The 60948-nt window shown below is 38.7% G+C and overlaps 2 protein-coding genes across 2 annotated transcripts; one reads left to right on the forward strand and one right to left on the reverse strand.

Moving 5' to 3' along the window:
- Positions 1-24258: 24258 nt before the first annotated feature.
- Positions 24259-60092, reverse strand: C2H17orf67 (chromosome 2 C17orf67 homolog). Its single transcript, XM_072646771.1, has 4 exons — positions 59966-60092; positions 59033-59133; positions 32076-32210; positions 24259-24758 (listed from the first exon to the last, which is right to left on the reverse strand). Exons 1-3 carry the CDS (start codon positions 60018-60020, stop codon positions 32094-32096), a joined length of 273 nt encoding a protein of 90 aa, XP_072502872.1. The 5' UTR covers positions 60021-60092; the 3' UTR covers positions 24259-24758; positions 32076-32093.
- LOC140528702 (isopentenyl-diphosphate Delta-isomerase 1-like) lies at positions 38200-40124 on the forward strand. Its single transcript, XM_072646772.1, has one exon. The coding sequence runs from the start codon at positions 38303-38305 to the stop codon at positions 38891-38893; it is 591 nt and encodes a 196-aa protein (XP_072502873.1). The 5' UTR covers positions 38200-38302; the 3' UTR covers positions 38894-40124.
- Positions 60093-60948: the final 856 nt, after the last annotated feature.

Below are 60948 nucleotides of genomic sequence, written 5' to 3' on the forward strand. Positions count from 1 at the left end.
GAGACTAACATCAAAACAGTATCTGTGTTTAGGAAGTAGACCAACTCCAAAAATAAGAAAAAAAAACAAAAGCCAAACATATGACACACTTTTAAGTTTGATCTGCATTACTAACATTTTTCTCCATCATTTTCTTAAGTCCAGACAATCAACAAAACACTAAACCCATCCCTGGTTGGGACAGTCTGCTGATTTCTGAGGTATAAATGCTCACACTGAAAACTTAACAATCATCTCTTGACCAGCACCACTTTGTGTGTAGCCTACATGAATTGGGTAGTCACCCTATGGCCTATTATTTGACTTTTTATTATATTCATTTTCATTATCCTGATTTATAATGTAATTTATGGAGAGGTGGTCTATCAGACACCTCTGGCTACTTTTTACCTGCAATATTCCAAATTCATTAAATTTAATTATTTATCTATTTTTATGTCTGTCATATAAATATTTGAATATTTCTTTATCAATTACCAAAACTACAACCTTTTTGTCAGCATGTTAGGGGAAAGACAACGAGTATTTGTATAGTGCTACTATGTGCCAGGTTGTGTGCTTTACAAATATTATGTCATTTGATCCTCACAACAACCCTGTGCAGTAGGCGCTATTATTATCTCCATTTTATAGTTGAGGAAACTGAAGCAAGCAGAGGACTTTATCCGCTTCATCACTTAGCTGCTTCAATCATTAATTAGCCAGTTAGCTCTGAATCCCACTCATTTTATTAAACAAATAATACTCAGTAAACTGAAAAAACTTATTTTGTCATAAGCAGTTGCTTCATATGAATATTTATATATAAATAAATCTACATATGCATATATACATATATGCTATATCCCTCCCTACTTAAATAAATATCAAAGTTATTGGTTATATATTTTATTAACAAGATAATAAATAATAGCAAAAAAACACAAATAATTATTTACAATAGTTTAGCTATGACCAAAGTCCCCATTAGTGTCCTCTAATTTTAGCTTCTCCTAGACCTCTCCTCACATGTGAAACGCACAGTTCCATCATTCAGCTTCTCCAGATAAGTCAAAGTCTCTCAAGAGTCCTCTTTTTTGTTTATTCACAATATAAGGGTTAACTTCAGTCTTCTTAAGAATCATTTCTTTCTCTTTTTCCTCTCACAGTCTCCCTATAGCCCTGACATGTAACTGTCCAGAATGATAGTTAAAACTTTCCAGGATTCTCACTTCTGTCTTCTCAGGAATTCCTCTTTATAATATTTCTTTGTAGGATATGAGTTGACACAGTTTTATCAGAAAAGAAGTTCCCTTCATCCTCTTTTTCTCATTTAATCTTTCTTCAGTCATTAATAAATTGTAATCATTCAATATTCTAAAGCCTTTTAAAGAGACAGTTACATTTCTTTCAATCTCTGTGGGACAGTATATCAAAACTATGCTATAATAGTATTAAGTAAAATGAATCACAGGAAACAAAGTGTTGACATAATAGGATCAGTACAAAAGAAATAAGCAGAGGAAAATAAATGTGACAATTATAAACTTAAATGTGAATGGATTAAACAAGTCACTAAAGTAAATGAGAATAGCAAAATGAATGAGAAAACAAAACTCAGCAATTTGCTGCATACAAAAAATAGATTAGAAACTTCAGAATGTTTCTCAAAGCTTTATGTTATAATAATGTGTACATTATAACATATGAAATTAATGCAGATTTGATATATCCCCAAATGACTTTTAGGGACTGAAAACTTTTTGACTAGAGAAGAAATGTAATACTAGTTTTGGTAGCCACAGACAGTATAGATAATGTTATTGTATCTTTAAGAGACAACAAATTGAAGGATTGCCAATTTAGTTGTCATTTGTGACAGAGTTATCATGGTTGGAGAGAGACTGAATAAAGTACAAAGAAAAAGAGGATGAAGATAAATTTCTTTCCTGAGATAATTGTTTTAACTCTTAAAAATAAATATTTTCAAAAATCATTAAATATTTGACTTTATCTCAAGAAAACTGAATGGTAGGATTGTATTACAAGAATTGATGAGGAGTGAGCAGTTGTTATATTTTTGGCTATAATCATCTTAATACATTAATACATCGTACATAATTTTTGTTTCATTTTTTCAGTTAATACATTTTAAAGGGAAATATCAGACAATTGCATTTGTAGAATGCTTTAAGGTTTGCAAAGTACTTTACGTATATTTTTGCTATGATCTTTGCAACAATCCTGTGAAATAGTTGCTCTTGTTATCTCCATTTTGTATGAGGAAAAATGAGGCTCAGAAAAGATGAAGGGCTTGCCTAGCATCACATAGATATTAAGTGTCGGAGACAGGATTTGAATTCAGGTCATCTGAACAAACTGCTGGAAAAGTTATATCTTTGGATGGCAATATTGAAGAATAAACATGCCTCTCAGCACCACAAGGTACCTTAACAAATAAATATCATAATCATAGAGAATATACATATGCATAGAGAAATTAAAAATTAATATGAAAAGACAGGAATAATAAAACATTATTTTTATAGACAAAAAAAATTCAGAAAACAAAAACAAAGGTTACATATGCAAATGGATTTAATAATGACAACCCAAAGAATAAGTGGGACAAAAAATGGATTGTTGAAATAATCAACAACCAAAAAAGAGAAGGATAATGATAACACAACATAACTTGAGGGAAGCAATGGAAGTAATCCTCAGGAGAAAAATTATGTCTCTGAATAGATACGTTGGTAAGCACGTATAATAACTAAAAGTTGGTTCTTTGAAAAGACTAACAAAATCAATAAATCTTTAGCTCTCAAATATTCAAATGAATTTGTGATTTCATCCATTTGGGAGTTCCTTTTTTCAATGAAGATCACATCCTACCCATCTCTTCCCTTTCTATGTGTCTCTTGTCCATGTCCTAGAGGCTTTCTTTGTTTCCTGATCCCACAATTTATAGTCTTAGAATGTTCCTTGGGCCATTGAGATATTAATCAAGATGCCCAGGGTTATACAGTCAGTATTCATCAAAATTTGTTCTTGAACCCAGGTATTTCTGAAAGGAGACTGACTCTCTTAGCCATTACTCCAGGCTGCCTCTTAATATGAAAGCATTGAAGAACCTGTTGGTTTAATTTGAAGGGTCTAGTTGAGTCCCTTGTAGAATTTCTCTCCTTGTCCTTACTATTCAATAGAGGTTGAGTCATAGGCTACAATTATTTTCATGCCAAATTTTTGTAAATACTTGTCAATGTGAAGTCAATGTCAAATTCCTATGAAATGATGCCTTTAGGTTCATAATAAAATCATCTCCATCAATTTCTTTCTTTGCCTCTCAAAGAAGAATCTATGGACTATCCTATATGCAAATACTCAAATAGATTTATGATGTCATCTATTTGAACATTTCCTTCAATAATGAAAATCACAGCCCATCCACATCTGCCTATCTAGTGTGGCTTTATCCATGTCTTTCCATAAGCTGACCACAGGGCATCTACCCAACATATTCGTTGCTTTTTCCAGACACTACAAATGTATCAGTGGGGTATTCTGGCTGTTCACCAATCATTCCTTGCCCTTGTAATGTACCTAGCCCAACTTTTCTTCCAATGAAACATTTCCTTAATGACCTCTTTTATTCCTATTCTTCTTTGAAGTTCCACATTATTTGTATGTTGAAGTCTGCTCATTTTCACCATTCAGCTCTCTATGTCCCTCTATAATATTCATTTTTAATTATTCAGACCACTGTATTATTCCATACCTCACTGCCATACTGCTACACCATTAGAATGTTAAAATTTTTAAAATAGCCTTTGTTTTCATGAGAGTTATTAGTAATTTCACTATTGTTTGAAGGTAATATAGCCTTCTCTCTTCCTCTTTTTAACACCTGGCCCAACTCATGGTCAACTTGTTCTATTTGTTCCAAATACGTATAGCAATGAATAAGTTCAATAGGTTATCTATTCAAATACTTTGTCATAATAGAGGAAATAACCTTTCTTCATTTGGTGTTTCCTTGGTGGATGGTCAGATCAAAACTCTTTTGAGTGATTATAGAACTTTTCTACTAAGTTCTGCAATGTTTCAGTGTTCAATGCAACCAGCATAATGTCATCCGTAAACTAGATCAATCTGGAGGACTTCACCATCTTCAGAAAATATCTCTTCAATTTGGACTCTGTACTAGGTCTCCTTAATCACAATAATGAATACCTTCAGCAAGCATTCAGACAGTTAATGAACTGAGTTATATCTGTTATGTCATTCAAAAAGTCTTAAATGATTTTGACACATTGGATTAAGAGACACCTTTCTGGGAAAGAGCTTTTAAAGAGGTATTTTGCTCTACCAAATAAAATGACAGCAAACATAAGCACTGTGATATCTTATTCTCATTGTATCTTTAAGTCAAATGTGAAATAATAGATATGTTCCATTGTTGAATCTTGCTTGCAAAAGTCATTTGTCCCCTTTAATACCTTCATCAAGCATACCCCCAATTAGTATATAATCACTCACATTTAAAAAAAAATTGTAAAGGTGGGAAGGTAAGGCAATAGTTGCTGATGTTGTCTAAGTCTCTTTTTTTTTAAAGCAGTAATTAGATCCAGTTTTTTTTTTAATATTTTCCCCTCCTTCAAATAATTTGCATTTTATCCATCAGGATGCTTATAATTAATTGTATCTTCTCCCACTTGGATTTTTTTCTGTATATACTTGGTGTAATCCAAGTGTTTTTCCCATATTTGTATTATTCAGTGGAATTTCTACCTTCCCTATAAATACATCAGACACTGTGATGTTGGGGTCCAAGTATGGTGGCTTCACTGTCCTTGATATTTAAAACAATTTGTCCTAGTAACCTTTAGAGATCTTTCAATTTTTTTCTTCTATTTGTTATCCTTTCATTTTCAACCTTCGGTGCCTTTACGATGACTTTGCTAAGTCTGATCTCTTGCCAAACCTATTTAAACTGTTTTGCCCTCCACCGCCACTTCCCTTTGTTTTATGAGACAAAACTGCTCATAACTATCCATTTTATTTCTGCATGAATGTAGTCTATGGCTCAAAACCCATTTGCATAAGATCCTCCTCATTGTGGAGATCCATTACTTAGTGCTTAGCACCTGCCTGAATGACAGAGGTGGCAAAAGCTTGAAAGAAGAGAGATCTTATCTTCTATCTTCCAGCTTTGAGGGGGAAAAAAGACATGTAGTTCCAGATTCTTTTCCAGGGAGAAGTCCCAGGAGGCAGAGAAGACTCTGAGAAGAAGGTGACATGTAAAGGATTTGGCACTTTGATCTTATCACTATGCCCGTTTTAATACACTAGAAACTCCCCTTCATATGAGATCCAGGACTCTCTCCTGTAGCTGAGATGAGATATCATGCTCCCAGTGGGAGAGTTCACTCCTGTGTGTATTCACTCACTGTATGTATTAACTAGTATATTCTCATATGTATACCTTCTCTGATTTCTGTTTGCTATTGGCTTGGATAAATGGGCTTATTTGCTATTTGCTGCATGTGGTCTTTGTGAAACTGGTATTTGGTGGGAAGGGAGCAAAACCTTGGATATATAGCTTGGGGCACTCCTTCCCTGTTAAGAGATAGTAATCAGGAACACAGTTTACAACTAAAAATTATTTCCCCTAGACGTATAATATTTAGGGGGTGGATAAATACAATTCTAGCCCAGTAATGCTTCTCTCTGAGGAGAGCAGAGTAGCTAGCCTCTGGCACAAATCTCCTGCCTCTCCCTCTGGCAGGAATCAAAGTCTCCCTTAGAGAGGAGTGGAGGAGACTCAAGAGATATCTATTCATGCTTCCCTGTAAGCATAAGACATATCTACACAGACCCATGTGGACACATATAACCTACATGGTCAACAAAACACACATACCACACACCTCCTACATAAGTCTTTATAAATGAGTTTATATTCTAAATCAGTGTTGTCTTTGGCCACCATCTCTCTCCACCTAGCAAGTAAGTCAAATATTTGCTGACTAAGGCTCATTTTTGGACTCTTTTAGTCTTCTTATAGATTTACAGCAGTTAAACGTCTGTGTAAAATTATTATAACCAATAACAATGTCATTTATTCTATCTGATTCCAATTTCTCACTGTTGAATACTTTCCAAAATAGTCCAAATTTGAATTATTTCCATTTTGTTATTTTTCTCATTATTCTTTTTTATTTATACTGATTTTGAGACAAGTTGGGGATCTGACTGTATACAGAAATCTGATTCAGGGATAACTACTACAATTGTGGGTCTTTTCCTGTCTGTAAGAATATAATCTATTTTTTTTTTATATTATTAAATTTATTTATTTAACTTTTAACATTCATTTTCACAAAATTTTGGGTTACAAATTTTCTCCCCTTTTCTCCCCTCCCCCCCCAAACACCAAGCATTCTAATTGCCCCTATGACCAATTTGCTCTCTCTTCTATCATCCCTCACTGCCCTTGTCTCCATCTTCTCTTTTGTCCTGTAGGGGCAGATAGCTTTCTATACCCCTTTACCTGTTTTTCTTATTTCCTAGTGGCAAGAACATTACTCGACAGTTGATCCTAACACTTTGAGTTCCAACTTCTCTTCCTCCCTCCCTCCCCACCCCTCCCCTTTGGAAGGCAAGCAATTCAATATAGGCCATCTCTGTGTAGTTTTGCAAATGACTTCCATAATAGTTGTGTTGTATAGGACTAACTATATTTCCCTCCATCCTATCCTGTCCCCCATTACTTCTATTCTCTTTTGATCCTATCCCTCCCCATGAGTGTCGACCTCGAATTGCACTCTCCTCCTCATGCCCTCCCTTCTATCATCCCCCCCACCCTGCTTGTCCCCTTATCCCCCACTTTCCTGTATTGTGAGATAGGTTTTCCTACCAAAATGAGTGTGCACTTTATTCTTTTCTTTAGTGGAATGTGATGAGAGTAGACTTCATGTTTTTCTCTCACCTCCCCTCTTTATCCCTCCACTAATAAGTCTTTTGCTTGCCTCTTTTATGAGAGATAACCTGCCCCATTCAATTTCTCCCTTTCTCCTCCCAATATATTTCTCTCTCACTGCTTGATTTCATTTTGTTTTAAAGATATGATCCCATCCTATTCAATTCACTCTGTGCACTCTGTCTCTATGTATGTGAGCGTGTGTGCGCATGTGTAATCCCACCCAGTACCCAGATACTGAAATGTTTCAAGAGTTACAAATATTGTCTTTCCATGTAGGAATGTAAACAGTTCAGCTTTAGTAAGTCCCTTATGACTTCACTTTGCTGTTCACCTTTTCATGGTTCTCTTCATTCTTGTGTTTGAAAGTCAAATTTTCTTTTCAGCTCTGGTCTTTTCATCAAGAATACTTGAAAATCCTCTATTTCATTGAAAGACCATTTTTTCCCCTGAAGTATTATACTCAGTTTTGCTGGGTAGGTGATTCTTGGTTTTAGTCCTAGTTCCTTTGACTTCTGGAATATACTGTTCCATGCCCTTCGATCCCTTAATGTAGAGGCTGCTAGATCTTGTGTTATCCTGATTGTATTTCCACAATACTTGAATTGTTTCTTTCTAGCTGCCTGCAGTATTTTCTCCTTGACCTGGGAACTCTGGAATTTGGCCACAATGTTCCCAGGAGTTTCTCTTTTTGGATCTCTTTCAGGCGGTGTTCTGTGGATTCCTTGAATATTTATTTTGCCCTCTGGTTCTAGAATCTCAGGGCAGTTTTCCTTGATAATTTCATGAAAGATGATGTCTAGGCTCTTCTTTTGATCATGGCTTTCAGGTAGTCCCATAATTTTTAAATTGTCTCTCCTGGATCTATTTTCCAGGTCTGTTGTTTTTCCAATGAGATATTTCACATTATCTTCCATTTTTCCATTCTTCTCTCTTTGTTCTGTGATTTCTTGGTTTTGCATAAAGTCATTAGCCTCCATCTGTGCCATTCTAATTTTGAAAGAACTATTTTCTTCAGTGAGCTTTTGAATCTCCTTTTCCATTTGGCTAATTCTGCTTTTGAAAGCATTCTTCTCCTCATTGGCTTTTTGAACCTCTTTTGCCAATTGAGTTAGGCTAGTTTTCAAGGTGTTAATTTCTTCAACATTTTTTTGGGTCTCCCTTAGCAGGGAGCTGATCTGCTGTTCATGCTTTGACTTCATGTCTCTCATTTCTCTTCCCAGCTTTTCCTCCACCTCTCTAACTTGATTTTCAAAATTCTTTTTGAGCTCTTCCATGGCCTGAGCCCATTGGGTGGGCTGGGACACAGAAGCCTTGATTTCTGTGTCTTTGCCTGATGGTAAGCATTGTTCTTCCTCATCAGAAAGGAAGGGAGGAAATGCCTGTTCGCCAAGAAAGTAACCTTCTATAGTCTTATTTCTTTTCCCTTTTCTGGGCATTTTCCCAGCCAGTGACTTGACCTCTGAATATTTTCCTCACACCCACCTCACCTCCTGATCCTCCCAGCCCGTGTTTGTGGTCTGAGATTCAAATGCTGCTTCCAGCCTCAGGGCTTTTGGCGGGGGCAGGGCTGCTATTCAGTATGAGATTATGATCTGGTGCTGAGATCGGGGCAGGGCCACCTCTCAGGCTCAGTTCCCTCAGGGGGTTTATGCACAGACCTTCCGCAATGGATTCAGGCTCCCGCCCGCTTGGGGAGCCCCTGTCTGCAGCCGCCTCTCAGCTTCTACCTCCCGGGGGGGGGGGGGGCTGTATTATGGGGGCACCCCACTCCCCTCTCGACCCGCCAAAGAGACTCTCTCACCCACCCCTGTCACCTGTGGGTGGAGGGACTTGTGCGGCCGCTGGAGATCCCGTCCCTGAAGCCTGCTCGGATCTGTTTCTCTCGGTGCCGCAGCCGTGGCCGCAGCAGGTCTGGGCTGGGCTTTGTGTCTGCAGCGCGACGGACCTTTTGGGAGAGGTTTGCAGATCCCTCTGTGGGTGGAGGGACCCGCGTGGCCGCTGGAGATCCTGTCTGTGAAGCCTGCTCGGATCTTTTCCTCTCGGTGCCGCGGCCGCGGCAGGGCTGCACTCAGCTCCCAGTCCCGGCGCCCAGTCCGCAGCGCGAAGGACCCCCCGCGAGAGGTTTGCAGGTCTCTCTGGAACAGAAATCTCCCTCGCTCCAGTGTTCCGTGGCCTCTGGGTGCGGAATTCGCCGTGAGTTACTTCCCTGTAGCCATTCTATGGGTTGTGGGTTCAGAGCTATGTGTATGTGCGTCTTTCTACTCCGCCATCTTAGCTCCGCCCCCCTATAATCTATTTTTAATGATGTCATTGGGTAACCTCCTCCTCCAATGCCTATTAAAATTTTCCCCATTCTGACAAAAGAGAGATAGAGACAAAGAGAAGAAGAACAAGAAAAAGAACAAGAGGAAATTAAATCAGTGCAATGAAAATGATGAACAAGGTAAGATTCAATCAATGAGCATTTATGAAATACTACTCTGTGCTCAACATTATTCTAGGTGCTACAGATATGAATACAAAAGTGAAACAACAGCTGTCCACGAGGAGCTTACATTGTAAAAGAGGAGAAATAAAAAGAATTATCGCAATATGTTAGCAAATTAAGAATTTGAGGGAAATGGATGATTGCTTACAAAAATATAAAATCTGTGAATTAAAATGAACGAAACTGTGATCTCAAATGATCCGATTTCAGAAAATGAAATTAAGCAAGCCATAATGAAATTTCTGAAGGGAATAAACCCTGCTCCAGATAAATTTACCAGTGAATTCTATTAAACACTTAAATGGCAATTAACATATATACTTCACAAATTATTCTCCAAAAAAGCAAAAGACCACAGAATATATAAAAAATAATAATTTACTATGACTATTTTGAATTTCTACCAGATATGTAAGGTTGGTTCAACATTAAAAAAGCAACTAATATAATGATACTAAAAATAGAGATAATCTATGCCACATGAATACAGCAATAGACATAAAAAAAATTTGAAAATATACAGACCAATATGCTAAAATTCCTAACTAGCATAGGCACAGAAGGCTACTTCCAATATGATGAAAAATGTTTATATTTAAAACCAAATGTATATCCCCAATTGATAAATGGTCAAAGGATATGAACAGGCAGTTTTCAGAGGAAGAAATTAAAGGTATCTATAATCATATGAAAAAATACTCTAAATCACTTTTGATTAGACAGATGCAAATTAAAACCACTCTGAGGTACCACATCACACCTATCAGACTGGCAAACATGACAGAACAGGAAAATGATAAATGTTGGAGACAATGTGGGACACTAATTCATTGTTGGTGGAACTGTGAGCTCATCCATCCATTCAGGAGAGCGATTTGGAACTATGCTCAAAGGGCTACAAAAATGTGCATACCCTTTGACCCAGCAATATCCCTTCTAGGACTGTATCCCCAAGAGATCATAAAAATGGGAAAGGGTCCCACATGTACAAAAATATTTATAGCAGCACTCTTTGTAGTGGCCAAGAACTGAAAATCAAAGGGATACCCATCAATTGGGGAATGGCTGCATAAATTATGTTATATGAATGTAATGGAATAGTATTGCACCATAAGAAATGATGAACAAGAAGACTTCAGAGAGGCCTGGAAAGACTTATATGAACTGATGCTGAGTGAAAGGAGCAGAACCAGGAGAACTTTGTGCACAGCAACAACCACAGTGTGTGAGAGTTTTTTCTGGTAGACTTGAATCTTCATAGCAATGCAAGGAAATAAAAAAAAAAAATTCCCAATGGTCTTCTAAGGCAAAATGCCTTCCACATCCAGAGAAAGAACTATGGAATTCAATTGCAGAATGTAGCAGATCATTTGTGTGTGCGTGTGTGTGTGTGTGTGTGTGTATTATGTTTTGGTTTGTTATATGATTTCTCCCATTTATTTTAGTTCTTCTACTCAGCATAACTATAGCAAAAATGTATTCAGTAGGAAGGTATGTGTAGATCCTAAATAGAACTGTATGCCATCTCAGGGAGGGATGGGTGTGGTGGTGGGTAGTTAGGGGGAAAAAAATCTAAGTTTTATAGTAGTGATTGTAGAACACTAAAAACAAATAAAATTAATATAAAAACCACAAATGTATATATCTAGAAACATTAGAGAAACACTAGAAGCCCTCCCAATAAATACAGAGGTAAAACAAGGACATTCCCTGTCCTCCCTATTGATTGGCACAGTGTTAGAAATGTTAACAATAGTAATAAGAAAAGAGAAGAGAATGAAAGGAACACATATTTGGAAGGGAATTAAAGGCATACATATTTGGACATGATGTTACAAAACCCCAGAGAATCAGCTAAAATATTTACATAATTCATACCTTAGTAAAGTAGCAGGATACAAAACAAACCCCTCAAACTTGTCAGCATTTTATATAACAATAACAAAAACTAAGAGGAAATTACAAAAAGAGATTAATTTAAAATAACTGCAAAATGCAAGAAATATCTGGAATTTATTCTATCAAAACTATTCAACACAATTATAAATCATTCTTTACAGAAATAAAAATATAGTGAATAGAGTGCTGAGCCTGTAGTCAGGAAGTTCAAATCTAACCTCAGACACCTTTTCTCTGTATGACCCTGGGCAAATCACTTAACTCTGTCTCCATTTTCTCAACTGTAAAATGAGTTGTAGAAGGAAATAGCAGACCACTCCAGTATTTTGCCAAGAAAACCCCAAAAGGGGTTACAAAGAGTCAGATACAACTGAAAAACAATTCAACAACAACATTCACTTAAACCATATCAGTATAATATAAAAATTATAATTTTACCTATTTTACAGATTTAGTATTATACCAATCAAGTTCTCAAAGGATTAATTTATAGAACTAAACCCAAAATAAATTCATTTGGAGAAAGAACATGTCAAGAATACCCAGGATAAAATGGAAAAAGAGGAGAGGAAAGGGACATCCAGACTTTAAGCTATATTTAAAAAGAGTAGTATCCAGAACTTTTTTTACTGGTTAAAAAAATAGAAAAGTAAATCAGTGTAACCATCTACTGAAGCAAGAATCAGAATTACTCAAACTCAATAACCCAATATTCCATAAACCCAAGAACATAAACTAATTAGGAAAGAATTCCCTATTTAACAAGATCTACTGAGAAAACTGGAAAATAGATTGATCCCCAAAAAACCATATGTTGATCAGCATCTTGCATTATATACCACAGTAAGTTCCAAATGGATGCTTTAATTAAAAGCAACTATCATTTTTAAATTGAAAGAAAATGGACGGTGATATCTTTCAAATCTATAGCTAGAGGGATAATTAACCAAGCAAGGGATTCTGGAGATAATAAAAACTAAAACAGACAATTATGATTACCTGAAACTAAAAAACTTTTGCATGAATAAAATCATTGCAACTATTATAGAAAAGAAACCATCAACCTGGGAAACTGGAAATTGGGGACAAGGGGGAATCTCCACATCAAATATCTATGATTACTGTATAACATCCAAGACAAATGAAAAATTAACACAATATATTAAATCAATAATCATTTCCTAATAGATAAATAGTGAAAGGTTTTGAACAGTTTTTTAAAGGAATTAGAAACTACTAACAACAACCTGAAAGAGTATTCCACATGAATAATAATCAGAAAAATTCAAATTAAAGCTACTCTGAGGTTTTATTCATACACAGTAAATTGACAAAAATTACAAAAGATGGAGTCTATTTTGGAAGAGTTTAGAAAGATAGGCATAGTAATGTTGGTGGAACTGTGAGTTATTCCAACCATTAAGGAAGGCAATTTGGAATTATGCTAAAAACAAGTCACTAAAATGTCAGCACATCTTCGGGTAGGTGTGGTCGGTATACAGACATTACTAGATATTTAACCCAAAAGAAGTCGAAGACAGAAAGAATGGTCCCATATGTCCCAAAATCATAGCATCACTTTTGAGAGTAACAAAGTAGACGCCCATTAACTGAGAAATGGCTCAACTAACTGTGATGCATGAATGTAATGGATTATTGCTGTGCCATATGAAGTGACAGAGAGGAAGAATTCAGAGAAGTATGGGAAGAAATGAACTGATGTGAGTGAAGTAAGCGGAAATAGGAAAATAATACATATAACTATACAATGTAAGTGAAAAGAACAATTAACATTCAACTAAACACTATAATTATAACAATCAACCTTGGCCTTTGAGAAGAGATTAGAAAGGTAAATATAGAAAATAGTATATGTTGTCAGATGTTTCTGTTGATTTAATAAAATCGTTTTCTCCCTTTATACTTATTTCTACAAGGGAAAAGGTATAGGAGGGTAGGGTCATATTTGGAAGTGTACATGATTTTTAAAAGGTCATAAATAACCTTTTTAAGGCATCAAATGTTAGAAAACAAAAAATAGGGTAGGTCCCAGATTCATAATGTAACATGTGGGTAAAACTGCCTGGATTAGGATGGCTCAAAGTTTGGGTATTATCTGTTTGCATAAATACGCTAGGTTTAAAAGTAATCATGATGAACTTAAAAGAAATAAGGTTATCAGAAAGTAATAGGAAGTGTGGTCTTACACCTGCCCTGACCATAACAGCTCCCTGTTTCTAGCCCTATGCTGTTTCCACCTGCAGTAAGAAAGCACAGAGCCATGGGAAAAGGGAGTTGTTTGTTGTTGAGTCATTTTCAGTCATGTCCTACTCTTCATGACCCCATTTGGGACTTTCTTGGCAAAGATATTGAAGTGGTTTGCCATTTCCTTCTCCAACTCCTTTTACAGATAAGAAAACTTAGGCAAACAGAGTTAAGTGACTTGCTCAGGGCCACACAGCTAGTAAGTGTCTGAGGTCAGATTTGAACTCAGGTCTTTCTGAGTCTAGGCTCAGCACCTATCCACTATACCATCTGAAGTTAAGTTCTGCTTCTGCTCACTTTGTGTCAACTATGTGATATTCCCCTAGTTTTCAGTTTCCTCTTCTACCAAATATGCCTTCCACATCTTGAGACACAGTGTGGTATAAAAGATAGGACACTGGACTGACAACTGGGAATTGGGATTGAGTCCTTACTAGCTATGTGACCACTAGCAAGCTGCTTACCTCTCTGAGCCTTAGTTTCCTTGTCTGCAAAATTGGAATTAGAAGCATAGTTGTAGATTTGGAAAGAATCTCAGATAGCATCTAATCCAACTGCTGGTTTCATAAAAAGGATACTAAAGCATAGTAAGGCTATGACCAGCCCAAGGTCACATAAAGAGAGTAAACATTTGAGGTGAAATTTTAATTCTTGTCACCTTGACTGCAGAGTGAGTGCTCTTTCCATCATACCATGATATTTTCCATAATTCCTACCTCACAGGGTAGTAGCTAGAGTAACAGCCTTAGAGAGTCTTAAAGATCTGGGTTCAAGTCCCACCTAGTCTGTATGATTCCACGCCAGTCTCTTAAACCCTCAGTGCCCCCATACAACTCTCAGACTATATGTTAAAGAACAATTACCCCTCTATATAGGTAGAGATATTCCTCTCAGGAATATCCTTGTGCAAATGAAGTCACAAACCCAGACCAAAAACTATTACAACAGCAAAATTCACAGAAATATTGTGAAGCTCAAAGATGTCTGGATTGTAGATTATATGTAGAAAGGGACTTCCTTAGAGAACTTCTAGTCCAAACCCCTCATTTAAAGATGAAGAGCCCGAAGGTAGGGGGAACTCAGGATCAAGAAATATGAATATTTTAGTCACTTTTTAAAGCATAATTTCTTTTTTAAGCATAATTCCAAATAACTTCCCAGACTGGCTGGAACAGCTCACAGTTCTGCCACCACAGAATTTCAGTAGATATGTCTGCTACCTTGCACAATCCCTCCAACACTGTCTATTCCCATCATTTTGCCCTTGTCAAGGTTTCTGATCTAGCCAGGGTTACATAGGTGTTAAGTAGCTGAGTGGGATTCCAGTCCAGGTCCGATGATTCCAAATCCAGAATTCTTTCTACCGTATGCAATTTGCACACATGAAAGTACTCCATAAATATCAGCTGGTTTTATTATCCTTAAATCCTAGGAACCTATGATTCATTCTGCAGCATTAGCATGGTGGGGAATGGCAGGAGACATTGACCAGGATGTTCTCAAGAGGGTGGATTTCACTCTCAGTGGTTAAAGCTACCTGGGAATCTGGTGATATGCTTGTCACTTCAAACATCAGCATTCAAAATGACATTTGGAAGAGCACAAAAATACCAAATACTTTTATACCACACTCACTGATCTGCCAGTTAGCTGAATGATAGAATTGCATATGGATCTCTCCCAAGAGGCGCTGGGGGACAAAAAAGATACAGTATGAAGTTGGGTTTGGGATTTTTTTTGGTGTGCTTTTTCCCAAGTGTCTCCTCAGCAGGACCCTGCCCATCTGTCTCCTGGGGAGAGTTTCACCCTTCAGAAAATATGACATTCTATTTCCTGCCCTTGTTTGTTAACACACCCCATTGCTATCCATCTCAGTTTCAAGCAACTGCCAGACTACATTAACACCCTCCTCCTCGGTGAGACAGAAAACAGAAAAGAAATAATTCAGCAGATTTTATTTTCCGTGGCCCACCGAGCGGCACCACGATAACCAGAAAGGAGGAAACCACAATTGGATCCTGATTGATGCCGCCCAAGCCCGGGAAGGGAGAAGACGGTTTAACCACCTCCTGCATTTCCTCGCAAAGAACATTGGCTTGTTATTTTAGTTGTCTGGGCTCCCCTTCTCTGCTAAGGAGAGATGCGGTAATTAAAGGGCAGAGGGACGGACCCCTCCTCCCCCCAGGAATGCTACAAACTGTCAAAAGTGTCACTCAGAACCAATCATAATGAAGTAGTGGTCATTTGTGCAGACACAGTGACACCTAGTGGTAATCCAAGCAACTTACAACCTCTCTACATCCCTTGACCTTAATGACATACATACATACATACATACATACATACATACATACGCACACACCCACATACACATACACACATACATACACCCGCGCATACAGGCATGCATGCATACAGGCATGCATACAAGTAGAGTGAGGGAGAGAGAGACTGAGAGAGACAGAGTGAGGGAGGGAGAAGAGAGAGAGAAACATTAAAGTGCTTGCCATGTGCCAGGCACTGTGCTAAGAGCTGAGGATACAAAAAGAAGAAAACACAATGGTCTCTGCTCTCAAGGAATTTATATTCTAAAGGAGAGAGCAGGGAGGGGAAGAGGAAACTAAGAAAGTGAGACTGCTGTCTTGACAGAGAGATAAAGATCTGAGGAGACAGAATCATAAATTTAGAAACCTCAAGTGCTATGGAGTCCAATACTTTCATTTTACAGATAAGGAAACTGAATACTATAGAGGCTAAATGACTCATCCAGGGTCACATAGCTAGTAAGTGTCTGAGGTTGGATTTGAATTTAAGTTTTTCTGACCTCAGACTCCCGGCACTCTATTCACTGTGCAACCTGGCTGCTTCGAGGTTTTAAATTGTACTTTCCTCATGACAGCTCTATGGGATAGGTAGTGCAAGTACTGTATTCCCATTTTACAAACGAGGAGACTGAGTCCCAGAGAAATAAAGCAATTGACCAAAATTACCTCACTGGTCAGAGTCAGAGTTGAGCCTCAGATCCCCGTCTTCATACCCACAAACCAGTATTCCTACCACCTCACTACATTACCTCTACCTAATAATGTCTTCACCTATAGGTGAAGATGCCAAAGTCAGACTTAATGACCCTGAGCCTATGCAGGCAGCCTGTATTCCAAAAAAGAGAAAGTACCTGCACCTACCACCAGGTGGCGATTCTCAGGAGAGGTAATGCTTCTTCTAGTTAATAATAAAAGAGACTAGTTGAACATCTACTCCAGCACCCTCATTTAGGGATAAAACCATAACCCATGGGTGTAGCCAGTTAGTGACAGAATTACAGTGAGATCAACTCTCCTGATTCCCCAGTAGATTGAAAATAGTGTTTGATTTGGAGACAGATGACCAGGGTTTGGGTATCATATAGTACTTATGTGACATTGGACACCATCCTTTTAGCCTTTAGTTTCATCATTTGGAAATCAACTGGATTGTACTCAGTGGTCTCCAAGGTCACTTCCATCTCTAAATCCTGGGCAATAAACCCAGTTTCATCACTTAGTCGCTGTGTGACCTTGAATAAATGACTTCCCCTCTCTGAACCTCAGCTTCCTCAATGATAACATGAAGTAGAGGCGCTGTATTGTCTCCAAGGTCCGTGGCAGCCCAGTTCCATGACTCTAGGACTCCCAATCCAGTGCTTTTTCCCCGGGACCAAGCTTTCATTCCGGTTACACCTCACTTGTCATCTTATACTTGGTGTTCCCACCAAACTGGTCTCCTTGATGTTCTGCACATATGACACTCCATCTTCTGTCTTGATGTCCTTGCCCAGGCTATTTTCCATGCCTAGAATTCACACACCCTTCCTTCTCCTCTTAGAAACTCTAGCTGCCTTCAAGGCACCAGCCATCTCTTCTGAGAGGTTTTTCCTGCTCATACCAGTTACTGCATCCCTCCACCAAACTTTCATATTGCTTTGCATTTGGTTTATATGGTTTGTCTTTACTTCATCTGTATGCATGGAAAAATTCCTTGAGGGAAAGCACTGCTTTTATTTGTCGTTAACTACTTTTTGAACAGTATCGATTGTTTCCTCATTCCTTTTTTATCATATGTACACCAATGAAACCATAGATTCGAACAAAAACAACAACAACAACCTCTAATCAATAAATAAATTCTTATTGAGTACCTACTCTCTGTCAGGCATTGTGCTGGGTGTAAGTGATGAATAAAGGTAAAAGCATGATAGTCTCTGCCCTCAAGGAGTTTACTAAGAAGATACAACACATATTAGTGAATGGTGGTCAGGGAAAGGACTTTTTGTCTAGGGAGTCACAGGGATTTTGTGTAGACATATAGGGCAGTAGATCATCCCATGCTGTTCAGTACCAATATCTTTCCTTGTCACTTTGTGAGTGATGACAGCACAACTATACTTGATGACACACAACTGTTGCTGGATCCGGTATGATGATGCATATCCATAGTCTTTGTTGCTGGGAAGATTAAAGCTGGTTGATTCCCTGAATTCAGGAGTTTTGATCTGCAGTAGGACTAACACCAATTAGGTGTCCATTCTAAATCTCACACCAATATGGGGAACCCCTAGGATGATGAGGAGAACAGGCTACATAAGGGGCAAACTGGCCCAAGCCGGAAACAGAGCAGGTCAAAGCTTCCATGCCAGTAAGCATAGAAGTCAGGTCCATGGGTTGTCACTTAACTTCCAGTCCAAGCAAGATAAGAGAGATGCAGGCATAATAGTAAAGCACCCACGGGTGTTGTGAAGTTATGATGAGATGGTAGATGTAAAGCACTCTGCAAAACTTAAAGCACTAAATAATCACCTGGTGGTGGTGGTGGTTGTTACAGAAGGCCTCCATTCACCAGGCCTCCAGTCTAGTAATGATGTCATTCTCTTCGACTACAGTCTTGCTGAGCTCAAGTTATTTTATAGAGTAATACAGGGATGTTCTGGTAACTGTTTAACATTTGGGAAAAATAAATATACACACACACTTTTAAGATAGATCTGCATTGCCAACACTTTCCTAAGCCTAGACAAGCAAGAAAACAACAAATCAAGTCCTGATTTGTAGTAATTGCTGTTTCTGAGGTATCAGGGCAGCTAGGTGGCACCGTGGATAGAGTGCCAGGCTGGGAGACAGGAAGATTCATCTTTCGGAGTTCAAATCCAGCCTCAGTCACTTACTTAGCTGTGTGACCTTGGGCAAGTCACTTAACCCTGGTTTGCCCTAATTTCCTCATCTATAAAATGAGCTAGAGAAAAAAATGGCAAACCATTCCGATACCTTTTCCAAGAAAACCCCAGATGGGGTCACGAAGAGTCAGATACTACTACAACTGAACAGAGATTCACACTGAAAATTTGATAACTGGCTTTCACAAAGACACACACATATATCTATCATAAGGATGAAGATTAATACATATTTGCTAACTGACACATCTTCAGAGTCTACATTCAATTTATGTATAACCCTGTCTACCTTTGTGCTAAATAGTCTTTCATCTAGGAGAGGCGGTGTGGGGCAAAGTTGAGCAAATAAGAGCAGGGTGACATTGGAATAGCTAAGTTGTCTTACGGTGTCACAAAAAAATGGCCTTTAATCAAAATGCTTCTAGGAACTCAAAGAAGTTTATGAAGGCAGAATGGCCCTTCCCTCTGGAAAAAGAAGGGAAGAGAAGGATTGACATAGGGGAAGAAAATGAATTTTGTTAACCTTGGAGAGAGCAGTGATAAGATCAAAAACAGACTGCCAGAAATTGAGAGGTCAGTGAGAGGAAAGGAAATGGGGCAACAAGTAAGGATGGACACCTTGTGCTGGGAGCCCAGCTGCGAAAGGGAGAGAGATATCACAGTAGCTTGAAGGGAATGGTAGACTCAAGTGAAGCATTTTTCAATAGGAGAGGTTTGGGTATATTTGTGTGTGTGTGTTCATCCTTCGTTGCCGAAGAAGACCATGCCACCAGAGAAATGATGACACGATTTGCCCTTGACTTTGTTTTTTGAGTGAGGGAGGGATGTGCAGGTCACTAGCCTCACTTCTCCTTCAGAGTCATCTGAGTTCGTCGGGATGGCTGGAGATGACCCAGGATGAGGCAATTGGGGTTAAATGACTTGCCCAAGGTCACGCAGCTAGTGAGTGTCAAGTGTCTGAGGTGAGATTTGAACTCAGGTCCTCCTGACTCCTGCACTGGTGCTCTAGCCACTGCACCACCTAGCTGCCCCACATTTGTAGGAGGTAGGGAAGGAACCACAAGAAAAGGAGAAGTTGAAATCTAGAGACAGAAAGCATGGGATTGTGGGGGTAATTAGGACAGAAACAATAGAATCAAGGGCAAAAGTTACAAGGGAGGGTTTTCCATTTTACAAGGAAGGGTTCAATACAGGAAGAGGGGAGGATTATAGCAGGAAATAACTCTAATTCAAAAATAAAAGGCATCAATAAAAAAAAAAAAGCAACCAACTTCTGTAATAAAATGCCAGCAAAGTCAATCAAATACTAGCCAACAGGCCATCCTACCTAGGATCAGACTATAACATACTAAATAATTATTGATCACTAACCCCTTAGTGTGAATTAGTTTATGTCTTCCCTGGCTGCTAGCAGAGATTGAGGCACCAAGGAAATGGGAGTTTGGGAGTTTTATTGTTACTCATCTAACAGTTCAAGGAGAAACACTCTTTGGTCTCCTACAGTGTGACAGATTACCAAAGTCAGCAACGCTGATGTAGTGGAAATGGTGATAGATATGGAGTGAGGAAATCTGGTTTTGAATTTTGCTCTATTTATCAAAGGAGAACATTGTGTAAAGTACTTTGCAAAACTCAAAGTGCCACATAAATATCAGTTATTATTATTACTTGTAATAATGATGATGACGATAAATAATGACAGTATTGGAGGCAACTGGGTAGTATAGTTCATAGAGCGCCAGGTCTAGAGTCAGAAAGATAGATCTGAATTCAAATCTGGTCTCAGAGACTTACTAGCTGTGTCACCCTCGGCAAGTTCCTTAATCTCTGTCTCAATTTCTTCAGCTGTAAAATGGACATAATAACCTACCTCCCAGGCTTATTGTGAGGATCAAATGAGATAATATTTGTAAAGCACCTAGCACAGTGCCTGGCACATAGTAGGCACTTTATAAATGTGTGTTCTCTTGGGTAAAACTACTTCCTCTCTGGGCTCTAATTTTTTCATATGTAGAATAAGTATCGGCTCAAAGTTTCCTTTTATCTCTACGCCCTACAGTCTGCTGCAAACTGTTAACCTCTCAAAAAAAATACATATTTTGGTATTCACAAACTCTACACTACAGTCAAACTGGGCAACTAGGTGTTCCCCAAAGTTGACACCATCCCCCACCTAGGTGACTGTCTACAAGTCATCCTCCAGACCTGGAATAGGACTCTCCTCAATCTTGCCTCAGAATGCCTTGTCTTCCTCCAAGCCTAAGCTGCCACCTGCCCTGTGAAGCCTTCTCAGATCTTCCTGTTCATGCCTACTTTCACCCTCCTCATTTTCCTTTGTTCTATACTTCTATGTGTAGCCCTTCCTGCAAGTTTCCAGAGAATTCTATCCTTGGAAGTTGTCCCTCTCTCTGTGACTAATGGAATTGTTCTCTGGAAGTTTACAAGAGAATCTGGCTACATGTGTAGATGTTGTAAAGCAAATTCCATCCCCTTTCATCCCATGAGGAAAATGTAAGCTCCTTAACAGCAAAGACTTCATTTTTGTCTTTGTAGCCCCGGAACAAAGCATGGTGCCTAGCATACACTATGCTCCTTAATCTATACTTGGAGAATGAAAGAGAATTGATCTGTGATATCCTATTATTGAATAATCTGAACGGGATGAACCAAGCTCAGAGAAAGGTAAGGCCAGATGGAGGCCCAGGGTAGGCTCTCCCAGGGCACTGGAGACCAGAAAAGAGAGACAGAAAGGTAACTATAAATCCCAAAAACTTATCCTGCCTCCCCTTCCCACAGCACTGCCCCCCAAAAAAGATGTCAAAGACATAGTAGGGAGAGGAAGTAAGAACAATTCCTCCTTTCCTCTCTCCCCCTCAGTGATCTACCCAAAAAAAAAATGTTCAACAATTAACTTTAGGAGAAGATATGCTGTGAAGGTCAATGAAGGGAGGAATTAGGGAGAATATGGAACAGTGGAAAGAAAACTAGATAGGGAGTCAGAGTACCTGACAAGCTATATTCCTTCTTACCACTTTGCTTTGGATAAATGATTTAACCTCTAGGAGCCTCAATTAAATCATCAATAATTGGAGAGTAGATTAAGTGACTTCTAAATTCCCTTTCAACTCTACAGTTATGAAATTAAATTCCTAGGTCACAATTAAAGCCATACTTAGAATAAAGGGAGATCTAATCTATCAAATCTCATCAAAATTTTTCCTCAAGAACATTTAGAAAGGTTCTTTTGAGGAATAATGGTAAAAAAAAAATCATAATACAGTATGACTTCAGTCATTTTTCAGTTGTATCTGACTCTTTGTAATCCCATGTGGCATTTTCTTAACAAAGGATCCTGGAATGGTTTGCCATTGTAGCTCATTGTGCAGATAAGGAAACTGAGACAAACAGGGCCAAGTAATTTGCCCAGAGTCACACAGCTAGAAAGTGTCTCAGGATAGTTATGAACTCAGGAAGATAAGTTTCCTGACTCCAGGCCTGCGTTCTGTGCACTATCATTATTAAAAGAGGTCATTCCTTGAATAACTACTTAAAGAGGGTCTATTCACTGAATAAGCATATCTCACTCAAAGTAAGAATCTGATAAGACCTTAGCCTACAATGGCCAGGGTTGCACGTTGCATCCTGGGCCATCTCCAGTCGTCCTGATGAATATCAGGCCACTGGACCCAGATGGCTCTGAAGGAGAAAGTGAGGTTAGCGACCTTGCATAGCCCTCTCTCACTGAAATCAAAGTCAACTGCAAGTCATGTCATCATCCTGATGTCTTTGAAAACAAAGGACAAACACAACTATGGTGCCACTTAGCTCTATAATACTTGACAAAACACATTCATTCTCAACTCTTACTTGAGCTACACAACAATGTTGTGAAAGTCTCATTTTATAACTAAGAGAAAGTGAGGTTCAACAACATCAAATCAAGGGTGATAGATGTTTTAATTACCTACATCAGGACTAGAACTCAAGTCTCCTGAACCAAGAAAGCAACTTCAGAGAAGTGTGTCAGAGGAATTACATGTGTTTAAAAAAACAAAATCTGTAGCTATACCAGAGGTTCATGCTCTGCAGACAGGAACTAGTAACGTTTATTAAGTTTCTTGCAGACCATTTCTCTGCAAGTATGCCAGTCAGTTCACTAAGGTAGGAGAGCACACAGGAAACTAGACAGAGAGCCTCTGTCCAGAAGTAAAGTCGCAGCTGGCTTGTGCTTTCTCTATATTCCCAGGAACCCCTAGGTAGGGAGAGAGAATACAAGATCCCTGAGGGCAGGGACTTTCATTGTTTTGTCTTTGTATACAGGACTTAACACAGTGCCAGGCATTTATGTAAAGCCCTCAAAATGGGGACTCAAAGGGCATAACCCAGACAGTGCTGAGGAAAGAAGCTGAGCTCCTTACTGCACCTTGGCCATAGGACAGGTCATCGGTTGGCTAGGGTCAGTGCATGGGTTGAAGTCAATGAGAGGTGCTATTGATGAGAGTTTAGCATATAACTATAACCAATCAATAGGTTGATTCAGGGTCATTAGACTAGGAAATTAGTGCTTAGGAGAGTTCCTGAGAAGTCTCTGTCTAGGTAGGACATATAATTGGAAATGGTTAATGGGTAGAGAAAGAGGAACTGGTGCAGTGGATAAAGCACCAGGCCTGATGTCAGAAAGATCTGAGTTCAAATTTAATCTCTGATGCTTACTAGCTCTGTGACCCTGGGCAAGTCATTTCACCTCTCTTTGCTTCTGTTTCCTTATCTGTAAAATGTGAGGAATAATACCACTTACCTCCCAGGGTTTTTGTGAGGATCAAATGAGATAATAGTTGGAAAGTACTTAGCACAGGGCCTGACACAGAGTAATCACTATACAAATTATGGCTGTTATTAATATTATTACTATCTCTCTACCTGTTGTATCTACTCAATAGAATGTGTCACTTAAAGGTAAGGGCTATTTTGTTTTTGCCTTTATATTTCCAGGACCTATTCCAGAGACTTGCACATACTAGGCCCTTATTAATGCTTGTGAGTTAAGTTAAAACTCATTCATTCCTCAGCCATCCTTTTGCTAGACATGTTGTTCAGTCATTTCAGTCCTGTCCAACTTTTCGTGATCCCATTTGGGGTTTTCTTGGCAAGAATACTGGAGTGGTTTGCCATTTCCATCTCTAGGTCATTTTACAGATGAGAAAACTAAGGTAAACAGGGTTAAGTGACTTGCCCAGAGTCATACAGCTAGTAAGTATCTGAGGCCAGATTAGCACCACCTAAGCTACCCTTTGTTAAACATAGTCCCCCAGTATGCCCCTTGCTGCAGGTTGTCTGACCCATGCCTGGCCCCTTGTTATCTGCTTATCCCTATGTTTTCTCTTCCACTTGCTTGTCTGGCTTTCAAAGAAATCAAAGCATTACAAAAACAGATTGAATGTCAGTATTTATTTATTATAATAGGTGGGGGACAGGAGGGAGAGACTAGGGAAAGCTGGTAGAGTATAACTGAAGCAATCAGAATATTTATGCTGCCCAAGTGGTATGCTTCACTACTATAAACAATGTTTTCACCCAAATTCTTAAGCCCAGAGGCCTCTTGGCAGCTCCTTGCCTAGAACATGTCCCTTAGTAGAATGTAAACTCTACTGCTCTGCTCACCCTCAAACCTAGTAGGAAACCTCCATGGGCACCTAGGCTTCCATGCTGTACTAGTATGTAGGATCTGGGCAGTTGGCAGCATGAAGCATCAAACGCAAATATATCATCCATCCCTTGGGCAACCTTTGCAATTGGTGTGTTTTAGTAAGATGGCACCAAATTCCACAAGCCCTGAAGATACCCATTCCTATGGTCAGGAAAGAAATGCAGAAGGACATTTATACTGCTTAAATGCAATATGGGTTGTTTCCTCAAAAAGCAATTGTTGGCATCTGCAAGAGAATGAGAAAATATTTTTTTTAGAACCAAGGCTAAGGGCAGTGCTAGAAAAGCAGTAGAGGCATGGTAGAAAAGGTATTTGACTTGAGAGTCAGCAGACTTGGGTTCAAATCCCCTGCAAATACCTACTAGCTATATGACCCTGGGCATGTTCTAAGACTGTAGTTCTAGAGCTGGAAAGACGCTGAGGTCAGTTAGTCCAATTCTGTGGTAGAATCACTATCTACCAGGCCCCCTCCCCGATCCAGGAAAGGTTATTTTTTTTCCCTAAAAGGCAAGAAGAAAGATGTCCCTGGGTTTTGGCTGGCTCAAGGGATAAGACTCAAGCTATGTTTTTCCTGGTGGCTCCTGGCCCTATTGATGTGACATGAAAAGGCCCATGTAGAGTTAAGGTCCTTCAGACTTGGTAGATATCCTCAAGCCATGACAATCATCACACTCTGCCCAGTTGACTGAACCTGAGTTAAGTGCTATAGCATCCTTGTCAAGTATCCTTTCTAATTGATGACTAAGTAAACCTCCTCTTGTCAAGCATCGAATGGTCCCTGAGTGTCTCATTTTGTGCCAATACAGAACCTAGACTAACAGGGGATTGGACTGAGTCAGTTTCATCCATTAAAAACCTTGCATTCAGCAACATGGTCCAGTGACCAACTAGAAACATGGTACAATGACTGACTTTGATAGACTTAGCTCTTCTCAGGAATGAAATGATCTAAGAGAATTCTAAAAGACTCATGATGGAAAGGACTATGGAGTCTGAACGCAGATCAAAGCAGATTATTTTCTGTCTTTTTTTCTTTCTTGGGGTTTTTTCCTTTTGTTCTAATTTTTCTTTCACAATATGACTAATATGTTTAGTATTATTGCACCTGCATAGGCTCTATCAGATTGTTTACCATCTTGGCAAGGGAGAAAAAATTTTGGAATTCGAAATCTTATAAAAGTGAATGTTGAAAACTTTCTTTACATATAATTGAAAAAAATAAAATACTATTAAGTGGGAGGGGGAATCTTAGCATTTTGTAAGTGAGAAAGTAAGCCTAAAAGGGTTGGGTGACTTGCGCAGGGTCACACAGGTAGTGTCAGTGGTGAGATGTGACCCCAGATCCTCTGACCAGAGAGCCAGTCCTTTCCCCTGTGCCATACTCTGTACCCCAATAACAAAATGTACATCACAACATATTCACTACCTATCTCACAGGATTATTGCAAGGAGAGTGCTTTGTCAAACCTAAAAATGCCATAGGAATATAAGCTATTATTATTAATAGCTACCCAGCAATATTTGCAATATGTTCTCTTGAAAGAGTTGGGCAAAGATATTAACCTGATGGTAACCTGAGAAGAGCTGTCCCACCCTGGAAGTCATCCCTGAATACTGTGGCACTGTGAGCCCAACACAGAGGGAGAGCAGGGAGGGATTTCTCACCTTAGTTTTGTATTTCTCCACTAAACTCCTCATAGTATCACAAATTTGGAGCTGGAAGAGACCCTAGGAGTCATCTACTCCAGGTCTTTTATTTTACAGAAGAGGAAACTAATGAACGCAGAATCATAGATTTAGAGAAGAGACCCCAGAAGCCATCTAGAACAAGCCCTTCATTTTACAGATGAAGGCACTGAAACTCAGGGGGGCTGAGTGCCCTGCCAAAGTCACATGGGTTGTAAGGAGCAGAGATGGGACTTAAACCCAAGCCCTCTGTTGTAACATCCAGTGCCTTTCCCACTGTATACACCTCCTGAGAGGGGTCCAGAGACAGCACAGTGTTGTTCAAAGGGAGCTGCACTTGACATTGGAAGACCTGGATTGGAGCCTGACATTTACAGGATGTATGACAGTAGACAAAGCGTTGCAGCTCTCTGAACCTCAGTTCTCTTTCCTGAAAAATGTGGATAAAAATTACAATAACTATCTTGCAAAATTCTTATGAGGATAGAGCTTTATAAACTGCTAAAGCACTTGATAAGTGCTAAAAAGCCACCCCTCAGTTAGAAGTTAGATCAGGTCTTTCTCAGGGACAAAAGGCATGGTTAGTGCATGATAGAAACTGTAGAACCCATTCCCACGAAGTCAAGGTCTCAGTGCAGTGTCTCCTGCAATCAGTGTTAAGAACACAGATTGAGGCATGGTCCCATATTGCCTATGGTTATTGTTCAGTCACTTTTTAGTTGTGTTCAACTCTTTGTGATGCCATTTTGGTTTTTCTTGGCAGAGATACTGGGATGGTTTGCCATTTCCTGCTCCAGCTTGTTTTACAGATGAGGAAACTGAGGCAAACAGGGTTAAATAACTTGCCCAGGGTCACACAGCTAGTAAATTTCTGAGGCCAGATTTGAACTCAGGATTGCAGGCCTGGTACTCTATCTACTTTGTCACCTAGCTGCCCTCCTTATTACCTAAGACAATGCTAAGTATAACCCTACATATCGGCATAAGAGACTTATTTCATTTGGTAAGGGATCTTTTGAGAGAGAAACTCCAGGAAAGCCATCAGGAGATAAGAGATGAGTGAAAAGCAAACTGGAGCCCTTGAGGTCACGGATGTCTATATGAACTCTAGCCTCACTTTGTATCTTGACCTCTAGGGCTCCAAAAACTGTGGAGAGTGGACCCACCCTGAGTGAGATTATTATCTTCTTCCTGGTTTGAGCTGAGATTTTATCTCACTCTCAGATGAAGGGTGAACATATTCTTGGATCTTTTTGGGGATATTCAAATCGTAGAGCTTCTCTGATTTCTGTTTGCTGCTTACATAAATGAGTTCACTCATTATTCACTATTTGTGATGGTCTTTTGTGTAACCAGCATTTGGTGGGGAAAAGTGTAAGTTAAGGGATAAATATCTTGATATCATTCAGGGAAGTGGCTTTTGTTAAACCTATTAAACCCCTAGACTGGAGATATTTGAGGGATGGCAGGTACAATTTTATTTTGACTTCTCTCTTGGAGACTGGAGTGTTAGCCTATTTTCAGCTATCCTGCCTGCCCCTCCCCCATGCTAGGCTGCTAGTGGTACAAGCCTGACCCTGTTCTTACTTTCAGCCAAAGGGAACAAAACTTCAGATCCAATGTATCCAGGCCATCCATGAATTACATGTCCCTATGTGTGTTTAGCCCAATTCCATATAAATTATAAATTAACATATATTAGATATTGATATATTTTTAAAGGAAGCTGCCATTTTAAAGTTTTATTTCTCTGAATCAGATTTGTGGGAGACTAAAAGAAAAATGGGTATGATTTCTTTTAAACCACTTTGGAGAAGAAATTTGTCCCAGGTACGGAATTCAGCATTGTCAAGTCAAGTGCAAAGAAATGCCCATGACTCCCTAAATATTAAAAATAATCATTCACATGTCTATAGTGATTAATATTCCCTAAGTGCTTTCCTCACAACTCTGAGAGGTAGGCAGTGTAAGTATTATGAGACCAGTTTTACAGATGAGACAACTGAGGCTCACAGAGACAAAAGACGATTGAACCAAATTCTCAAAGCCCTTCCTAGTATACATCATGCTTCCTCTTCTAGCCCAGGGGTTCAGCTTGGACCTATGTGCCCTTGTGAGAAAGAGATCTAATAGTTGCTAGAAACCTGAAGGAAGTGTGTTGTACTGGAAAGCACAGTGGTTCTGGAGTCAGAAGACTTGTGTTCAAATACTTCTTCTGTTGCTACTTATATTTTCTAAGTCAAGTCACTTAAACTCCCTGGGCCTCAATTTTCCCATCTGTAAAATGAAGGGATAGGCAAAAGACATGGTCAAAAGATATGAATGAAATCCAAGATGACAATAAACAAATATAAAAAATTCTCCAGATCACATAATAAGAGGAAAGCAAATTAAAGCAATTCTGAGGTTCTACCTCACAATCATCAGATTGTTAAATATCACCCAAAAAATGGAAATTGTTGGGTGGGCTGCAGAAAAACAGACCCTATTGGTGTAACTATGAATTGGAAAGCAATTTGGAATTGTACTATAAAGGACACTAAACCATGCATACGCTTTGACCCACCACTATCACTAAAAAGCCAAAGAGGAGAAAGAGGAGGAGGAGGAAAAGGAGAAGAAGAAGAAGAAGAAGAAGAAGAAGAAGAAGAAGAAGAAGAAGAAGAAGAAGAAGAAGAAGAAGAAGGAGGAGGAGGAGGAGGAGGAGGAGGAGGAGGAGGAGGAGGAGGAGGAGGAGGAGGAGGAGGAGGAGAAGGAGAAGGAGAAGGAGAAGGAGAAGGAGGAGAAGGAGGAGGAGGATCCACTTGGATAAAAATATCTCTGGCAGATCTTTTTATAGTAGAAAAGAAATGGAAACTTAGGGAGTGATCATCTATTAGGTAATAGCTAAACAAATTATGTTGTATGAATATAATGGAATATTACTGTGCCATAAGAAATAATGAATTGGACAGTTTCAGAGAAACTTGGAATTTCATGTTTATTTTCAATTCTCGTTTTCTCTTCTATTAAGTATATAGAAATCCTCATCTTAGTGGGTGTTTGTAAAATTCAAAAGTCAAAAAAAAAATGTAATGAGGGGATGGGACTAGATGGCTTCTGCGGTCCCTCCTAGCCTTGAATACGTGATATTTTGAAAAGGGATGACTTGTGAGGGTAAAAACATGAGATTTGTCATCAAATATCACAGAGCAAGAAGTAATTAATTACTTATTCCTTGAAAACTCTGAAAGGGAAACTAGTGCCAACGTATGAAAGCTACAGATATCAGATTTTGCTTAAATATAATAACTTTCTAACAATCAGCACTATTCAAAAATAGAACAAGCTGCTTTGTAAATTTCACCTCTTTGGAAACATTGAAGCAGCCACTAAATGAATGACCACTATTCAGAAATAACGTAGATGGAATCATGGCATTTATTTGGAGGCTTAGAATAGATGGACTCAGATAACTGATTTTGAATTAATAGGGACCTCAGAGGTCATGTACACTAACCTCCTCCTTTTAGAAATGAGATAATTGGGGCTCAGAGAAATGAAATTTGTCTGAAGTCTTATAGGTAGTAAGTGGTGGAGCTGAGATTCAAATTCAGGTCATCTGTCACTCAATGTGGCACTATTTCCTCTGTCCTGCACCTCACCCCTGTTTCATCTTTAAAGCTTTTAGAGGCTCCAAACCCAAAGCAGAAACCAAATTCATAACTAAAATTGCTTCCCTAACGCATATTACCCCTCCTTCATTGCTTTATTTCTCTTCTTTTCCACCAGTTTGCCTCTTTCATGTTTCCTCCATCTCAGAAACAAGGAGGGCCACTCTGCAGTTTCCCCAACTCATCTTTTCATTTTACCAAGTTGATGCTGTCATCTGGCGGTGAAAAGAAGCAACTGCAGGTTTAAACAGCATTCTATGAGAACCATTTCTCTCTATCATGCTTCACATCCCATGATTTCTAGGAATGCATCCGGTGGAAAGGAGAATTTGCATGCATTGTAAAAATATCAGATTGATTATTATCTCAGGGAGAGGGAAGAGTAGTGAGGGAGAGTTTGGGAACATAAATTTTTTTTTTTTACAAAATGTTAAAAATTGCTTTAACATGTATCAATTATTTTTATCTAATCAATTAATTGATTGATTGATATTATTTTAAAGGGTTCATTAAAATCCAGATTTTTAAAAAATGAATGATCAACAAGCCATCTTTGTGACCACTGAAATACTACATCTGCTGTGGACCTTCTACTCACCATCCACTAGGAGGTGGCCCTCCCTAGTCACCACTTCCTTTTGTGTGTTGTCTCTTTGTTCCCGTCCAAGGCAGGAACTGTCTTTAATTTTTGTATTTATATTCTCAGCAGAGTGCCTGGCAAACAGTAGGCACTCAATAAATGTTTTTTGTTCATTCATTCTTCCATGGATCTGCACAAAATTAAAAGGTTAGCCCCCTGAGTTCTGAAGTTTTTTCAAAGTCACCCAAGGCAAATGTTTGTCTAGTGTATTTTTAGAACCTTCCAGAAAGAAGATTCTACCATCAGGTAAGAATCGATGCTATGGACCAAAGAATCAACAAAATATCGTTCAATTCAGTAAATATCTGAGTGCCTGCAGGGTACAATGCACTGTACCAAATGCTGATAATCCAAAGACAGAAATAGTCCTCATCTTCAAGAACTGTACATGCTAATGAAGGACACAACATATACCTAGATAGTGTAATGTAAGATAAACCCACTTAGGAGGACAAAAGCTCTAGAAATCAGGGAATTCAGAAAAGCTTTCTGAAGAAGGTGACACAGTAACACAATGGCTTTCTTTTAGTCCCAACTAAAATCCCTTCTTCTACAGGAAGCCTTTCCCAACCCCTCTTAATTCTAGTGCCTTTCCTCTCTTACTCATTTCCTATTTATTCTGTATGTATCTTGTCTGGACAGATTTATTTGCTTGTTGTCTCCCCCATTTAGATTGTGAATTCCTTGAATTCCTTTGCTCTTTTTGTATCCCCACTGCTTAGCACGGTGCCTGGAACTTACAGTAGGTGCTAAATAAATATACTGACTGACAATGACAACAGAGAAAGCCATAGCAATGGACTTTGAGAACTTAGGTTCTGACGCCTACTATCTGTATGACCATAGACAAGTCATTTAAATCATCTGAGCCTCAGTTTCTTCATCTGTAAAATGAAGAATTTAGACTAGATTACCTCTGAGGTCCCTTGCAGTTCTGTATCTATGATCCAGTGATCCTCAGTGGAAGGTAAATTCCCTGAAAGGTTGAGTTGAGGAAGGTGTACATTCTAGGCATGGCAGATAAATAGGCTGCGCAAAGACCCAGGGAAACAGTAAGTAGTATAGTTTGACTGCAAGGTGGACTTTGTGAAATGGACTAATGAGAAGTGAGGCTGAGAAGAAAGCGGTGAGCCAACGGCTTCAGGTGCAAGGCTGAGGCATCTGCACCTTCTCCTAGAGGCGATGGGGAGCCACTGAAGGTTTTTGAGCAAGGATTCAGAATTGGTCAGAGCAACTTTATATTTTGGCAGCTACGTGAAGAAAGGATTAAAGAGGGAAGGAATTGGGAGCCAGGAAAACAGGTAGGATATAACACAAATAAAGCACATTTTCTTGTTACTGTCCAAGATAACATGCAAGATTCTACATATCTCACCTACTCTACAGAATCACAAAACAGACACAAAACATACTAGCAGCTGACTCACTTTCTCCTCTCAAGTCCCAATGTTCCCCCATCTTAGGGGAATAGTGATAAGTAAAACAGTGATAAGTAAAAAGAAGAGAAAGAAAAATTCACATAAATGAGTATACTGGGAGAAAAGCATTCTGGGAAACAGCATACCTGAGAATTCCAGACCTATTAGATAGGATGGACCAGATTCCTGTCACAATGTGGCTTGCAGTGTGGATTCAGCCAGTGTTCAAGGAATTGCTCCTCTGCTCTGTGCTCCAGTTGAAGAAGGTGAAGCATGTATTCCTATTGAAAATAAAACATCACATTGCAGGTGGGAAAAGTGAATACGTCAAGGCTCATCTGACCACTCCATCAAGTGGCAAGCGCTTTGTAAGCACCTACTAGGTGCCAGGCAGGCACTGTTCTAGGCAATGGCTTTACAAAGAAAAAAAAGAAATAGCTCCGAAGGAAATTACATCCCATCAGGGAAGACGGCATATACACATATGACCATATATAAAATATATATAAGTACAACGTAGTTTTGGTGAGGAGACTCTAGTACCTGGGAGGAATGAGGAAAGGTCTCATGAAGAAGGTGGTGCTTGGGCTGAACTTTGAAGGAAACTAGGGATTTTAAGAGATAGAGATGAGGAAGCAGTGCTTTTCTCTCATGGGGGATGGCCAACACCGAAGTACAGAAACAAGAGATAGAGCATTGTGTGTGAGGGGCACCAACGACAGCCTGCCTAGACCATAGAGTACATGAAACAGAGCAACACATAATGAGGCTGTAAAGATAGGTTGGATCCAGATGGCAAATAACTTCAATGTCAATCAGATGAATGTATATTTCCATCTTTGGAATTACTGGAACGCCTGGAATTTACCAAATTAGGTAGTAACATGCTCAGATCTATGCTTCAGAAAAATCATTTTGGAGGTTTTGTAACAGAAAAAGAGAAAGAATTGAGACAGAGAGACCAAGTAAGATGTTATTGCAATAGGTCATGTGAAAGGTAGGGTGGTAGTGGTAGATATATAGATGTGGGAATCATCTGCATAGAAATTATCTTTAAGCTTATGTAAGGTGATGAGATCACCAAGGAAGAGGATAAAGAGAGAAGCATGCCCAAGATGGAATTTTAGGGCACAAAAACAGATAGGGGACAGGACATAAATGACACAACAAAGGAATCTGAAGAAGAATGTCAGCTAAGGAAGAGAACATAAAACATAGAATCGTAAGGGATGAAGCCAACTTCAGAGTAAGAGTAGAGGAATCTTAAGAATGAAGTAGGACTAGGAAGGCTCAAATACTGCTGTAGGATAAGTGGCTGAAGACCACTTGAGATGAGATTTCTTTTCAGTGATCTAACAAAGGCATAATTTTACTAGTATAGAGATTGCATCTATGGTGCAGTAGTTAACTCCTTTCCATAGTAGATAAACTTCAACATCAATGTATGTCCTGTAAGGACCACCAACTCAATATATCCAAAACAATTCATCACCTTTCCTTTCATCCATGTCTCCCTCTTCCTAGTTGCTCTATTTCTGTTGAGGGATCACTGTGCTAATCACCCAGATTCACAACCTCAAAATCATTCTAAACTCACTCTTTCACCCAGCATGTTAAGTCTTGTGAATTTTACTTCCACTGTATCACTCACATTTGTCCCGATGTCTCCAATCATAGGACTGCCATCCTAGTTTTGGCCCAGATTCGATTCTCATCTGGACTACTGCATAGCCTCCTAATTGTGTTCCCTGCCTCAAGTGTCTCCGATCCTTCCTCCACACAGCAGTTCAATTAGTGTTCCTAAAGCACTGGTCTGACCATGTCACTCCCCTTTTCAGCAAACTCAAGGGGCCCTCTTTAATCTCTAGGATGAAAAAAATTCTTTTGTTTGTCATTTAAAGTCCTTCACAAACTTACATGAACTGATGCCAAGTGAAGTAAGCAGAATAAGCAGAACCAGGAGAACACTGTACGGTAACCACAGCATTGTGCAATGATCAACTATAATTGACTTAGCTCTTCTCAGCAATACAAGGATCAAAGACAATTGCCAAAACCTCATAATGAAACATATTATCAACATCCAGAAAGAGAACTGATAGAGTCAATGCAAATCAAAGCATACTATTTTCACTTTATTTTTTCATGTTTTTTTCTTTTGTTCTGTTTCCTCTTTCACAATATGACTTACATGAAAATATATTTTACATGACTGCACATACATCAAATTATTTACTGTCTTAGGGAGGGGAAGGGGGAGGAAAGGAGAAATTTTGGAACTCAAAATTTTATTTTTAAAAAAATGAATGTTAAAAATTGTCTTTGCATATAATTGGATTTAAAAAGCCCTTTAAACCTATCTCCAACATACCTTTCCAGTCTCCTTCTACATCTTTCTCCTTCATACATTCTTTGGTTTAGCCAAAGTGACCTTCATGCTCTTCCTCACAAATGACCCTCCATCTCTTGCCTGTGTTTTGTCCCCAATGTCTAGAATGTACTCCCTTCTCATTTTCTCCATCTTGGAATACCTACTTTCCTTCAAAGCTCATCTCAAATCCTACCTCCTACTTCCTAATCTCCCCAGTTCCTCTGAAATTACCTTGCATTTTTGTATATACTAAGATATATATAATATAGATATATATCTACTAAGATATATGTTGTCTCATATACATTCAATAGAATAGAAGTTGCTTGAGAGCAGGGACAGTTTCATTTTTGTCTTTGTATACCCAGTGCCTGGCAAATAGTAGCCTTTTAATAAATAAACACTAATTGAATGATACATGAATTGCAGTGGCCAACTTCCTTTAATCTGGGGGAAGGGTGAGGTAGAGGGGGTGAGGCATTAATGAATGAAGCCATTAAAAATGCCAGAGAAATCATAGTACCAGAATGGGCTATATTCTATACATTACTATATATATTATGTGTATATTACTATACATTCTATACTATACATTCTCCAATTCAACCTCACCAAGAACAACATTCCCTTCTATGAAATTCCTGGCCATTGGTGAACCATCTTCTGCCTAGGTTGCAAGTAAAGAGCTCATTCACCACAAGACAAGCCATGCCATTGTTGGATAGCTCTGTTATTGTTTTTCTCCTTACACTGATGTTGAAATCTGTGCAACTATTAACTGCCACCCATTGGTTTATATAACACAGAGAACAAATTCAGTCCCATAGATGTTTGAATATTTGAAGACAGTTTTCCAATCTACCACTATTATCACTTCAGCCCGAAGCCTTCTTTTCCTCAATCTAAGTTTCCTTAGTTTCTTCACTGGTTCTTATATAGGATTAGATTTAAAAGTGGACAAGACCTTGAAAATCTCACAGTTCTACTGATGAGTGAAATGAAATCCAGATGGGTGACATTACTTGCCCAAAGTCACCTAGTGATTGTTCTTGTTCATCCTTCATTTTTGAAGAGTGCCAGTGACATCATGGGGGATGTCTTGACTCCTGCGTGAACTGGATTTAAGTGAGGCAGAGTTGCCCAAAGTCATCAGCCTCACTCTCTCTTCCAGAGTTATCAAAGTCCAGTGGCAAAACAAAAGTCAGGATGACTGATGACAGCCCAAGATACAGTGAATGACCTCAGCATCTTTGATATCTGACCAAGCTCTAAGCACTCCACAGTGTCTGCTTCAGCCTCCTTCGTGGCCACTGGAATGAATTGTTCTCATCTACCTGTTTCATTGGGTGAAGTCTTCACATTCTTGGTGTAGACAGCCCCTACCTCGCCAACAGCTTTGAGGCCTGCTAGTTACCCTCAATCTGGGTTAGTTCATCTGCCGAGATGGTTTACTGAGATGGCCACTGCACATGCTACAGCTTCTTAAAAGGTGAGAATTGGTTGAGAAGTAGACACTGAAAGTGGATGAGCAGCCCTGAAAAGGGTTTGTCAAGCCCTCACACCAATGTTACTGATCCTCACTGAACACCCCATACACCTCACAGCAGTAGTAATGAGCAGAGAGCAGAATTCAAACCAGTTCCTCTAACTGTAAATCCATCAGTCTCCTGCTCCATTTTTTTCTCCATTTGTGACGATATCCAGATCTCTTACCATCATGGTCACCCTCCTATGAACACAAATTTTGTCCATGACTCTCTTATCCTTAAAAAAAACTCTCATTAGATTCTATGATCCCTGATAATTATCATTTTACATTTGTCCCCTTCTCAACTAAATTACCTGAAAGAGACATCTACACTAAGCGACCTTATTTCCTCTCCTCTCACTTTCTTTTCTTTTCTGACTTTCAGTCTCATCATTCAATTAAAACTGTCTCTCCAGAGTTACCAATGATCTCTTAGTTGCCAAATCTCTTAGTTGCTCTTTCTCAGTCCTCATCCTTCTCTACCTCTTTGTAGCATTTGACATAGTTGATAGACTTCTCCCCTGGATTCTGTTCTCTGAGTTTTCATGGCACTGCTCCTTCTTGGTTTTCCTTCTCCCCATCTGACCATCCCTTCTCAATCTCCTTTACTTTATCCATGTCACATCTGTTAACTGTAAGGGTCCCCCAGCTCTGCCCTAGATCCTTTTCTGTGTTGTTTTTTTCTCTACACTCTCTTGTTTGACATCATTAGCTTCCAAGGATTCAACCATGATATCTATGTTGATGCTTCTATACACCCAGCCCTATTTTCTCTGCTGAGTTCTAGTCTTACATCACTAAACTGCCTAATAGACATCTCAGGGACATCTCAAAGTCAGCATGTCCAAAACTGAGCTCATCATTCCTCCTTGCCCCCAAACCCATCCCTCTTCTGTACTTCCTCAATACTGCCAAGGGTACTGCTATCTTCCTGGTCATCTAGGTTCACAATTTCAGTGCCATCATTGATTCCACATGTTAACTCATCCTTTGTATTCAATCAGTTGACAAATATTATCATTTCTATTTCCATAACATCTCTTGCATATGTCCTCATTTCTTCACCCATACAGCCAACATCCTAATTCATGATCTTATCACCTTTTGTCTGAACTACTGCAACAACCTTCTCATTGGTCTTCCTTACTCATCTCTCTGTACTGCGGTCTATCCTACACATAGCTGTCAAAGTTTTGCCCCTAAAGTGTAGGTCTAAGCATGTCGCTCCAATTCAATAAGCTCCAGTGACTTGCTGTTACCTCTAAGATCAAATATGAAATTCTCCATTTGACATTTAAAGCTCTTCATAACATGATCCCTTCCTATATTTCCAAAATTCTTAATCATTACTCCCCTCCATGTACCAAATCAGTCTACTTACTGCTTCTCCCACATGTAACTCCCATCTCCAATCACCATGCCTTTGCTCTGGCTGACCCTCATGATAGGAATACTCTTTGTCCTCATCTATTCTTCTTAGAATTCCTGGATTCTTTAGATATACTAAATTATAATTTGATATTATATATATATATATATATACAATTTAATATAATTCTTTGCAATTGGCTCAAGTGCCACTTTCTTTAGGAAGCCTTTTGTTTTCTCTCAGCTATTAGTGCCTTCCCCTCTAAGGTTACCTGCCGACTACTACACGTGTATTTGTGCCTAGATATAAACATACTGAATCATCCAATAGAATACAATATCCATAAGGGCAGAGACTTCTTTTATTCTTTGCCTTTGTATTCTCAATGCTTAGCAGTCTTGCTTGGTACACACATAGTAAGTACTTAACAAATATTTGCTGATCGACTATGATATGACAGTCATATGACTGTGTGACTGTGATTTGTTGATAGACTGTGAATAAAAAAGTAGCCCTTCAGGCTACTATGAGACAAGGAAGAAGAGATCTGCCCTTTCTATCCAACTCTGACTTGTCCATTTCAGTGATGACATTCAAAGAGAAAACACTTAGATGGACTGTGAAATTTTTTTCTGTTGAGTAGCCCTGGAATAGATCACCTAAGACATTTTCCTAATTTTTGTTTTAGATGTGAAGAGTCCATTGCATTCCATCTATACCTTACCTCTGCTTCTGAGGAAGCATTTCTGCTCAGCACTCCTAAACAAAAATCAAGATACAATCACCAGGGTGAGTACAGGACCTAATTAAATAGGATCAGGTTAGTGGATAGCAGCCCCACCTACTGGTTAAGGAAGAAGTTTAACAGAAACTGTAACAAAGTATCTACTAGTAGTTACTTATCTCATGTTTATAAAATAATAACCACTCACATCTCCCTTTCTGTCAGCACTCTGTTGGGTTATAAATCTAGCTCATGTTAGAAATGTAATTCTTGGACAGTGTCGGCTACCGGTCCAGCGGCGTGGTCAGCGGAGCGGAGCCGCAGCATCGGGCCCTCGGCAGGAGCGCAGGCTTCTTGGGAAGGATTGAACAGATCATAACCATGCCTGAAATAAACACTGACAATCTTGATGAGCAGCAAGTTCAGCTCCTTGCAGAGATGTGCATTCTTATTGATGAAAATGATAACAAGATTGGTGCAGAGACTAAAAAGAATTGCCACCTGAATGAAAACATTGATAAAGGCTGTTTTACAAACACTTGTTGTAGTCATCCACTAAGCAACCCAGTGGAACTGGAAGAAAATAACGCCATTGGAGTAAGGCGGGCAGCTCAGAGACGTTTAAAAGCTGAACTAGGAATTCCCATGGAACAGGTTCCTCCAGAAGATATTTGCTATCTAACACGAATCCACTACAAGGCACAATCTGATGGGATTTGGGGAGAACATGAAATTGATTATATCTTGTTTGTGAGGAAGAATGTAACCTTAGATCCAGATCCCAATGAGATTAAAAGCTATTGTTATGTGACCAAAAAAGAACTAGAAGAACTCCTGGAAAAAGCAGCTAATGGTGAAATTAAGATTACACCCTGGTTCAAAATCATTGCTGAGACTTTTCTTTTTAAATGGTGGGATAACTTGAATCACTTGAATAGATTTGTTGAACATGAGAAAATTCATAGAATGTAAAAATGTGAGTCTAGAAAACTCCATATTGAATTCATTTTAAAATTACCTTGTTCTCTTTTATGAGGACCATCATAGATGATGCACTCTTTGAATATGTAGAAAGACCACTGGCTAGGTGACTGTAAATCATATGTGTTTGGTGTATACATGGCCAAATAGTGTATACATCTGGAAGATTTTTTATTTAAAAATAAAACAAAAACCACGCATGCCTGTAGACACACTCACAATTTAGCTAGATTAAATTTAACATGTGCCTAAAAAATCTATATGTGGCAAATTTACACAAATTAAGTTTTAATATGATTGGGACAGACTTTTCCAGTATCTTCGTTTCTTTTATGGTTCAGATAAAAGTATTTGTCTAAAGAAGGATTATATTTACTTCTAAAATATTGATTACCTTCTTATCTGCTTGGCTGTTTTGAAACATGCTGAAATAATTTCAGTGTAACTATTAAACAAGTACAGAAGATTCTAAGGCAACTGGTGATGTCTCAAAGGTTTGGTTTCTTTACCTCTATTCTGAGTGAAAATGGAGGTTAGTCATTCTGAAAGTGGGACCTTAAAAAAAAAGGAAGAAAAGAAAGTAGTTTTAAGTTTTACGACTGCTTTTTGTATAAATACTTGAATTCAAACAGCACTGTTCTAGGCAGAAATAACAGGACAAAACCTTTTCTAAAAAGTTTTTCAGCTAGGTACATTTTTCATATCAAAGTTTTAAAAATCAAAAAGACTGCAACTATTTATGAACTAGGAGTGTGGATCAGAAAACGTAGAGAGAATGACTTGATTATAGAAGAGAACAATTAAAGCCTGAGAGCTATTTTAAGATAGTGTAGAGTAAGACCTTCTGGGAGCCAGCCTGACTCAAGTGAATTTTGGTTACTGAGGTACTAAGATGCACAGTTTTAAGTTTTACCTGCTGATTTACTTGCCTACTATCTCTAAAATCTAGGGAGATTCTGTTAACCATAAGAAGTTATAGTCTAACAAAAGATGAAGAGAAAATTTAAAATTTGCTTTTTAAACCTGTGATGAACAGTGGGGATGAGGGAGGGAAGAATCCTGTCCTTAAATTTTAACATGTATTTATTTATAGTTTCTAAATGATTATATTGAACCTTTTTTGTCCTGCTCATCTGTATTCAGCATGGCTTATTATGATGGATTTATTTTACTAAACAAAGTATAAAAGTCAATAAAAGAATTTTCACATTCTTTAAAAAAAAAAAAAGAAATGTAATTCTTGTGACTGAAGGCATTTGCAAAACTTTCAGAAAAAAAATGTCGGTTGTGAGATTACCTTCATGATCACAGAATCTCCAGTTTGGAAGGGATCTCAGAGGTCATGGAGTTTAAGCTGAATCAGAAAACATGATTTCCCAGCATCCCATTCCCCATAGCAGATTCAATAGTCAACCATAGTTTTTGCATGAAGACCTCCAAAGAGGGGAAACATAACTCTGTCCTTTCAGATAGAGCACCAATGCAGGAGTCAGGAGGACCTGAGTTCAAATCTCACCTCAGACACTTGACACTCGCTAGCTGTGTGACCTTGGGCAAGTCACAATCCCAACTGCCTCATCCTGGGTCATCTCCAGCCATCCTGATGAACTCAGATGGCTCTGAAGGAGAAGCGAGGCTAGTGACCTGCACAGCCTTCCCTCACTCAAAACAAAGTCAAGTGCAAGTCATGTCATTATTTCTCTGATGGCATGGTCTTCTTCGGCAACGAAGGATGAACACACAATTAAATAATAAGAACTATAATAATAATAGGTTTGAGATCTATTTTATTACTTCCTCTAGTAGAAAGACCTCTAGACTAAAAGTCAGAAGACTAGGATTCTAGTTCTATTCTGGTTCTACCACTAACCAGTATGTGATTTTGGAAAGTATAATACAATAAATATTTTCTAGGGGTCTGTTAGGTACAGCACACCACAGATGATGGGGGAGATACAAAGTTTAGATAATATACGGCTCTCTGTCCTCAAAGGCTGGTCACTTGTCCCCTTTCTGGCCCTCAGTTTCCTCGTCTTTAAAAGCCAAGTATATGGTTAAGATCAGCAGGGTCTCTTCTGTTTCCATGATTATTGTTGCAAATGGTTTTTTGTATCCATTGGCCTTTCCTCCCTGCTCCACAACTTGACACCAAATCTACATCCTCTTACAGACGAAGGAGAAAAACATACTGTTATTCATATTACTTCTTAAGTATCTCTTGGTGAGAAGGAAAAACAATGGGGGGGGTCAAGGAATGTCTTGTTGTAGGTAGAATAAGGTTTGATACTTCTCTGCAAGGTTTCCATCCTGTCTTCCTACTTCTACTTGTTATTCTTCTTCTGGCTAAGGCTGATTGGCTGAAGTAGCTCTCTACTCAAAGCCTTTGCATACTTTCAGTAAGCAGCCAAGGGGATCATTGTTCAGACACACAAGGAGCTCCCTCTTCCCCACTGGAAGTTTGGGGCTGACTGAAAAGACTGCCTACCAGCGGCCTAGAGACCAGGACATCTGTTGCATTCTGATTAGTTCAATTAAAACAACAATGATAACCAAAACAAATTAAAACTGCATGGTTCCAACCAAAAAGCAAGGGAGTTCAATCAAGTTGAACATTTCACAATTCCCTCTCTTGAAATTTCATGTCATGCTCTCTTTCTTTTAAAATAAAGCACACTCAGTGTTGAATTCACACTTCCTAGAGGTTTTTCAAAATGTTTAGTAATCTCCAACCAGACCTTTCATTAAAAGTCTCATCAATACTAAGGGAGACTATGCATAACAATTAATATCTCACATTTCTATACTGTTTCAGCTTGGTGTAGTGTAGGGGAAAAAACATTGTATTTGGAGTCATGGGACCTGGGGTTCAACCCCAAGCCCTTCTACCTGACCATTTGTGTGACTTTGGACAAGGAAATTTGTTTCTCTGGGCCTCAGTTTCCTTATCTGAAAAATGAGGGGTTTGACTCTAAAGTCTCTTAAGGTTAATAAAACGTTTTCATCAACAACAAACCTATAAAGTAGATTGTAGAAATGTTATAACCCCATTTTACAGTTGAGGAAACTGAGGTTTTATTATGAGAATGGGAACAAGGATATGAACCAATGTCTCGGGACTTCAAATCTTTCTATCCCACATGTTGCATCAATACTTATATAAAGTTGTATAAATGTTAGTATTTTATAATTATTATAGTATGTGCATATATATTTGTTTTAAGAATTTCATCAATGATATTCCTCCTTATGAGAGTGGTCAACCTTCCTACATCTGACTTTTTTTTTCTGTTTCTTATGTTCATGTGGATAGACCAGGGGTGGGGAATGTGTGGCCTCAAGGCCACATGTAGCCCTCTAGGTCCTCAAGTGTGTCCCTTTGACTAAATCCAAACTTCACAGAACAAATCCCCATTATAAAAGAATTTGTTCTGTAAAACTTGGACCCAGGCAAAAGGCTGCACCCAAGGACCTAGAAGGCCACATGTCGCCTCAAGGCCACAGGTTCCCCACCCCTGGTACAGACTTTCACTAACTCCCTAAGATTAGAAGGTAAACTTCCTGAGGGAAGGGTGGTTCTCACCTTTTTTTTCTATCTCCACATCTTAACACAATGCCTGGAAGTAGTAAATGTTTAATAAATGCTTTTGAGTAACTGACTGATTAATATACCTCATGTCTCATTAGTCAGATTCTGCCTAAAGTTTTTGTGAATTATTATTATTACCAAAAAAGAATAAGTATTAATCCATCTGCATTCTTTCTCGTCTGTATATAATCTTTGTGAGAACATTCTAGGCACATCTTGAGGGTTTCCCAGATGAAAATACGAGAAGGGAATAGGGAGGCTTTTGTAGACATCTTCTATGGAATCTCCATAGTTATGCAACTTGTTGGAAGGTATCGGATAATACAAAATCCTGCTATCTATATTGTTCTTTGACTATTGACCAAAAATTTTAAGCAAATTTTGACTCATCAAAGAAAAATATATAACAGCTGCTGGGTGGCACAGTGGATAGCAATCTGGACCTCTGATGATGAAGAACAGAGTTCAAATCTAGCCTCAGACACCTACTAGCCATATAACTCTGGACTAGTCACTTAAGGTTAATTTCCTCTTATGTAATTAGAGGATAATTAGTAGCACCTACTTCCCAGGGTTGTTGTGAGAATAAAATGAGATAAATCTTAATATAAATCTTAAAGTGTTATATAAATGCTATCTATTATTATTATTTTAAAGGCAACTTTCAACAAGTTGTCTCTTTTTCACAGATTAAATTCTTTCATTGGAAAATCAATTTATGTTTATGACAGTCAATATTTATGCGATACATCCCTCTTCTGCTGCACTTGTAACATTTAAATATTCAATCTAACCAATGTGGGAAACCCACCCAGGCATTTTACCCTTTACTTAGCTAAGCAAAACACTGGAAGGGCAGTCAGCTGACTGGCAGGCATTATACTAATAAGGATCTTCAAGAAACATATTATGAACCGTGTCAACAAATGAGCAAAAAAAAAGGGAGGGAGAAAGAGAAAGGGAATAATCCTCAGTATCCACTTCTAGTAAACAAAGCCTAATCATGAAGACAGTTGAGCAAGCGGGACAGGGAGCTATATTGCCCTACAGTATGCTCAAGAGAAGACAGTTTGGAGCAGAGGAAGGTCATGCTCCAGTTGTCAGAAAAGCTTTGCCCACTGGAGATGAGGGAGATTTGGCAGGCAGTGAGTTCTCCAGGTATGTGCAGTCAAGGGAAGAATGGTGCCCACTAGCACCACCCAGGGGTTATAGAAGAAAAAGACCACGAGACATTTTAACAGAATATAAACAAGTATGATCATAAATCATAAATGAACTTAGAAGCCACTGAGTTTAAACCATTCGTTTTACAGATGATGAAACTGAGGCCCAGGGAGGTAAACATTAGAGAAATGAATTTAAACTCATGTCCTTTGACTCTGTCTCCCTAACTCTGTATTCTAATGCAAACGGTTCCTAACCAAAACCATCCAAAAAATATGGTATTCAAGGTTACAGATAGAATACAGAAAAAGCTTTGTATACTTGGCTATCTGGCAATCTCTAGTAAAGCATTTTTTTAAGAAAAGAAAATTGATAGTTTTGCCTCCCCTGTACTCTGAACCAGACTATTTTAAACAAATAAATAAATAAATTCAGAAATATTTGCCCCTAGGTCAAGTAAACAAATAAGAAAGTAAGCACAGAGATTCTTGCATATGTGCAAATACTTTCTATCAGGGAAGGTCTCCCTAGAACCAGAGAACTGTGCTTGCATCACGCAATAGGAGTAAAGGGAAAATTTACAACTTAACTAAGGCCTTAGACCAATATGTGTATGTGTGTGTATATCAACAGGTGACATCAATATTATTTTAGAGAAATTAAGGCAGCCATCTCTATTTGCGAACAAGAATAAGATGTCTTCTAACTGAGGAGGAGGCAATTCTTGAACTTCCAAATACTATAGTAATTCTGCATCTGTGGGGCAATCGTAGCCCTTCTTTGCTGGGAGGTCTTGTAGAGGAGGTAAAGTCTGAGATTTTAATAAGTAAAAAAAAAAAGGTCAGGAGTAGCCATTCATCCACTCAAATGTTTCAGTTGTCAGATCAGTTGGAAAAAAGCAGACATGGGGACACACATCAGTTACCAAATATATATATATTTTTATATATAATATATATATATTATATATATTTTTCACTACTTAAGATAAGAGGTGACCAAAAGGCAGAAAGGTTGCAGCTACTTTTGAGGCCTTTCCAAGGTGAGAGTTATTTCATGAATTATCCCTAAAGGTGAAAATCAACAGGTAACATCATAGTCTCCCCACTCTATCTCCAAATTAGGAAAGTGCGGTACTAGATAACAGTGTGGAAAGAATAAGAAAAGAAGAGGTTCAATGGAAAGGAACTGGGATTTCACTGGCATAGGGAACCCTGATGAGAAAATTCCCTCTATCAATGCAGCTCAGTACCTTCTCTGCAAGTCACATTCTTAGAGAGTTAATTGGAACTCTGAGAGGTTAAGGGACTTGCCCAGGGTCACAAAGTCAATTTGTGTCAGCATTGGAACTTGAGCAGAAGAAAGCCCGACATAGGCCAGCTGTCAATCAAATATGCCATATTGTATTTTACAAGTAAAATCATAGGTTCAGTCTCATTTGAAGAGAAAATGGAAAAATCTATAACTGGTGGTCAGAGAGAGAAAGATAATCAGAGAAAGGTGAAAGGAAGCTCTTTTTGTTTTTATTGCGCCAAAACATCCTCCAGTCTTGTTTCTCTGGTCTTATATGTACATTTCTTCAAGCATGTGGTGTTCTAAATATTGAACCAAATAAAAATAAATTAGTAATTTATATAGGATATTTCCAGTTTTAGAATAGAGATTTCCAATATTGAAAATCATATGTACTTAAGATGAATTATAAGACAATTACAGGGATTTTTTTAAAAGACTCCCATTACAGTAAAAGGAATATGCATTTACATAGCATCTACGATTGTGTCAGGCTAGGTGTTTTTAGCAAATATTATCTCATTTTAATGTCCTAACAATCCTGCAAGGTGGGTGTTATTGAGAAAATGGAGGCACACAGAGGTTAAGTGGCTTACCCAGGGTCCACAGTAAGTATCCAAGGTTAGATTTGAACTTAGGTCTTCTTGATTCTAGGCCCATCACTCCATCCACTGAGCTACTAGTTTTCTCTCCATTATGATATGAACCAAAAATGGGTCAGAAGAGAAAGTGGACCAGTCATCTAGCAATATCAAGGGGCCACAGTTGTACAGTATTGATTTAAAATTGACTTAATGGTCAATTGATGCAAAATGTTAAAAGACTTACAAGCAGGTTTCCAAAAGCATCATGTTAGAACACAGACAAGATTGCACAAGACGAAAAGGTACGAGTTTGCTGCAATGTGTATGGTTAGATGGAGCAGTCGCATTAATGAAACCACAGGCTCCTTGAAAGGTCAGTGTCTTTTGTACAATGTGGTTTACTAAATGCTGAATTGAATTGAATACCTAAATGCAAGAACAAGAAACATAAACTATTTCATTTCTCTGCTTTGCCTGCAAACACACAAATAAAGCAATCTTTTTCCTTAAGCACAGTGGAATTCCTGAAGAAAGAGGAATAGCTGTTCCAGGCTCCAATTGATTTTTTTCTTTGCCAAATGAGTAACTCTGGGTGACTCACTGTTCTTCAATAAATATAGAATCAAAACTTAGAAATTAATGAAGGTCTCCATGGGTGGCAATGGATCAACACAGAGAACGTAGGATTTAAAACTGGAAAGAGTCTCAGAGATCATCTCATCCAAACCCTCATTTCACAGCAAAGGAACCTGAAACCTGGAGAAGCTGGGTTACAAGCCAAAGGTTGCAAGGGACAGAGCTGGGATTCAAATCCACATGCCCTGACTCAAAATCCATTTCCCCACAGTAGTCATCATTTTCCGTTCCTCAGAGTGTCCAAATACTTTGGAAGGAGAAGGAGAATAGGTGAGTAAGTATATGTTTGCATATGACAGAGCGGTCCCACTGCTCAGAGGCCTGGGCAAACCTCTCCCCCTTTATTTCTTCACCTTCCCTTTCATCCTTCATCTTTTCTGTCATCATCTTCACAGAGACATGCACTATAAAGGGGGCTGCCCAGAGAAATCCATTCAGACCTATTTGACCATTGTTACCAATGTTCTAATACCAGGGGTTCTTAACCTGGGGCCCATGAATTTGGGTTGTATATATGTATACATGCATATATACACATATATGTATATGTGTGTACATATGCATATATATGTGTAGTCAGTGTGTATATACACATACACACAGAGATATGTATATGTGTGCATGTTTACACATCTGTGTATATATTTACATATACATACGTGTATATGTATACATGTGTGAATATTTTATAAAAATTTAGATCTAATTAGTTTTATTTGTAATGCTTTGTATATCATGCATTTAAAAACCATTGTTCTGAGAAAGGATAGATGAGCTTCCCAGACTGCTAAAGGGCTACATGACATAAAAACATCTCTGCAGTCTAGACCCATATTTCCCTTTCCCTATTAAATATCTGCTCTCAACTAGGATTTCTAGTCTGGAAAGGAGCTGATCAGCTAATGAGGTTAATGTGTTTATAAGTAATTACTACTTAATCAGTGACCTCCTCCCAAGTGAATTTGCATTTCAATGGGAAATAATACCTCAAGGACTAACTCTAGAAGTTGCATTTGAAGCATCAGAGTCAGGGACCTTTAGAGTCAGCCTCTGAGAGACTATTTAGAACACCCCATTCATTTTACAGATTGAGATTGAGTCTGAGAAAGGTGAGGTAACTTGTCCAAGGCCCCACAGCTAGCCGATGAAAGATCCAAGACTGGAACCTGGATCTCCTAATGTTCATTCAGTGCTCTTTCAATGATAATAATAAAAAATAGCATTTAAATGGTGTTTTAAGATAAGTAAAGTGCTTTTACATATCCTGTCTTATCTGATCCTCACAACAACCCTATAAGGTAAGTGTTAGTATTATCTCATTTTATTTGATCCACACAACAATCCTGTAAGGTAGGTTCTAGTATTCTCTCATTTCACAGACAAGGAAACTGAGACACAGAAAGTGACTTGCCCATAATAACACTGCTAGTGTACAGTAAGTATCAGAGGTGTGATTCCAACTTAGGTCTTCCTGACTCCAAATCCAGCATTCTATTTACTACTCCTCACTGTCTTTAGGGCCAGGAACAATGAGTGTATAAAAACACTTCAAAGAATAGTCAGTACATGGTCTTTCCTAAAGGCCAGTTGAAATCATCGGTGCAGAAAAAACAAGCCCAAAGCCTGCAGGAGTTTCCATGGTATTTCATTATTTATTGAAAATGTTATGAAAATGAATCCCCCACAAGGCTGAAAAATGATCATTGTTCAAAGATGAAGAGCCAAATGTCCAATCTGCTGGAAACCACAACTTGAGCAGCATCACCCAGCCTTAATAATTGACTCAACTATTCCTGGACTGAGGAAGAAGGGGCAGATGGTAAATCAGTTTCAACCACTATGGTTAATTGCTAAAAATAATAATAATAATAAGGACCAGAGAGAATCCCACCTCAAATGTCAAATGAAATTAATTGCAACAGGTCTTTCATTATGACATGTAAAAAGTTCAATAATCCAATGATCAACTTCACAAGGAGCTAATTAAGGCAGAAAATAATAAAGTTGATAACTCACATTTCTATGATACCTTAAGGTTTGCAAAGCACTTTCTCATTTCAACCTTACAGGATAGGTAATACAAATATTTTTATCCCCATTTTGCAGATTCAATTCATTAGACACCAAAGATACAAAGAGAAAAATGAAACAGACCTTGTCCACAAGAAGCTTACCTTCTTTTGGAAGGGAAACACCATGTACACAGATAATCCCCTATAAAATATGCACAAAATAAATAAAATTGTGTGGGAGTATAAGGGAGCAACATCAGCTAAGATAATCAGATAAGGTCACTTGTCGGAAGCATCACTTGAACTTTGCTTTGAAAGGCGCTTGGGATGCAAAGAGGGAAAGCATTTGAGGCATGCAGGAAAACTTCTATAAAGTCACGGAGAGGGAGATAGAATATTAATTAGGTCCAGAAAATTGCAGGTAGGCTAATGAAGAAACCAGTTTGGAGAGTCTGAGTGACTTGTTCAGGGAAATATAGCTAGTAAGATACGCAAGATAAACTGAACACTGAGCATCTAATCCAATTCTACAATCACTTATTAAGAACTTATAATATACAAGGCACTGTGCTAAGAACCAGAGATAACAAAAAAACAAAAAACAGTCCCTACCTTCAAGAAGCTTACATACTAATTTGGGTGGAGGGAAGGGTGTTATAACATATAAGCAGATATGTAGATATATAATTGTTTGAGGGAGAGCAGAAGACCAGAATACTTTCTGTCAAATAGCAGTTAACATGTCAGCAGAAACTTTTTTTAGAATGGTTAAACCCTTCCATTGTAATCTTCACTAGGAAGTGGGAGGTCAGGAGAGAGAACTGTTCCATCAACATTTGGAAGAAATTTAGCTCATTAAATAAACTAAAGGCAAGTTTATAGGAAGAGTTGTTGTTTGATGGTCAATGAGCTGTTCCCCAAAAAGGAAAAAGTGAATATGCCCACCCTCCAAAAAAAGACCATAGATTAATATTTTAAATGATGAAAATCTCAATGGCCTTGACTCAGGCTTTAAGATCCCTAGGAACAAATGGATAATGCAATTACTATGTCCAACAGGCTGAGTGTGAAGGGATATTTTAGGATTATTTACAACAGTTATCATGATTTATACACCACCATCAAGAACATTCCTTGAGGGCACATGGGCCAAATCAAAGAATATTTGCTTAGAAAAGAAGTAGTCCCAGAGCACTTGAGCACTTAAACATGTATTCACAAAGGAAATAATTTATACTTGGATGTCATCTTTCTAGAGATTTCCATTGGTCATCCTGGCAACAAAACCATTTTCCTCCTTAAATTGGAGCTTTAAGAGAAAACTTGAATTTGGTCAATTAGATGAGGCGATGGAAAGGCCTCTTAAAAACAACCCAATACTTCCAAGAAAGGATTGTTCCCTAAAAGAAATACTTTCAGTAGTAATTAACATATGCCACAAAGAATAGGATTTCTGAATGTAAAGGTGACTGGAAAGAGTAAATCAGAAAAAGGAAACAGTAGAATCATCCATTAATGGTTGGGAGATAAGGGAGCTCAAGTGGCTGCCCCTCTCCTCATCTAGAGGGCTGAACAAGTTCTTCCTTGCTCACTTGAAAGTAGCTGGAGAGAGAGAAATTTCATCTCTTCTTGCCTTTTATATACACATCCAGTCTGGTTCATCAGCCATTTAAAACTTTTTCATCACCAGTAAGCTGACAGGCTGTACATGCTCTAAAATAGGCATCAGGGGTCTCTACTTCACCTTCTTAGAAGCAGGTTCACCAAGCCTCCATTTGGATAGGGAACAGGTAGAGAGTACTGAGCATCAACAAGTCCCCAGACCCCCTCTTTACTTGTAGATACATTCTACAGTCACATTTTCAAGTAGAAGAAAAATGTCAACATCATGGAGCATAGCATCATAGAGCACATGTGTATTAAAAATGGGCTGACCAGGTTTAAAGAATGTGATGATGTTCAAGAAATAGAGAAGAAGGAGGAGGAGGAGGAAGAAGAAAAGGAAGAAGAAGAGGAAGAAGCAGAAGAAGAGGAGGAAGAAGAAGAAGAGGAAGAAGGAGGAGGAGGAGAAGAGGAAGAAAAGGAAGAGGAAGAAGAAGAGGAAGAAGCAGAAAAAGAGGAAGAGAAGGAGAAGGAACTAACATTTATATAACACTATGTGTGCCAGGGATTACGCTAAACACTTCACAATTATCTCATTTGATCCTCTCAACAACCCTGGGAGGGAGGTGCTATGGTTATCCCCATTTTACAAATGGGGAATCTAAGACAGAGATTAAGTCACTTATATAAGGTCACATAGTTAGCAAGTATCTAAGGCCAGGTTTGAACTCACGTCTTCCCAATTCCAGGTCCAGCACTCTATCCACTGTGCTTTTGTTGTTGGTCAGTCCTTTAAGTTTTGTCCAACTCTTCATAACCCCATTTGGGGTCTTCTTGGCAAAGACCCTGAAGTTGTTTGCCATTTCTTTTTCCAGCTCATTTTACAGATAAGGAAACTGAGGCAAACAGGGTTCAGTGACTTGCCCAGAGTCACACAGCTAGTAAGTGTCCAAGGCTGGATTTGAACTGAGGTCTTCCTGACTCTAGTCTGGCACTCTGTTCACTGTGCCACCTAGCTGCCTCAACATATAAAGCAAAGGAATTGGACTAAATGACCTGTAAGGTCCCTTCCAACTCTAGAGCTATAATCCTATGATCTTACAACTCTTAAAACTAATTCTGTAGCTTATGCCCATCCTCTAAAGTACGGATTCTTAAATAGATTTCATGAGGTCCATGAATATGGATGGGAAGAAAATTATCTCTATTTTCTAACTGAAATTTAGCATTTTCTTCAATATTAGAAGGACTAGCATTTCAGAATGCCTCACAGGATGAAGCAAATGTCTGTGTCAACTGACAACCTGGTTGTTCTAGTGTTAAAAATATTGTTATGAGAAAGCTTTGGTAACAAAGACAGAACTTAGGCTGGGTCCTGAAGAAAGGGTAACATAAGTTGAGAACAGAATAAAAACTATTCTAGGCAGGAGTTAAGTGGGAGCAAAGGTAGAAAGCTGGGATTGCATGCTTTCTAGTGGGGGAACAATGACTAGTCTGGTTTAGTTGGTGGGAATGGATCCTGTATAGGAATAATCAGAGCTAAGATGTCCAGAATAAAGAAACCAAGGCAGCTCACTCGTGGGGGCTGCAAGGAAGCTGTACTGAGCAATAGTTATTAGTACTGCATCAGCCTTTCTCCCACACTTGTAGACAACACATAAAAACTAGGAGAAACATAATTCTTGGCTGGTGTTCATAAAGGCTGGTCCATTATACTGCTATTTCAGAACTGATTATCTTGGGAGAAGAGATATCCAGTTAGCCATATTTTGTGGGAGGGCATACAGGAGGCTGAGTAGTTTCTCTTTAAGTCCCTTCTTCTGACCCTAGGAAAGCCTTGTGTGCTTCACTGGGCTGCCAAGTTGCCCAAGATCTTGAGCCCAGAGAAACTGATGGATTTGAAACACCATGAGGGCAGAGCTCAAGCTGGCTCATCTTTCTAGTTGTTTTGGACTTTCTGGACTATACCCCCCTATGGGTCTCTTTCCCCTAACCCCAAACTTTTCAGTTCTCTTTTATGTCCTGCTCTCCTCTATTGAAATATAAGCTCCTTGAAAGAAGGGATTTTCTTCTTTTTTTACTTGTTTATGTATCTCCATCTCTTAGCACAGTGCCTGGCACATAGTAAATATTTACATGCTCCTTGCCTTGCGTTGCTACCTCAGTTAACTGATTAGCCAACAAGTGAGAGGAATTAGCTGCTATCGGGTCCTATTCTGTTTTTAAAAGCAGTAGAGAATGAAGAGAAAATAAAGGTATTGGATATCTGAAGTTAGGAGGGAGAGTGAATGAATAACATGGAGGGAAATAGCAAAAAGTTGACATTGGAGATACAGAAGTTTACTCCACAGACTTCATAACTTTGCTGAGAGGCAGTACCATATACTTTTCAACTCAGTGGGAACAAATTAATGTCTCATAATTGTTGTCATCAGATTAAGGGCAACAAAAGGAATAAGGCAGACTAAGAAGGCACAGGACTGAGACCTGAGTCAGGCTGGTGGGACAGAGAGGGTGGTAATGTGGTGCCAGTAGCAAAAGTTACAACTCCAGTGTCAGTTAATGTATAAAGAGGAAGCTATCAACCCAAAGAGTGAGACTAAAATCAGAGGGGAGAGACGGTCCAGTGAGCAATGGAGAGAGAGGAACATGGTGAGAATAAATTGGATGAAATAGACCCAATGCAGGGTAAGGGTAGAGAAATCAGGGAGCTGCTCAGCCTCTAGACTGAATAGGATGGCAAAGGCATAGCCAAGTCAATGTGGTACAGTTCCTAGAGCACCGGGCCTGGAGCAAAGAAGACCCTGCCTTAGATATTTTCTGGCTGTGTAGCCCTAGGCTACAATTTATTTCTCAATTCCTTCCTTTGTAAAATGGGGATAATAATACCACATATCATAGAGATATTGTAAGGATAAAATGAGGTCATACATAAAGCCCTTTGCAAACTTTAAAACATCATATAATTTATTACGGTTGTTGCTATACTTATAATTATTAATGCAAGGTTCCAAATGAGCGTGAAAGAACAGATTGAGAATGGAAGGAAGGGTCTGTTATAGGGGAAGGAGTAGGGCACCCAAACCAACCAGGGTAGGATTTGCTGTTGCTGAGTCATTTGTCATGTCCAATCTTCTGACCCTTTTTAAGGTTTTCTTGGCAAAGATACTGGAATGGTTTGACATTTCCTCCTCCAGCTCATTTTACAGATGAGGAAACTGAGGCAAATAGGATTCAGTAACTTGCTCGGGGTCACACAGCTGGTAAGTATCTTGAGACCTGATTTGAATTCAAGAGGACGAGTCTTTCTGACTCCAGATCTGGCACCGTGTGCACTATGGAGCCACCTAGCGGCCCCAGGCTAGAATTATAGAATATTAAAACTAGAATTGAGCAAAGGGGATCATTAAGTCCAATCCACTCCTTTTACAAAAGAGGAACCAGGACCCAGAGAAAAGTGATTTGCCAAGGCCATAGTGAGTTAGTAGCAGAAACTGAGACAAAACTCAGGTCACCTGACTCTTACATCAGCATTTTCCTCACTATCCTGCTCTGTGGTTCGATGAGACCCTGCAGGTGAACCCCACTCCCTAGACCAAGCTCAACAGGGATTCTTAGCAGCTGAATGCAGAACCAGCAGGGTTAGAGCTTCTAGGAAGTCCTTGAAATTCCAAGAGCAGGGAAAGTATTTTGGTTAGGGGCTGCAATGGTGTGTATGCAGCTGACCTTCAAATGATTAGTGAAGACTTTTTTTCTTTTCTTTTTTTTTAAACAAGGACTTCATTATAAAGGATCTTATTCTCAGTTGATTTATTCACTTAGATATTGTTGTTTAAAATAAATCCATGAATTGAAAATAAAATAAATTTTTTAAAAAACAAAGGCAATGAAAGACTTGCATGAAGTGATGAAGAATGAAATGAGGAGTACCAAGAGAACATTGTACACAGTAACAGCAATACTATTTTAAGAACAACTTTAAGCAACTAAGTCATTTTGACTATTATAAACACACAAATTAAAAACAAAGGACATAGGAAGAAAACAAAATAAAATAATATAACTGATCGATGCCACTGTGATAATTTATTATCATTGCATTTATAAATGACCAGTAAAATTTCCCCTTTTTCCCTGTGTGATCATGAGCAAATCATTTCCCTCCTCTAAAATAATCTGTAAAATGAGAGGATCAGACCAGTGATTTGAACTCTGTCTATGACAGTTACATACCCACATGATCCCTAAGTCCCTTCTGGCCCACAGGCAAGTCTAGATCATGGATGAGGTATGCAGACACAGCTGGCTTGAGCATAACAACCCTTGATTCTTTTCCTGAGGGACATTAAATGAAAGTTCAGTATGGAAAATTAACAACCAAATATTTCCCCCACAAACTTGAGGAAGGAATGGTGCACAGATACATACAACCTCTGCGGGAAGAGTGACACACATGAAGGAGCACACACATAGGGAACACATGAATCCAGGACATGTATGGGAAGGAGAAACATCCACCTTTGATGCTAAATGGTCACTGATGTCTTGCGGCTGCTCTTACCCATTCTGTTCACTTCCTGCCTCCAGGCAGCATCTATCTGATGCTGTTGGGCCAAATAAATGCCCCTCATCTGGGCCCAGTAGCCAGGGTACTGCTCTGTTACTGCCTGCTCAGCAAAGACAAACACAGCCAACAGAGCATTACCCAACAGCATTGGGCTGAGAGTAGGAGATCACAAGGCCTGCAAGGTCTTCATGATGACATCACTAGGAGAAATCAACGGCCCTGCACCATCTAAACCCAAAGTTGTACTGGTCACATGCATGTGTTGCTCTCCACTTATACATCCTATGTGAGGACTGATATATATATTTGTGAAAGAGTACATATGTCCCAGGCGTAGAGAAGAAATATTTTTTTCTACTTTTCTTATCTCATTTCATTAAATTCCTTTGCTTTGAAATAATTATGTCCTCCATCTAAGCATTAAACATATGAGTGGAGGCTCAAGAAGTAGTTTGGGGGGATTCAGTATACCTTGAATCTAGGGACACACCCGAAGAGTCGCTTGGGGTGGGGGATGCTACCAAGCAATACTATCATCATGTAGCCTATCATTCATTGGGTCCTTTTATTCCCTAATCTACCAATCCTTTTTGTGGTTGTTTTGTGGTTTTTGTGGTTTTGTGGTTGAGTCAGTCACATCCATCTCTCCATGACCCCATTTAGGGTTTTCTTGGCAAAGATACTGGAGTGATTTGCCATTTCCAGCTCATTTTACAGATGAGGAAACTGAGGCCAACAGGGTTAAGTGACTTGCCCAGGGTCACACAGCCAGTAAGCATCAGAGAACGCATTTGAACTCAGATCTTCCTGATTCCAGGCCCAGTGTTGTCCTAGGCCACTCTTACTTTTCTACTATAAACATTTCTGATAAGAGGGATAATGAAATCATAGATTGATAAGGGCAAAGAAAAAGAATCACCTAAGTTCATAAGCTCATAGATTTAGAAGGGACCTTAAAAGTCACCTAATCCAACCCCCTCATTTTACAGCTGAGGAAACTGAGGCCCAGAAAGTTGAAGTGATTTGACTTTGGCAAAATTTCATAGATAGAAGTTTTAATGACTATTTATAAATGCCATTAATAATCAATTGTTACAGAGGTATATTTCAGTTATTCAGTATCGACAAAGCCTCTGGGGGAAGAAACAACCAAATACATTGAGTTGAATCCCTACTTTTGCTGATAAGGAATGTGGATTTTGCCCAAGGTCACACACTTAATTAGTAGCAGAGTTGGAGCTAACACATCCGCATAATTCTTTAAGAGGCTTTTAGCCAAGATGATAGATTACCCAGTTCCCCCACACCTACTCCAGGAAGAACCTGAAACCCACACCAAAGCAAACTGATTAGGAAATATACTGTAAGAAACTATATAAAATATTGTCTCCATCTCAGAACTGCTCAAAAAGCCAACCGGAAACCCTCAAACAAGAGAAATAGGTGCTGCCAACAGGGACAGGACCAGCAAAGGCAAACAGCCCAGCAGTCCCCCAACATAGAAAGTGATAGTCCACCAACATGTGCACACTACACGGCTCCATGTCAGGAGACAACAAAGGCAGCAGACATGGAAGCAGGGGTGTGTCAGAGCCAGCACTTACCACTGCAGAAAGCTCATTGTCTGCAAATGCTACAAAAATCAGAGTTTGATTTGTTGTTTTGTTTGTGGTCTAGACTTAAGGAAATGAGTAACAAAATGTTTATAATGTGTATTAAATTTCAAAGTATGTCATATGCAGACTTTTTCAGACCTGGTTGCTAAACATTTAACAGTTCGTTCCTGAAGGTAACAGTGCAACATAGCAGTGCTTAGAAGAGAGCTGTGCTCAAATCAACGAAGTCCGGGCATTCAGAGACTCTGAAGTCCCAAGTACTCTGTCCTGAGAGTCCATGGAAGTCCCTGAAATTCAAGTGATACCCAAAATTCCACCTTAGAAGAAAAGAGTAATTCTATAAAAGCTTCAAATGGAGACCCAAAGAGAAAAAAAATGGATTTTCCACAGGGACTACATAGATCCCTAGAAGAAATGAAGCAAGAAATAAAAAATGAAATAGCATCTCTGGATGAAAGAATTGAAAGGAGAATAAGTAGTTTAGAAAATAAAGTGATAAACCTTACCCAAATGACAGAATCAATGAAAACTATAATACATCAAACAGAAATCAATGACTCTGTAAGTCATCAAAAAACATTAGAATTTTTTTAAAAACCTGGAAAAAATGGAAGAAAATATAAAAGATCTGATTTTTTAAAAATGACCTTGAAAAGCAATAGAATTTAAGAATCACTTAACCAAACCACTCAACCAAAGCCTGGACATTGTATTTCCAGAAATCATAAATGAAAACTGCCCCAATATATTAGAACTGAAAGCATAGATGGGGAAAAAATCCACCAATCATTTCTTGAAAGAAATCCCAAAAGGAAAAGTCCCAGGAATGGCATAGCCAAAAACCAGAGCTCCCACAGTGAAGAAAAAAATGCTTTAGGCATCCAGAAAGAAGCAGCTCAAGTTCCAAGAAGCCACAGTCAGGATCATGAGACCCGGAAATGTCTACTATGAATGAGAGGAAATCTTAGAATACAGTATTCTAAAAGGAAAAAGATATAGCCATAGAACCAAGAATAACTTACCCTGAAAACCTGAGTAGAATCCTACAGGTAAGAGGAAAAATTGATCTTTAATGGAATACTGGACTTCCAAGCATTTCTGAGGAAAATCAGAGTTGAGTAGGAATTTTTAAACACAAACACAAAATTCAAGAGAAATCTAGAAACGTTTCCTTGTCCTCTCAGGACAGAGTACTCAGGACCTCAGAGTTCCTGCGTATCTGGGCTTCCTTTGAGCAATGGAAGAAGCTACATCATGACGTAATGCTAACATTCTCACAGTGAGGAGAAGGAACAAATGACCTTTCAGAACCTTTAATGTATTCCTAGGCTGTGAGAATTAAATGGGGGGGGGGGGGGGGGAAGGCCCTGAATTGCTTCTGTTCTAAGGGTTTGAAGAGGAAAAAGAAAAGAAAAGGAAGGATAAGAGGAGGAGTACATTAGTGTAGAGGAGGAAAAGAGAGTGGAACTTGCTATTTCTTATAATTGCATTGGGTGAGAAGAGCCCCCAAGTATGGAGGAAAGGAGGACATCAGACAAATCTCAATCTAATCTGAAATGGACAAAGGAAGGTTAGAGAGAGAGAGAGAGAGAGTTTAGTACAGAAATATATCAAACTTGACAGGGAACCAAACTGGGTTGGAGGGAGGGAATGAAGGAGGGTGGGGCTTGTTAAGAGAGAGAGGACAATACCAGAAAGAGAACACTCACAAGCAAAACAAACTCCTAGGTCTGGAGAGTAGATTGAAAGGAGGGACTTTTTTTTTTTTAAGAACTAGAATCTAAAGAGTCATCCATCAATTAGGGGATGGCTAAACAAATTGTGCTATATGAATGTTATGGACTATTATCACACCTTAAAAAATTGTAAGAGATGATTTCAGAGAATCCTAGGCTCTCTGTAATATGAACTGATGCAAAGTGAAGCAAGTAAAACCCAGAGAACAATTTCTACAAAGACATGAACCATGTAAAGAAAAATAACTTTGAAAGACTTTAGAACTTTCATCAATGCAAAGGCTAACCTTGTCTCCACCGGACCTGTGGGAAGGAGTTAGCCATCTCCTGGGAGAGAAGTGGTAGACTCAAGGTGAAAAGAGAAACATTTTTGGACCTGGTCACTGTGCGCTTCCATTCTGTTTGATTTCATTTATTTGTTACAAGGCTGTTGGTGGTGGAGGGGGCAGGGTTCTCCTCTCATTTTTAATGGGAGGCTGGGGTGAGGGACACATGAGACTGCATGGGTGGTTAGTAATACTGAAGCCTAAAAAAAGATGGCCATTGAAACATTTTCTTCTTGAAATACACAGAAGAGAACAGAAGGAAGTTTAGAAGGAAGCTCAGATAAGCAGGACAGTTTTGAAAGTAATATGAAATTTATTTTATTAAATTATTATTAAAAAAAGGCAAGCATTATGAAATGGAGATTCACAGTTTCATATACAATCCTTCTGAGGAAAGGAAATGAGAATGTGGGTAAGTTCAGAATCAAAACAAGAAAGAAAACAAAGAAAATAGTGTTTTAAGATTTGCACTGTATTTTATACACATTATTGCACTTGAGCCTCACAATGGTCCCATAAAGTAGGACCTATAGAAATTAATATTACTATTTTATAGATATGGAAACTGAGTCCCAGAAAGGTTAAGTGATTTTTCTATTGTCAGAGAGTTGGTATCAGGAGCAGGATTTGAATGTTGGCCTTGTGACCTAAGTCTAGCATTCTATCCACTATTTGTGCCCCCCAGCCCAGTGTCAATCAACAAGCATTTATTAAGCCCTTCCTACAAGCCAGGCATGGTGCTAAGTACTGAGGATACCAGGAAAGGCAAGAATTATCCCTTAATACTTGTCCAGTGTTCTTACCCTTCCCTCAAGCTCTGCCTCTCAGCATGAACTTGATAAATAATAATAAGCATTTAATAAATGCTTGGTTTAAAAGAATTAATATTTGGCTTTAGCAACTGGCCTAATTTGATGTTTAAATTATATCTCTTTGACTGGATACCTTCAACAACTACCATTAAAAATGACCTTATTTTCCTTAAAATTGACCAAGAAAAGCATTCACCCGCATTGGCTCATCAGGAAAACCAGGTTTGCTAGGCCGATCCTGTCTCCGACTTCTCAAGAGTTGCTTTGCTTGTTTTTCTGTCAGTATTGGGGAAGAATCTAAAGGTTGGGGAGAGGAGAGAAGAGAAGAGATGCAGATATTAAGGTTAACAAGAAGCTGATTGTTTAACTCACCATGCAACAGCAAAATATTTGCAAGTGTGATTTGGGTTAACACACAAGAGTGTTCTTTCTTTTAAGGCCCCATCCCAAGAGAGTGCATTCCAGGAGGTTTGGAATGGAATTTAGAATATTTTAAAATATATTTGTGATGACAATAAAGGAGATCAGATCATCTGAAAAAAATAATGCGAAATATCTTCCTTTTATTTTGCAAATGGTCCACTCTATTAAAAACTATCTGTTCATTTAAAAAGTTTACATTTTCAAAAAGATACAACATTTCTTCCATGTCCTGTTTAATCTTTCTGATGGCTTGAGGGTCATTTCTTAAAAATATAAAAATAATATTTTATGCACCAACTCTAAGCTAGAGCTCAAGACTAAACGCTATTATATTTTTATTGGGAGATGTTCAGTAATGAGAAAACCACAGGCAATTTAAATATTCCCACATAAAAGGGGTCTGTCTAATGAAGTAATATCTATCACTACTTCTTAAAAATGATTACTCAATATAGTAAAACATTGATAATGTTTTAAAAAATAAATAAAAATGATTACTCACAATATTAATTTAAAGACAAAGCAGCTTAGTCTATCTCCAATGATGCTAACAAGGGATTCTAGAAATCTGTTGTAAAAGACTACCAAAATATTGGCTTTATTCTCTCCAAAGTGCCGTTTTGAAGTCAGAATAACAAAGATACCGTCAACGGTCCCATCTTAGAAATAAATAGTTGCTGTGCTTTTTCATATATTAATCTCCTACCTGAAAAGATGGTCAGGGTGAAGAGAAAGAGGAACAGGGTCAGTAACATCTTCATTTTGACCTCTCTCTCCCTCTCTCCCTTCTCAAGTGAGCTTCTAGCACTGAGGTGCCACCCACCTACTTGAAGGAAGCTGCACCAGGCACAGATGTTTGTTTTTACGTTGCCCAATGGGACCGCATGGCATGATTTTTAAGCCATCTGGTCATGAGTTTTCAGGATGGTTCTGATTAATAGCTCAAATATTTCCTTCCCAGTTCCTCTAAAATTTTATCCTGGAATATTAGTCTCTAATGGGCCTCTCAGTCCTAATAATCTTGACTTTCTGATATGTATAAATGAGGCAGCATGGCCAAGTGCATAAAATACCAGCCCTAGACTCCTACTTAGGAGAAGTGCATTCAAATCCTACCTTAGAAACTTACTAGCAATGTGGCCATGAACAAGTCCTTTAAAATTCCAAATCCTCAGTTTCCTCATTTGCAAAGTGAAGGCAAATATAAAATACTTATATCAAGAGATTTCATGACATAATGAGGAGAGCCAGAGTTGGAATCATGAAAACCTTGTTCAAGTTCTGCCTAAGACACATAATTTCTGGATGACCTTCAACAAGTAAATTAATCTCTCAGAGCCCCAAGCAACTCTTTAAGATTATAAATTGCAGAGAAGTTGTTGATCTGCGTAAGTAAAGGGAATTTCCTCATCCAGGAATACCCTACATTCAATGAACTCACACATCCAGACCAACAAAATAATACCTGTGCTATCTAACTGGAATGGAGTTTTTCTCCTATCAGGGTCAAGATAAGGCTTGTAGTCCTAAGCCAAAATACACTACTTTAAAGATAAGTAGTTTGGAGGCAGCTAGGTAGGGTAGTAGATAAAGCACTAGCCCTAGAGTCAGGAGAACCTGAGTTCAAATCTAGTCTCAGACACTTAGAAGTTGTGTAACCCTGAGCAAGGCACCTAACCCCAAACAACA

The sequence above is a fragment of the Notamacropus eugenii genome, chromosome 2 (genome assembly GCF_028372415.1).
Source record: "Notamacropus eugenii isolate mMacEug1 chromosome 2, mMacEug1.pri_v2, whole genome shotgun sequence".
Taxonomy (NCBI): domain Eukaryota; kingdom Metazoa; phylum Chordata; class Mammalia; order Diprotodontia; family Macropodidae; genus Notamacropus; species Notamacropus eugenii.

Coding starts and splice junctions, on each gene's coding strand:
- LOC140528702 (XM_072646772.1), top strand. CDS start 38,303: ATGCCTGAAATAAACACTGACAATCTTGATGAGCAGCAAGTTCAGCTC.
- C2H17orf67 (XM_072646771.1), bottom strand. CDS start 60,020: ATGAAGATGTTACTGACCCTGTTCCTCTTTCTCTTCACCCTGACCATC. Junction 59,134..59,965: donor CACCCTGACCATCTTTTCAG/GTAGGAGATTAA, acceptor CCCAACCTTTAG/ATTCTTCCCCAATACTGACA. Junction 32,211..59,032: donor TTCCTGATGAGCCAATGCGG/GTGAATGCTTTT, acceptor TATTTTCAATAG/GAATACATGCTTCACCTTCT.